The sequence below is a fragment of the Zea mays genome, chromosome 3 (assembly GCF_902167145.1).
Source record: "Zea mays cultivar B73 chromosome 3, Zm-B73-REFERENCE-NAM-5.0, whole genome shotgun sequence".
Lineage (NCBI taxonomy): Eukaryota > Viridiplantae > Streptophyta > Magnoliopsida > Poales > Poaceae > Zea > Zea mays.
The window spans coordinates 158,328,327-158,399,686 of NC_050098.1; the positions used below are offsets into that span (position 1 = coordinate 158,328,327).

General features: G+C 47.1%; 2 protein-coding genes across 13 annotated transcripts; one reads left to right on the top strand and one right to left on the bottom strand.

Annotated features, from left to right (window-relative positions):
• The first annotated feature begins 15,084 nt into the window (after positions 1-15,084).
• Positions 15,085-22,622, top strand: LOC103650813 (protein LAX PANICLE 2). 10 transcript variants are annotated; one of them, XM_008676386.4, is made up of 5 exons: positions 15,085-16,491; positions 16,664-16,714; positions 16,786-16,876; positions 17,810-17,976; positions 22,119-22,622. In XM_008676386.4, the coding sequence occupies exons 1-5, from the start codon at positions 15,845-15,847 to the stop codon at positions 22,126-22,128; spliced, it is 966 nt and encodes a 321-aa protein (XP_008674608.1). In that variant the 5' UTR covers positions 15,085-15,844; the 3' UTR covers positions 22,129-22,622. The 10 variants fall into 10 exon arrangements, 8 of the variants coding, with proteins under 8 accessions (XP_008674608.1, XP_023157784.1, XP_008674610.1 ...); XM_008676388.3 differs by having other exon boundaries at positions 15,087-16,491; positions 17,821-17,976; positions 22,119-22,620; XM_008676385.4 differs by having other exon boundaries at positions 15,089-16,491; positions 22,116-22,622.
• Positions 22,588-34,404, bottom strand: LOC103650814 (unconventional prefoldin RPB5 interactor). Of its 3 annotated transcripts, none has more exons than XM_008676390.4 (11): positions 33,750-34,404; positions 33,052-33,111; positions 32,801-32,968; positions 32,207-32,270; positions 24,387-24,670; positions 24,199-24,303; positions 24,082-24,115; positions 23,641-23,792; positions 23,257-23,313; positions 23,098-23,178; positions 22,588-22,985 (listed from the first exon to the last, which is right to left on the bottom strand). In XM_008676390.4, exons 1-11 carry the CDS (start codon positions 33,951-33,953, stop codon positions 22,923-22,925), a joined length of 1,272 nt encoding a protein of 423 aa, XP_008674612.1. In that variant the 5' UTR covers positions 33,954-34,404; the 3' UTR covers positions 22,588-22,922. The 3 variants fall into 3 exon arrangements, with proteins under 3 accessions (XP_008674612.1, XP_008674614.1, XP_008674616.1); XM_008676392.3 differs by having other exon boundaries at positions 23,641-23,732; positions 33,750-34,277; XM_008676394.4 differs by lacking the exon at positions 33,750-34,404 and adding an exon at positions 33,687-33,709.
• Positions 34,405-71,360: the final 36,956 nt, after the last annotated feature.

The window sequence follows — 71,360 nt, forward strand, 5'->3', positions numbered from 1 at the left end:
CAAGTGGAGGAATTCCTTGAGGAGGAGGGGATCAAGCACGAGTTCTCCGCTCCCTACACACCTCAGCAAAATGGTGTGGTAGAGAGGAAGAACAGGACGCTCATAGATATGGCGAGGACTATGCTTGGAGAGTTCAAGACCCCCGAGCGCTTTTGGTCGGAAGCCGTGAACACGGCTTGCCACGCCATCAACAGGGTCTACCTTCACCGCCTCCTCAAGAAGACTTCTTACGAGCTGCTAACTGGTAACAAACCCAATGTGTCTTATTTTCGTGTATTTGGGAGCAAGTGTTATATTCTTGTGAAGAAAGGTAGAACCTCTAAATTTGCTCCCAAAGCTGTAGAAGGGTTTTTATTAGGTTATGATTCAAATAAAAAGGCGTATAGGGTCTTCAACAAATCATCGGGTTCGGTTGAAGTCTCTAGCGACGTTGTATTTGATGAGACTAATGGCTCTCCAAGAGAGCAAGTTGTTGATCTTGATGATGTAGATGAAGAAGACGTTCCAACGGCCGCGATACGCACCATGGCGATTGGAGATGTACGGCCTCAGGAACAATTGGAGCAAGATCAACCGTCTTCCTCAACTATGGTGCATCCCCCAACCCAAGATGATGAACAGGTACCTCAAGTGGAGGCGCATGATCAAGGGGAGCACAGGATGTTCAAGTTGAAGAGGAAGAAGCACCTCAGGCACCTCCAACCCAAGTTTGAGCGACGATTCAGAGGGATCATCCCGTCGACCAAATATTGGGTGATATTAGCAAGGGAGTAACTACTCGTTCAAGATTAGTTAATTTTTGTGAGCATTACTCTTTTGTCTCTTCTATTGAGCCTTTCAGGGTAGAAGAGGCCTTGCTAGATCCGGACTGGGTGTTGGCCATGCAGGAGGAACTCAACAACTTCAAGCGCAATGAAGTTTGGACACTGGTGCCTCGTCCCAAGCAAAATGTTGTGGAAACCAAGTGGGTGTTCCGCAACAAACAGGACGAGCACGGGGTGGTGACGAGGAACAAGGCTCGACTTGTGGCAAAAGGTTATGCCCAAGTCGCAGGTTTGGACTTTGAGGAGACTTTTGCTCCTGTGGCTAGGCTAGAATCAATTCGTATCTTGCTAGCATATGCCGCTCACCATTCTTTCAGGTTGTACCAAATGGATGTGAAGAGCGCTTTCCTCAACGGGCCGATCAAGGAGGAGGTGTACGTGGAGCAACCCCCTGGCTTCGAGGATGAACGGTACCCCGACCACGTGTGTAAGCTCTCTAAGGCGCTCTATGGACTTAAGCAAGCCCCAAGAGCATGGTATGAATGCCTTAGAGACTTTTTAATTGCTAATGCTTTCAAGGTTGGGAAAGCCGATCCAACTCTTTTTACTAAGACTTGCGATGGTGATCTTTTTGTGTGCCAAATTTATGTCGATGACATAATATTTGGTTCTACTAATCAAAAGTCTTGTGAAGAGTTTAGCAGGGTTATGACGCAGAAATTCGAGATGTCGATGATGGGCGAGTTGAACTACTTCCTTGGGTTCCAAGTGAAGCAACTCAAGGACGGCACCTTCATCTCCCAAACGAAGTACACGCAAGATTTGCTAAAGAGGTTTGGGATGAAGGACGCCAAGCCCGCAAAGACGCCGATGGGAACTGACGGACACACCGACCTCAACAAAGGTGGTAAGTCCGTTGATCAAAAAGCATACCGGTCCATGATAGGTTCTTTGCTTTATTTATGTGCTAGTAGACCGGATATTATGCTTAGCGTATGCATGTGTGCTAGATTTCAATCCGATCCTAAGGAGTATCACTTAGTGGCTGTGAAGCGAATTCTTCGATAGTTAGTCGCTACGCCTTGCTTCGGGATCTGGTATCCAAAGGGGTCTAACTTTGACTTGATTGGGTACTCAGATTCCGACTATGCTGGATGTAAGGTCGATAGGAAGAGTACATCGGGGACATGCCAATTCTTAGGAAGGTCCCTGGTGTCATGGAATTCTAAGAAACAAACTTCCGTTGCCCTATCCACCGCTGAGGCCGAGTATGTTGCCGCAGGACAGTGTTGCGCGCAACTACTTTGGATGAGGCAAACCCTCAGGGACTTTGGCTACAATCTGAGCAAAGTCCCACTCCTATGTGACAATGAGAGTGCTATCCGAATAGCGGAAAATCCTGTTGAGCACAGCCGCACAAAGCACATTGACATCCGGCATCACTTTTTGAGAGACCACCAGCAAAAGGGAGATATCGAAGTGTTTCATGTTAGAACCGAGAACCAGCTAGCCGATATCTTTACCAAGCCTCTAGATGTGAAGACCTTTTGCAGGCTGCGTAGTGAGCTAAATGTCTTAGATTCGCGGAACTTGGATTGAATTGTAGCATACATGCGTTTATGCCTTTGATCATGTTCATTCTGCATTTTGTTGCTTATTGTGGTGCTCAAGTTGTACAAACACTCCCCGGACCTCACAAGTCCTTTTTGCAAGTGATGCACATATTTAGGGGGAGCTGTGCTACAACTTGACCCTTTGAGACTAACCATGTTCTTGAGTTTGGTTGTTTTAGTCTCAAAGGAGGATTGAAAGGGAAAAGGTGGACTTGGACCATGCAAGACTTCCACTGCACTCCGATGAAAAGAGTAACTTTTCCAAGTTCATCTTTATACTCTTATTGCCTATTTGCTCTTAGTCGAAGATTTTGGTGAGGCAATGGGGTTTAAGGGCCAAGATTGATCTCGTTTGGTGCTTGATGCCAAAGGGGGAGAAAATAAAGGCCAAAGCAATAGATGGATCAGCTACCACTTGAGAAATTTTGAAAATAGTAGATTAGAGCTTTTGGTTTGTCAAAACTCTTTTATTGTCTCTCTTGTCAAAAGTTGGTTTCTTGTGGGGAGAAGTGTTGATTATGGGAAAAAGGGGAGTTTTTGAAATCTTGAATAAATTTCTCTTGGAATGACTCTCTTTATGTCTTAACATGTGTGTTTGACTTAGAGATAGAAATTTGAGTTTGATTTGCAAAAACAAACCAAGTGGTGGCAAAGAGTGATCCATATATGTCAAATTTGAATCAAACCAATTTGAGTTCTTATTTGAAATGATTTTGTACTTGTTCTACTTGCTTTATGTTGTGTTGGCATAAATCACCAAAAAGGGGGAGATTGAAAGGGAAATGTGCCCTTGGGCCATTTCTAAGTATTTTGGTGATTTAGTGTCCAACACAAGTGCTCTAGTGTAAAAAGGTGGACAAAGTACAAATCAAGGATAAAGGTATGTTTCTCAGACTTAGTACATTGTTTTATGGACTAATGTATTGTATCTAAGTGTTGGAAACAGGAAAAATCCAATTGAAATTGCCTTGGCTCGAGCAGCCAAGACTCTGCTCAGTCTGGGAGCACCGGACTGTCCGGTGGTGCACCGGACGGTGTCCGGTGAACCAGGCTGGCTCTAGCGAACAGGGTGCTCTCGGGACTTCGACGGCGGTGTACAGCTATAATTCACCGGACTGTCCGGTGGTGCACCGGACTGTCCGGTGGGCTGTTCACAGGCGAACTCGTCGCTCTCGGGAATTCATCGGCGACGTACGGCTATAATTCACCGGACTGTCCGGTGTGCACCGGACTGTCCGGTGAGCCAACGGTCGGCAGGGCCAACGGTCGGCCACGCGATCTGCGCAGGACACGTGGCCGAGCCAACAGCTTGAAAGGGGCACCGGACTGTCCGGTGTGCACCGGACATGTCCGGTGCGCCAACGGCTCTCAGGCTGCCAACGGTCGACTGCGCCATTTTTGGAAAGAAATCGGGCACCGGACAGTGTCCGGTGTGCACCGGACTGTCCGGTGCACCAGTCGACAGAAGGCAAGATCAGCCTTCCTAGATTGCTCTCAACGGCTCCTAGCTGCCTTGGGGCTATAAAAGGGACCCCTAGGCGCATGGAGGAGAACACCAAGCATTCCTACAACATTCCTAAGCACCAAGACATCGATTCCGCGCCTTTGATTCTTTGCGATAGCAATTAGAGCTCTAGTTGAGTGGTGAACTCATTGAGTTGTGTTGTGAGCTCTCGTTGCGACTTGTGTGCGTGGTGTTGCTGTGATTTCTTGTCTTGAGTGCGTTGCTAATCCCTCCCTTGCTCCGTGCTTCTTTGTGAACTTAAAGTGTAAGGGCGAGAGGCTCCAAGTTGTGGAGATTCCTCGCAAACGGGATTAAGAAAAGCAAGCAAAACACCGTGGTATTCAAGTGGGTCTTTGGACCGCTTGGGAGGGGTTGATTGCAACCCTCGTCCGTTGGGACGCCACAACGTGGAGTAGGCAAGCGTTGGTCTTGGCCGAACCACGGGATAACCACCGTGCCATCTCTGTGTTTGATCTCTTGTGGTTATTGTGTTTTGACTCCTTTCTAGCCACTTGGAAAATTATTGTGCTAACGATTAACCAAGTTTTGTGGCTTAAGTTTTTAAGTGTTACAGGATCACCTATTCACCCCCCCCTCTAGGTGCTCTCAGTGGGTCTGCCTTGCATAGAACTGACATCCTTCGCAGGCGCGGACAATTCTAGTGGCGTCGGCCACCGCCGTTGGCCAGTAGAAACCTTGTCGGAAAGCATTTCCGACAAGGGCTCGAGGTGCTGCGTGGTGGCCGCAAGCCCCCGAGTGTATTTCTCGGAGGAGTTCCTGACCTTTGGTGGTGGAGATGCATCGCTGGAGGATGCCTGAAGGGCTGCGGTGGTAGAGCTCCTTCGCTTCTCCCAGCAAGACGAATGACTTGGCGCGCCGCGCCAACCGCCGAGCTTCGGCTCGGTCAAGGGGTAGCTCTCCTTGGTGGAGATATTGCAGGTACGGGGTCTGCCAGTTTTGATCAGGCGTGACCCCGCTTTACTCCCCCTCGACGCGCAGCGTTTCGCCCTCGGGGGCCGAGGGTACCTCGGGCCGAACCGAGGGTGCCTCGGGCCGAGCCGAGGGTGCCTCGGACTGTGCCGAGGGTACCTCGGGCTCGGGCGCGTCGTCGATCTTGATGGAGGGTTGATGCAGATCTCGGGAGAAGACGTCCGGGGGAACCGTCGTTCGCCCCGAGGCGGTACAGAGGCAGGCCCCTTTTGCCGAGGTGCGGGAAGAAAAGGCTGAGGGCCGCAAGACATCTCATAACTCTCTGTATGCCTTTCAAGTCCGTGATGGGCCCCATGCTGGTGACGGCTGCGATCTTCTCCGGGTTGGCTTCGATGCCCCGCTTGGAGACGATGAACCCCAAGAGCATGCCTCGGGGCACCCCGAAGACACACTTTTCGGGATTGAGCTTGACACCTTTCGCCTTGAGACATCGGAATGTCACTTCAAGGTCGGAAAGGAGGTCGGAGGCTTTCCTCGTCTTGACTACGGTGTCATCGACGTAGGCCTCGACCGTGCGGCCAATGTGCTCGCCGAACACATGGTTCATGCACCGCTGGTACGTCGCGCCCGCATTCCTCAAGCCGAACGGCATGTGACATAGCAGTACATGCCGAAGGGTGTGATGAAAGAAGTCACGAGCTGGTCGGACTCTTTCATCCTGATTTGGTGATACCCTGAGTAGGCATCGAGGAAAGAGAGGGTTTCGCACCCAGCAGTGGAATCCACGATCTGATCGATGCGAGGCAGAGGGTAGGGAACCTTCGGACATGCTTTGTTCAGACCAGTGTAGTCTACACACATCCGCCATTTCCCCCCTTTCTTTCTCACAAGAACAGGGTTGGCAAGCCATTCAGGACGGAATACCTCTTTGATGAACCCTGTCGCCATTAGCTTGTGGATCTCCTCGCCTATGGCTCTGCGCTTCTCCTCGTCGAATCGGCGCAGAGGCTGCTTGACGGGTCGGGCTCCGGCCCGGATGTCCATCGAGTGCTCGGCGACATCCCTTGGTATGTCGGGCATGTCCGAGGGACTCCACGCGAAGACATCGGCGTTCGCGTGGAGAAAGTCGACGAGCACTGCTTCCTATTTGGGATCGAGCCCGAAGCCAATCCGGACCTGCTTGGAGGCGTCGTTGCTGGGGTCGAGGGGGACGGACTTAACCGTCTCTGCTGGCTCGAAGTTGCCGGCATGACGCTGAACTGGGTGCCTCCTTAGAGAGTCTCTCCAGGTCGGCGATGAGGGCCTCGGACTCGGTGAGGGCCTCGGCGCACTCCACGTCGCATTCGAACGCGTGTTTGTACGTGGGGCCGACGGTGATGACCCCGTTGGGGCCCGGCATCTTGAGCTTGAGGTAGGTGTAGTTGGGGACGGCCATGAACTTCGCGTAGCAGGGCCTCCCCAATACCGCGTGGTAGGTTCCTCGGAACCCGACCACCTCGAACGTCAGGGTCTCCCTTCGGAAGTTGGAGGGTGTTCCGAAGCAGACGGGAAGATCGAGTTGTCCGAGGGGCTGGACGCGCTTCCCGGGGATAATCCCATGGAAAGGCACAGCACCCGCCCGGACCGAGGACAGATCGATACGCAGAAGCCCGAGGGTCTCGACGTAGATGATGTTGAGGCTGCTGCCTCCGTCCATGAGGACCTTGGTGAGCCTGACGTCGCCGACGACGGGGTTGACGACGAGCGGGTATTTCCCCGGGCTCGGCACATGGTCGGGGTGGTCGGCTTGGTCGAAGGTGATGGGCTTGTCGGACCAGTCTAGGTAGACTGGCGCCGCCACCTTCACCGAACAGACCTCCCGGCGCTCTTGCTTGCGGTGCCAAGCCGAGGCGTTCGCCGCTTGCCCGCCGTAGATCATGAAGCAGTCGCGGACCTCGGGGAACTCTCCTGCCTGGTGATCTTCCTTCTTGTCGTCGTCGCGGGCCTTGCCACCCTCCGCGGGCGGCCCGGCCCTGTGGAAGTGGCACCGAAGCATGACGCACTCCTCATGGGTGTGCTTGACGGGCCCCTGGTGATAGGGGCACGGCTCCTTGAGCATCTTGTCGAAGAGGTTGGGACCTCCGGGGGGTTTCCGAGGGTTCTTGTACTCGGTGGCGGCGACAAGGTCCGCGTCGGCGGCGTCGCGTTTCGCTTGCGACTTCTTCTTGCCCTTCTTCTTGGCGCCGCGCTGAGCTGACGCCTCGGGGGCATCTTCCGATGGGTGGCCCTGGGGCTGCTTGTCCTTCCGGAAGATAGCCTCGACCGCCTCCTGGCCGGAGGCGAACTTGGTGGTGATGTCCATCAGCTCGCTCGCCCTGGTGGGGGTCTTGCGACCCAGTTTGCTAACCAGGTCGCGGCTGGTGGTGCCGGCGAGGAACTCGCCGATGACATCCGAGTCGGTGATGTTGGGCAGCTCGGTGCGCTGCTTCGAGAATCGCCAGATGTAGTCTCGAAGAGACTCTCCCGGCTGCTGTCGGCAGCTTCGGAGGTCCCAGGAATTCTCGGGGCGCACGTACGTGCCCTAGAAATTGCCGGCGAAAGCTTGGACTAGGTCGTCCCAGTCGGAGATCTGCCCCAGAGGCAGGTGCTCCAACCAGGCGCGAGCGGTGTCGGAGAGGAACAGGGGGAGGTTGCGGATGATGAGGTTGTCATCGTCCGTTCCACCCAGTTGGCAGGCCAGACGGTAGTCCGCGAGCCACAGTTCCGGTCTCGTCTCCCCCGAGTACTTTGTGATAGTAGTCGGGGGTCGGAACCGGGTCGGGAACGGTGCCCGTCGTATGGCCCGGCTGAAGGCCTGCGGACTGGGTGGTTCGGGCGAGGGACTCCGATCCTCCCCGCTGTCGTAGCGTCCCCCACGCCTGGGGTGGTAGCCTCGGTGCACCCTCTCGTCGAGGTGGGCCCGACGATCGCGGTGATGGTGCTCGTTGCCGAGGCGACCCGGGGCCGCAGGCGCTGTGTTGCACGTGCGCCCGGTGCAGACCGAGGCTTCCCGCATGAATCGGGAAGTCGCGGCACGATGTTCCGAGGGGTACCCCTGCCTTCGGGAGGCGGAGCTCTCGGCCCGCCGGGCCGCGGCGCCTTCCAGGAGATCCTTGAGCTCTCCCTGGATTCGCTGCCCCTCGGTGGTTGATGGCTCCGGCATCGCGCGGAGGAGCATTGCTGCTGCAGCCAGGTTCTGGCCGACCCCACTGGATGCGGGTGGCGGCCTGACCCTGACATCGTCGGCGATGCGGTGCTGGAAGCCCTGGGGTAGATGACACATTTCTCCGGCCGGAGGTTGGCCCGCCCATGCCTGCCCGACGTCCCGGCGGATTGGCTCAAGCGCTCCTGCTCCCTCGTCGAGCCTGGCCTGCACCCCGCGGATTTGCTCGAGTTGTGGGTCGTGACCCCCCGCCGGAACGGGGACCACAGCTAGCTCCCGCGGGATGTCAACGCGAGGCATCGGCCTAGGGAGATCACCGTCCTCCGGCATGCCGAGATGGTTGCCTTCGGAGGGACCCCCTAGATCGACGTGGAAACATTCGCGGCTTGGGCCGCAGTCCTCGTCGCCGAGGCTACGGCTACCGTCGGAACAGTCGGAAAGGCAGCAGTCGCATGCGGTCATGAAGCCCCGCATGGCACTGGGGTTGCCAAGTCCGGAGAAATCCCAACAAACGCTGGGCTCGTCGTCTCCCTCGGACCCAGAGGGCCCGTAGGTCGAGACGTCCGTCAGCCGGTCCCAAGGTGATCGCATACGAAACCCCAGAGGGTTCGGATTCGCCTCTACGAGGGCGTCCGCCAAAGCGAAGCCGCTAGGCGGGTCGAGGCTAAATTCGAAAGGCGTGGGATGGGAATCGGTCGGTACCTCTTGGTCGACGGGTGGTGATGAGGTCACGTCGGGGACTGTCTGCACCATCGTCTCAGGTACGAGGGTGACACCCAGCAAGCCTTTCGCGAGCGTGCTGGCGTCGTCCGTTTGCTCGGGATTGACGCGTCGCGGGGAGACAGCGCTCGTCTTCGTCTCAAGCGCGAGGCTGATGCCCGGCGCGCCCCCCGTTGGAGTGCTGGCGTTGTCGACTCGCTCGACGGCCGACGAGGCGCCACCTCCTGCTTGGCCTTGGTTGCCCCGCCTCCTCCTCCTCCGTCGACGGGGAAGAGGACGGGGCGATCCCGAAGGTTGTTCTTCCACCACGCGGGGAAGACATCGTCGATCCCGCCGCCGGCGGGCGGACTGTCGGCCGCCACTGTCGCTGTCGCCCGGCGGCGGAAAGAGTATCATGTCATAGCTGTCGTCGAGGGACATGAACTCAAGGCTCCCGAAACGGAGCACCGTCCCGGGCCGGAGAGGTTGCTGGAGACTACCCATCTGGAGCTTGACGGGAAGCTGTTCGTCAACACGCAGTAGGCCCCTACCTGGCGCGCCAACTGTCGGCGTTTCGAGACCGGGGGGTCCCTGAGCCGACGAGTGAAGTGTTGCCACGTGCCCCAGCCCAGATGGGTCGACGCGAGGCCAAACGCGAAGGGGGGGAAGCGAGGTGGCCGGAGATGGGCGTGAGAGAGGTGGAAATCTCGCGGCCTTCGTGTTCGTCCCGCGCCCAAGTCGGGTGCGCTTGCAGTAGGGGGTTACAAGCGTCCACACGGGGGAAGGAGCGAGCGGCCTCATGCGAGCGCCCCTCTCGTCCTCGTCCCCGCGCGGCCAACCCTCTCTAAGAGGGCCCTGGTCCTTCCTTTTATAGGCGTAAGGAGAGGGTCCAGGTGTATAATGGGGGGTGTAGCAGAGTGCTACGTGTCTAGCGAAGGAGAGCTAGTGACCCTAAGTACACGCCATCGTGGCAGCCGGAGAGATTTTGGCGCCCGGTTTGTGTGATGTCGTGGCCGTCGGAGGAGTGCTGGAGCCTGGCGGAGGGACAGCTGTCGGGGCCGTCGAGTCCTTGCTGACGTCCTCTTGCTTTCGTAAGGGGGCCGAGAGCCGCCATCGTCAGGGAACGTGCGGGGCACCATCATCGCCTATCTGGCGGAGCGAGCCAGATGGGACGCCGGTCTTGTTCCCCGTAGCCTAAGTCGGCTTGGAGTAGGGTAATGATGGTGCCTCCTGTTGACGTGGCCGGTCCGCGCCCTAGGTTGGGTGATGTGGAGGCTCCTTCGAGGTCGAGGTCGAGTCCGTCTTCCGTGGCCGAGGCCGAGTCCGAGCCCCTGGGTCGGGCGAGGCAGAGTTCGTCGTCTTCTGGGGCTGAGCCCAAGTCCGAGCCCTGGGTCGGGCGGAGCGGAGTTCGTCGTCTTCTGGAGCTGAGCCCAAGTTCGAACCCTGGGTCGGGCGGAGCGGAGTTCGCCGTCTTCTGGGGCTGAGCCCAAGTCCGAGCCCTGGGTCGGGCGGAGCGGAGTTCGCCGTCTTCTGGGTCTTAGCCCGAGTCCGAGCCCTGGGTCGGGCGGAGCGGAGTTCGTCGTCTTCCGGGGCTTAGCCCGAGTCCGAGCCCTGGGTCGGGCGGAGCGGAGTTTGCCGTCTTCTGGGGCTTAGCTCGAGTCCGAGCCCTGGGTCGGGCGGAGCGGAGCTTCCTATGGTGTGCGGCCGGGCCTGACTGCCTGTCAGCCTCACTCTGTCAAGTGGCACCGCAGTCAGAGCGGCGCAGGCAGCGCTGTCTTTCTGTCAGATCGGTCAGTGGAGAGCCGAAGTGACGGCGGTCACTTCGGCTCTGTCAGCTGAGGGGCGCGCGTCAGGATAAAGGTGTCAGGCCACCTTTGCATTAAATGCTCCTGCGATCTGGTCGGGGTTGCTTCTCGGCGAAGACAGGGCCTCAGGCGAGCCGGGAGCGTGTTCGCCGCTGGAGGGGGGCCTCGGGCGAGGCGGAGATCCTCTAGGGTCGGCTGCCCTTGTCCGAGGCTAGGCTCGAGCGAGGCGTGATCGAGTCCCTCGAATGGACTGATCCCTGACTTGATCACACCCATCAGGCCTTTGCGGCTTTATGCTGATGGGGGTTACCAGCTGAGAATTAGGAGCCTTGAGGGTACCCCTAATTATGGTCCCCGACAATAGTTATCTTGAAAAAATTTGGGGCATAATTTGTTCTTTTGATGAATTCAATATTCTGCATATATCCAAAGCTAAGAATTGCAGAGCCAATAATTTGGCACAAGATGCCTCAGGTTATCAAATAAAACGAGGAATATTTCATAGTACCAAAAGTCTGATAACCGGTGTTGCGCCAAATCCCTAGGTCGCGGACCGTCCAGCTGCATAGCCAAACCATCCGCGGTGGGATCAGACCGTCCGAGCAAGGGGTCCGGACTGTCTGACAGTACCAGGGTTGTCCTCTTAATTAATTTGGCTGATAACGCAGCCGATGCAACTAATTGGGGGCACCCATAATTAATTATCTACATAATACCAGTATTAGGATAGAAAAGAATGTTTGGCGTACAACTTTCAAATATGTTTTAGTTGATCATGAACTCTATCGCCGAACTATCGACGATGTCCTACTTAGATGCTTGGGCCCGGAAGATGCTATATTAGCTATGGTCGAAGTACATAAGAGGATTTGTGGTACTCATCAATCGGCTCCGAATATGAAGTGGCTATTGAGAAGATCTAGCTTCTATTGGTCTGATACGATACCTGATTGTTTCAAGTGCTGCAAGGGATGCCAAGTGTGTCAGAAATTCAGCGACTTGCAACTAGTTCCTACAGTCGAATTGCATCCTGTTATCAAACCTTGGCCTTTTAGGGGATGGAGATTGGATTTTATAGGAGAAATTCATCCTTCATCATAAAAAGGACATCGGTTCGTCTTGGTCTGATAGACTACTTTACCAAATGGACTGAAGTCGTTGCTCTGAAGAACATGACGCATAGAGAGATAATTGAGTTTATAACTGAGCATATCATTCATAGATTCGGCATTTCCCAGACTTTGACAACAGACCAGAGGACTTATTTTATGTCAAAGGAGGTACGTGAGTTTGTTGAATCATATAAAATCAAATTGCTCAATTCATCTCTGTATTATGCTTAGGCCAATGAACAGGCGGAGTCTAGTAATAGGATATTGATTAGCCTTAAAAAGAAGAAGACATCTGGTCGTCCTAAGCGGTGGCATAAGGTCTTGTCCGAGGTTTTGTAGGCTCATAGAATATCTAAACACCGTGCTACTAAAGTTTCTCATTTTAAGCTTATTTATGGGTAGGAAGCGATTTTGTCTGTGGAAGTAAGCCTAAATGCTGTTGGGTTTGCCAGGCAGAATGATCTAACTATCGGTGATTATTACAATTTGATGATGGACAATGTTGATGAAGAGACCTACAAGAGATTAATGGCTCTGGAAGAGATCGAGAAAGACAAGATTATGGTCACCAAAGCTTACAATAAGGGCTAAGTCATTCCAGGTAGGAGACCTGGTATGGAAGACCGTCTTGCCACTAAGGAGCAGAGACCGAAAATTCGAGAAATGGTCGCCAAGCTGGAAAGGACATCTAATAACTAGTAACGCCTATATGTTGCAAACATTGCAAGGTGAAGACTTGACCAAGGCGATGAACGGTCGTTTCCTGATGCAATATCATTCTAGTGTGTGGCAATATGCTTAAAGAAAACCGATGTTGTCACATCAAGTTGATTCCAGCCTACACTAATGCTTTTGGTTCGCTCAGTTTCTTCAAAAGGCAGGGCATGTGTTGAGCACCATTTGTGGCACTGGGCATGGCCGGACGGTCCCACCCTGAGGACTAGACGGTTCGGCCTAAGGACGGTCTACCTTTAGGCACGTATGGTCCACGATTAGATCGGATCAAGCGTAACTAATCCCTTTTCTGCGTGTGTTTATCCCTCTAAACCTGTGGTTGCTGTTGGGAGACGCCTAAGAACGGGTCCAAACCTCCCCTTATATATATGAAGGGGTACGACCACTTGCAATCACCAACAATCAAACTACAATCAATATATCTTCTGTTCTTTTCCTTTTGCCCTAGGAGTAGACAGTAACGCAGCTTTCTCCCTCTAATCTTCACCTCTCTTCGGCTCTACATCGTTTAGAGACATCTTGGGTGGCTTGCCGATCCCAACAAACTCTAGGATCTCTCCTCCTCGACGGGGTCTCTCCCAGGAGCGAGATCCAGATACTATTGGCAAACACCGCCGCCCCGATGTACGCGTGGACCGTCCGGCTACCAGATGCGGACCGTCCGGCTTCGGCGCAGAGAATACTGGCTCCTGTCACAGGTCACGGACCGTCCGACCCTAAGTCGCGAACCGTCTGCGCTGTCCTAGAGAGCACCGCCGCTGATACACCTTGTAGTGATTGATGCCCAGATGCGCGCCGACAGCATCCAACATACTTTTATATATAGGGGGATTACATGTTGATAAATCATAGTTCTTAGGTTCCCCACATATTTCTTCATTCCAGCATCGGTACATGAAGATTAATGTCATGGGTTATTTTGTGGTGCTGGTAGTGATCAGCACGTAATCAGTATTAATACAGATATGTGCTACCTTGGCACTGATCCACACAACGTGGGCAATAGATAACTTTAACAAAAAGAGATGTGCCCGATATTGTGTTTCTCTGAATAAGATTATTTGCAGCATTAGCAAAGAAGTGCTAGAAAAAATAAAATGTAGTAGCAGTCCCTCATACGCAACACCATTAATGGATCCCTTTCATCACGCCATACATATATATCTATCTAATAATGATGCTTACGGAGAATGAAGCAAGTGATTTTTTTTTCAATGATCTTAGACAAAGATATTTCGCAAATAGTCGTCCATGCATGAATGAACTTCTTCTAGCTGGTTTGTTGTTGTGGTGTGCCAGTCAGAGCATTACATGATGAGCACTGTTTAATAATTGTATGCGTGTTGAGATCAAGCAAGCGAGCCGATGAACACAGCTAGCATTTTTTGGTTTTGAATTGATACGTCCTGCATATTGTATAGTAAATTCACAGAGCGTCTGCCTAGACGTGAGGGCATTGTCGACGATGAATGATCTCGCAAACGGTGCTGATTTAAGGGATCCATAATAACAAACTAGTGAAATGCAGTTGTCCTTGCGCTTGCACATTTGTTTTTAGTTCATGTGGTAAAATAAACTATTGTGTTCGCCCTCGACATGAACCATTGACACTGATACTATATATATAGTAGATATGTCGTCTACGTGCTAGAGGCATCTGAGACGGCCTATATGTGCATGCAGTCCCCTGATCTTTGTTAATTTAGATGAAAAAAATGCATTTATTTAATCTGTTGCTGCATTATTATTACGTGGTGGCCTCACCTGCAATGATTGACAACTAAGTACGACCCAGCTGATAGCCTGCATTAGCTAGCTCTTGAAGGTACTAATTACACTATGGTCAAGTTGAGATGTAATGATTCCATGGAATTAGTAGTAGTGCCCATCACCTGAGCTACCATTAGTCAAACTAAAATGAGTAGAGGATGAATCAACTGGGAGCTCAATTATTACTGCAAAATGCATGCCCAGGTGGCACAGCAACATGCGTATCTTTTTTTTTTTGTACAAGAATACATATATATGAGAGACTCAGTACAACTCATTCAGAGAATTATGGAAACTGCTGCATGCATGGGCAACAATATAATTTATGTAGTGCATAAGAACGAACTTAGAAGCTAACATTTTCTTCATAAACAATTCATGTAGTGCATAAGAAATATTCACATGCATGATCACCGATGCTTAGGATACATGCATGTGGGACTAAACCAGCAGCTAGGGTTGGGGTGGGGGCCGGGGAAGGTGTGGTCATGCACCCCACCACGCGTTCATTTCTCTTTAACACTGAATTTGGATGCATATTTTCTTTTTCATGAAGAACTGCATGCATCGCCGTTCCTCCTAGGTTGGTTACATTTCTTTTTCGTAGGATACATGCGTGTCGCTGATGTCACGTAATCATATTAGTTAAGACTGATGATGGAATAAGAGGGCTGGTGCGTGTATGGTATTTATATAAAAACAAACAAACAAACACATTTTTAGCATATGCTTCCCAGAAAATCGTATGCTCTTTTCCATCAAAACAGGAACTACTTTTCTCCATATGCATGTATATGCATGAACTATCTTTATTCTGTGATAGCCGACTGATATATATGAAGAAAAAAAAATGTTCTGATCAGACTTGCTTAGCATCATAAGACTAATTAAGGTATCCGATCAGACTTGCGAAGTGACCAGCTGGTATCAGCTAGCAGGGACAGATAGTGGAGTTGCCATGGTGACGCCTCAACGTACGTACACGACACTTCACTTGCTCCCATCTCTCCTACCGCTCTTGTTCTGAAATACTCTCCCTCTGAGGCCTATGGGCTATGGCTATGGCTGCCTTTGTTCGCACAGCCGCTAGCGTGAGGGGTTTCCTTCTCCCTCCAACCCGCATCGTTCACCAATCCCAGGGAGATCGATTCTACAACACGATCATGGCATGCACAGCCTTAAAGTAACACTATAATTCTTCATTTGTAGCACTAAGCACACGCTATGAATTAATATATATAATACATTTACACACACATCATTTTCTTAATTTGTTTCCTCTCTCTCTCTCTCTCTCTCTCTCTCTCTCTCTCTCTCATGTCGACTGAGCAAGCAAGTACTATTTCATCTCTCTTAGCCACAGGCTTCGTGCAGGCTCGAGACCAAAGGGAAAGTGAGGCCACGCACTATCATCTCTGTCTCTCCCCCTAGCTCTCTATTGGATTGGCTTGCTCCCCCAATAGGAGAAAAGCGAGGATTCAGAATCCTCCTCTTCCTCCTCCCCTTCCACGCCATCTCTCTCTTCAGCTAGATAGCTTCTCGATTCACCTTCTTTCCTTGCACTCGTCTCTAGCAGCCGTGGTGCAGCTAGGTGATTGAGTATATACGAGATGCAGCGCACGACCGATAGGGAGCTGTAGCTAGAGATCGATCGAGACATGATACGTACCACCACACGGTCGCGGCCAGCAGCACCAGCAAGAGGAGGAGGAGGAGGAGGCTGTCGCCGCCATGGTCCCAACAACTAGGAACCTGTTGTTGCACCATGACGTCGACGGCAAGAGCAGCCGCGGCAGGCCGTGCTACCACCCGGCCGGCCACCAGTACTACGTCGGCATCGCCGCCCAACTGGAGGCCTCGGCGGCATCCGCCGCGTGGCAGCAGGACCACCAGAGCAAGCCGTCGAGATCCCCTCGGCTGCTGGGCATGGCAGACGACGACGAGCAGCCGGACGCGGCGGCAGGGCCCAGCACGAGCTCCGCATCACCGGGCGGCGCCGGCGCAGGAAACGGACGAGGAGGAGACTGGCTCCAGCTTGGCCTAGCCGCAGCCGCGGCGTCGGCGTCGTCCTCCGGCGACAACAGCACCATGGATCCGGATCCCCCGGCTCCCACGGAGCTGGAGCTTTCCGCCTATGACAAGCGGAACGCCTGCAGGATGAGGCGGCCGCCGTTGTTCCCGCTGCCGCTTAGGAGCTACCACCCGCCCTACGGCTACGGACGGTATCGACCGGCGGCGGCAGCAGCTAGCCGGTCCATGCCGTTCATGCCTCCGTCCAGGTGCTCCAGCAGCGATGCCATAATAAGAGTCATCAGCCCGCCGCGGCGGCGGACGGAGGCGCCCAGGCTGTGGCTGACGCTTCAGGCAGCTCCCAACCAGTAAGTGACGTGAAGCCCACAACTTTACTCATGTGTAATGTATTGCTTCCAAAAAACAAACTTCATGAGCTTATACTGTTCAGGTTTTTCTGTTAGTGTTGATCGATTTCATTCATGTCGCGCCGTCGCGCGTGCTACTAATTGACTACTCTCTTCTTTTCAATTCTTGCAGAAGTAGAGAGCCTGTTTTGCCTCAGATAGCAAAGAGCTACCTAAGAATCAAGTAAGTAATAATTATATATAGTAATTAAGAGGCCATTCGAAACTAACTAACTACTAGCTGATCTTCTGCAGGGACAGCAACATGACGGTGGAGGTGGTGATGAAGTACTTGGCCGAGAAGCTAGGGGTCGCGCGGTCTCGGTCTCGGTCTCGGTCTCATCAGGTATGCATCAACTCCTGCACCATTACGTTATTATTCGGAGTGCTCTAATTTGCAAAGCATAATAAACACGCGTCGTCGTGGTTTTACGTATTCGACTAATAGTCAATAGCGAACTAAACAGTGGTAATTAATAAGCATGCACTCTTGCTGAAATCGATCTGCAGCACAACTTGAACTGCGTATATTTATTTATTTATTTATATAATCGTCATGAAAGAAACATTATACCTAAGCATACGTAGGGCCCTATAGGCTTGTTGTTTCTTTCTTTTTCTTTTTTCCCTTTTTTGTTTTTGCTTTCCAAATCACAGTACGCGGAGGGGGACTGAAGGGGCTAAAATCTCCTTATTCAATTTTAAATAAGAAGGTAATTTTAGCTCCTTAATCTACTCCAGCATTTTAGTTTCCAAAGTAGCCGTTCAGGTGAGGTAGTCGAAAACTAACACCGGAAACGTCTCGTGCGTTTAATTCCATATACGATGGAGACTTGTAATTAAGAGAGTTGAAAAGGGATTGGAAATGGACCGAGTATGTATATATATGTTCAGATCAGCAAAGGTAACCGTTGAATCATGAAAGAGGCTAGGCTATAGCTGCTCATCAGGTGTCTTCAAACCATATCAGGAGGCTATAGGCCAGCTTGATTATTACATATTATGAATGCATTAGTTAATATTTGTCCGAAGACGATATATGCCTCCAAGAACCGGTTGTTTACACTAAAGAAGCCGGTTCGGATTAAAAAAAAGCCAAGCGAAGGGGCCAGCATGCAGGGGCGTCCATGGGCCTGTGCAGGCTGGGCGACCGCACAGGGCCCCCAAAGTTGAAGGGCCCCCAAGTTAATCTAAAACATCAAGGTAGACATTCAGCAGCTTCTAATTTTCTAGGTCATCAGTTTATCACCTTCCACCTCGGCGTCATTCTAATTTCCAGTTCCACAATAGCCGGCGGGACTGCAAGAACCGAGAGCGCGCGGCCAAGGCCGGAGGCCAGAGAGACTGCGGGAGCGGGAGCGCACCGTCAACCCGTCGTGCCCAGTGCGTCAATGCCCACCGGCCACCGCCAAGGCGACGTCGGCCAGCCGCCAGCCGTAGAGCAGAGTACGTAACGTACGCATTGATAATTCTATTTTTTCAGCAATTCTATTGTCTGCTCGTCTACTTGTCTAGTTGTCTTATCCTATTTTTTAATAATTAATGATGTTTTTCAAGTAAAAATTATGTAGCAGGTACAATACTTAGACTACTACTATAATTTATAATATAGTTTATTGATATATATTACTATTTTGTTATTTTGCTAAGTTAAACTAGTCCTTATCTATTATTTAGCACGGGGCCTCTAATTCCTTCGGGACGCGCCTGCCAGCATGCAACTACTACTACACACGTTCCTCCATCTTGCTGGTCATCCAAATGTAGGAGCACATGCATCTAGGCCGTCATGCGCGTGCGTGCATGTCTGTGCGACGACGACTGAGCGCATGCATGCATGCATGCATGCATGCGTTTCAGTCATCGTGCATACGCATATGTGCTGCTGGCACTACTACTCGCCACTTTGCATTTGGGACATGCGATGCGATGCGATGCACGCACGCACCACTACGACCTTTGCTTCTTTATTTTGACCGGCCGGGCAGATCGGATCGGAGGGCCAACCCGAACCCGACCGACGCATGCATGCATCATATATGGTGACGGAGCTAGCTACTAGGCGCCGCTGCTCTGCATGTGCTGCACGCGTAGGACCGCGCGCGCGTATGGCGCCATTGCTAGCTGACAGCAATGCACGCGGTGCCTGGATGGAGTGATCGATGGGTACGTACGCACGCGTGTAGTGCTCTCGATCGCACGTGTGTACGATCCACGAGCCAGCTAGCTACTAGCTCTGCTAGGCTAGCTAGCCATTGGATCCAGGCATCTGCTAGCTCTCTCTAGCTGGTCCACACGACCACACTAGCTGTAGCCTATATATAGGGGGATCGATCCACTAGCTGACTAGACTGTCACTGTTGATCACGTACCTACATCCTACGCACACACATATAGCTAGGCAGTAGGGCGGTCCCCTGCGTGTCAGTCACCTCCACCCGCCGCCACAACCCCAACCCCAACCCTACCTAGAGTGTATCCTTAAAATTATCTAACTATAAAGTTTTAAACCTTATCAAGTACCACAACTTTTGATGTAGAACGTATCATATCATGCATCCGTGATTATTTGAAAAAAAAAATCAAAAAGTTGGATCTAAAAATATGTTAAATTTAAAACACACATTTGAGAGTCTAAATGAGTTTAAATTTAAATTAAAAAATTTGCCAGCTACAAACGTGCATGTAGCTCAGATCAGCAACCGCAACTTTCGTATTCACCATTGGAGCACTCGAGACCTTCTAGGAATTCTAAAATTCAAATTTCAAAATCTATAGCTCCCAAATACTACATATTAAGGACTGATCGAAACAACTTTAAATAAAACAAATACTTTCAACTACAAATTTATAGATTCTATTGACCACACACGTCAACAATTGAGATTGTTTGGTAATTTTAAATTTCAAAATCTACAAACTTACAACAATGTTTTAGGATTCTAAATAGTTTCGATTCAAAAAAAAATCTTTGGCTCCAAAGTTGTGGATCATATGGAGAGGGCTAGCTACAGTTCTTGATATAAAGTTTGTCTTCATCAAAATTCGTATGAAAGAAGTTTTTTGATTGTTTTTTTGATGCAACTATTTACAGAGGCGAACATCTTAAGATGTTTGGCTCCATATATGAATCACTTTGAGGGTACGGACTCTTAATTAGAATGTCTTTCTCTAAAATTATTGGTTAGCGAGGGCAATAGTGTTTTAATATGCCCACCTATAACAAAACGATTTATGTAGGTGGATGTCCTAAGTCGTTAATTGATGGTTTTCGGAGGCGGGCTTCTTAGAACGTCCGCCTTCTTAATATTTTGAGAGGCGGACATAGTTCTAGTGGTGCTCTCCTAATGATTTTTTAGGCGGTAGCTAGGTTTGTCCATCTTCATTATATTATAAGCTGTTTGGTTTGAGGAATAAGCTAGTCTATCATCTTCTCACTCCTTACTTTTTTTGTTTGGTTTGTAGAATGGATTGAGTTAATCTATCATCACCTCATTCCTTATAGTTATTTAATTAGTACTAATATGAGAAATGGGGGCATCCCACCAAATTTGAGGAATAGACCCATGATGCACCACCATATTTTGGATGAAGTGATTCCTCAAACCAAACACCCCCTTAGTACTTTGACCTATCTGGCAAGATTATATTTATAGTAGTGATAATGGCATCTCTGTTAATATGCAACTCGTCGTTCGGTTTCGCTTATAGTCATTTTTAGTTTTATCCTAAATCCAAGCTCATTTGACCAAGTTCTAACTATTGTTATTATTTGTCTTTTTGGACCTAGTATGTTTTTTCCCCTACGCACACATCTTTTTTAGGTTTTTATTAGCACATATATCCCCTTTGTTATAGTATATAAGGGGTAACAACATTTTATTCTAGTCTTATAATGTAAGACATAATCTATCTAGACATGCGTACATCGATACAGTAGTATAGAGATAACTAAATATATTTACTGATCTTTAAACAAGAGGTGCGTGTATATGCTCAATAGTACAAAAAGGCTCAAAGCCTGCGGGGACGATATATTTTTACAGGCGGTTTCGGTTATCCACCGACTGTGTTATTTCTAGTGGCGGTTCCTTAAGAAAACCGCCACTAGAAATCGTATTTCTACTGGCGGTTCCTTAAGAAAACCGCCAGTAGAAATCTATGATTTGTAGTGGCGGTTTTCTTAAGGAACCGCCACTAGAAATACGATTTCTAGTGGCGGTTTTCTTAAGGAACCGCCACTAGAAATCATTTTTATCCTTAATTTTTCGAGTTTTTCAAACGGCCTCGTATGACAAAACCACCAAAATAAAAGTTGTAGATCTCTAAAAGTTATGAAACTTTGTAGTTGACAACTTTTTTGTTTGAACTCATTTCGGTTCTCAAAAATTGAATCTAAGTATGTCAAATTTAAAATTCAAATTTTGCAAACTACCTCGGATGAAAAAAGTGTCAAAATAAAAGTTGTAGAACTTCAAAAGTTATTTATCTTTGTAGTTGACAACTTTTTTATTTGAATTTGTTTAGGGTCTCAAATAAGCAATTTACACTCAAATGGTTGTAATATGTGGAGAAAACAACTACAAACTAGACACAAAACATGTCATAGACGGAGTGGTAGGGGAGGGTACGCGCGAGGGTGAGGTCGACGGTTCAAATACTAACAACCGCGTAGCGCGCGAAAAATGCCGCGACTTGCGACTTGCGGGTGGGGTGGGCCTAATAAAAATAAATTTTTTAACTATTTTAAAATATGTTTTATGTTTCCTGGAAACGATTTGCACTGACGGTTTTATTACGTCGACCGCCAGTGAAAATCGATTTTCACTGACGGTTTTATTACGCCGACCGCCAGTGAAAATCGATTTTCACTGGCGGTCCTCAGTTACCCGCCTGTAAAAATGATGATTTCTACTGGCCCCTAGCACTGGCGGTTACGAAAAACACCACTATAAATAGGTTTACAACCGCCACTATAGAACTTCTCTGTACTAGTGATATTAAAGGGCAAAAAAATTCATGTTTATACGAGTTAGGAAGAAAACAGTAAGCCAAACAAATAAACTTTTGCGGCAACGATGCGAATAAAGCTTTGCAGCGGCAGGACGGAGATGCCTGGAGCGCGCGTGCTGCTGCGCATGCATGTGGTATGGTAGCTCTCTCCTGTCTAGCCAGCACCAGCTAAGCTAGCTCTCCATGCATGCACACGTCTCTATGCCATCACGCTTATGTTATGCATGTACTGTGTGTATGTTTGTTAGGTAGGGAGGATCAGTTACGTACACGGTACACGTATAGCTAGAGCGTTAGCGACATACTACTACAGTAAATGTCACATCCAGCATCGTCCCACCGCCACAAGATCGAGACGCATGGCAAGAAAAACCTGACCATTAGTAGTTCGTTACGAGTTTAATAACATACGTACGTATGTACGTGTTTAGAAAATTTAATGATGCATACATATAGTTCTGCTTAATTCGTACTGGTGTATATCAGATTATCGAGATCTGGCATTTTGCGCCATCTTTACAAGCTGATTGTGACGATTATTACCAACTGAATGGAATAATGCATAATGGCAGCAGGTGGAGCTGACATGCAGAGGGCAGGTCCTTCCTCCCTTTCTGCTGGTGAGAGACGTGTGGGAGACAATCTGGTGCTCCACGGCGGCGGCGGCGGCGCCTAGGGAAGGAGTAGAAGAAGAGACACCAGCCGACGACCACCTGACTGCGCGGCGGCGCTCGTCAGCTGCTACTGACCATGTCATGACACTGTGTTACAGCACAAGTAGGAACAGCATTGCAAGCTAGCTAGCACCACTAGATCTGTAATTAACTCCACTTATTGGCCGACATGTTCTTTGGGGGGGTTTTACCAACTCCGATCACTGATGGCTGGCTAACCGATGATGCGATGCTTGGACGTTGGACCAACCAACCAAATCACCCTCACGATTTCCTTCTTTGCTCCATTTCCCATGGGTTCCCTCGTCACTATTTAGTCTCCGTAGATTGTGTTGTCATCAGTCTTAAGCAGCATGGTTTTCCAATTAAATCCAGAGAATATAATCTTTCGACACTTTCTTTCTTTCTTTTGTTGCCGAAAGATTTACAAACGGCATGGCGGCATATATATATAGGTTTCTGAAAGAGATACTGCACCACCAGCCACTAATTAAACTGAATCTAACTGAACATCCCATGTATCCCCGCCAAACAGTCTCACTGGTGAAGGTGCACTCCACAACAACAGGCCCCAAGAGGGCAATCGCTCCACAACAAAATGTCTAGCTTCCAGGTGCTCAGCTCGCACAAAACTACCACTTAACATGATTGTTCCAGATGCATCTAATCAACCACCGAAGATACATCGCCCCGTGGTATCGAGACTTACCGCCCTCCTTTCTGCATCTTGAATTTTGACATGGGCCTTGAAGACGCAGAAGTACCAGGCTGTCAAAACATTCAGGAAAAAAGTAGTAAGAGAAGAGATCGATGTGGATTTACATAGCACCAGCGCGAGGTTCAGAAGAAGATGGTGGGGTGGGGAAGAAAAGCATCTTACTTTTGCCAACGAATTGCCCGCAGAAGGTTGAATGGTTGAAAGATCGTCATCGTCGTGCTCGACGATAGATCCTGTGAAGGCCTGCTGACAGAATAAGTCAATAAGCGAAGCGCACAGCAAGTTTGCCAGTGGCATCAAACAGAGTACAAGAAGACTGACCTTTCGCCCACTCGATATTATCTTTCGGTCACATGATGGAGTGGGGTCTGAAGAACTCTGCAAATGTAAGTATAAATAGCCATGATTCAAGCAACGGGGGCAACAGTAAATTATGGCATAGTACATATGTTAGCGGGGACAGGGCGTGTTCAGACATTAGAGCCGTTTACAGCCAAATGACAAATGAACATTATTGCAGCATCAAATATTTCTATCTTAACTCTAAAGTATGTACTTAAATTCTTTCATGAGAACCGGTACTCTTGTTTTTCATGTACAATAATGTCAGTGCTCAAGTCCATCGTGCAACCCTTGCTGAGAGTCTAATGCAGGCAAAGGAATGAACAAAGAAGTTCTGTAAGAAGTGAAGCCATAGTTACCTACCTTGAGCCCAGGATCAGACTGTATTGAACCCACTAGCAAGGTAGGAGACTTTGACGAACTAACCACAAATTTGTCGTCTTCAAAAGAAACAGCTGCAAGTAGAACGTGTGGGCTCACACATAAATCAGCAATATGGTACATGATTCTGCACACTTACAGAAAGCAGATGAAGCACCAAGTGAAAAACAAAATTCAGGTTCAGTTCCATCTCCAGCAACAATACACAAAGGTGTCAATTCTACTATGCTACGAATAAGTTGCCTCCAACCAAGGGCTGAACTAGGGGTGATAATGGACTCTAAATTTTACACTATAAAATTTAAGGATCAGATCGTATTTGGATTGGGCTCTATTTTTTAAAACTAAAATTAATTAAGAGCTCAAACGAATCATGAAGAACATTTGAATCGTGATCCGTTACCACCCCTAGGCCGAACTAACCTTTAGTGTGAACTCGGACATCAGGATTTGTTATCTGCAAATAAGAACAAATAGTGTTGTGACCAGGAAATACTGGATACAATGCAGAAGGTAGACAAAGAAGGATAAACAACATACAGAAGTTTGGCCACCAAATACTGGATGAGATGTATCGGCTGATGGTGTATGAGAAATGTCTTTCAGCATTTCATCTCCTCCAGGCTTCTTCAGTGCACTCTTCAGCTATTAGTAAGAGGATTAAAAAAGACAAATTCCAGCAACTGAACCAAACTATATTAGGTCAGACTAGCTTGAGAAACAAGTACCTTGATATTCCCATTACTCCTATCATTGCCACCATTTCCAAAAAATAAAGCACCAGAACCAGAACTGTGGTCCTCATTGCCATCACTTAAAGCATTTCCGGGTTCCTTATTTTCCTCACCATCCTCACTTGTACCAGCATCTCCATCATCGTCGCCATCATCATCATCATCTTCACAAGTATTTCCAGCTTCCTTTTCTTCCCTTTCGAGTTCAACTAACCTTGCCATGATTTGAGCATGTTCCCTATCATTATCAAACATAACCCCAGTAGCAATTGAAGCCTCTGAAGTAGACAAGGAGAAAAAAGAAGTCATGTCAAAGTAGAAGATTCAAGTTAGTTGATATGATACACATATAACCGAAGGTCTACTGCCAGTTTTATATCAACAACAAACAGACATTTTAGTCCCAAGCAAGTTAGGTAGGCTTGAGCTGAAACCCAGCAGAAACCACGGATAAAGTTTAGGCACTTGGATAGCTATTTTCCATGCACTCATATTTAAGGCCAAATCGTTGGATATATTCAATCCTTTCAAGTCTCTTTTTACTGCCACTTTCAATGTCAACTTCGGTCTTCCTCTCTTCCTATTGCCATCACCTTAGGATCTCACTATACATTGGTGCCTCTAGAGGTCTCTGTTAAACATGCATAAATCATCTCAATTGGTGTTAGATAAGGTTTTCTTCAATTGGTGCTACCCCTAGCCTATCATGTATATCATCTTTCCAGACGACATATCTCTCTATAGCATTGATCTTAAATACCTAAAGGTACCCTTCATGTACACTACTTCGACCTTTCAAACTAACATCTCCTTCCTCATGTGTAGTAGTGCCAAAGTCACATCGCATATATTCGATTTTAGTTCTACTGAGTCTAAAATCTTTGGACTCTAGACTCTTCCACCATAATTCCAGTTTCCTATTTAATTTGCGCGACTTTCATCAACTAGCACTACATCGTCCACAAGAAACATACACCAATAAATATCCCCTTTATATCCCTTGTGACCTTATCCATCACCAAGGAAAAAAAGATAAGGGCTCAAAGTGTCAGTTTTATACCACAGAAAAGAATAATAGTATCGCCAGAACAAGTCATCAAATCATGCCTAAACATATATAGAAAAGTAAAAGATATGGAGGAATGAAACAGTGACAGATCAACTTGCTGCAAGATCAGTTAAACTTCACATAACCAGGATTACTAAACAAGAATATTCTACCATTCAAGGAGGATTTAAAAAGAAAAGGAGGATAGATATACTGCACAAAAATATATATAAGAATAAAATATATTAAGAACTCATAAGAAGAGAAGATAAATCATGAAGACAAGATAAGAGCATATTAGATTATAGCCATTAGATAACAACTTAAAAACAACAGGCCTTTTGTTAGAATTACTCCGGCTGCGGAGGTTGTATGAGTGGCTAATGGTTAGAGGGTTGGAGGAAGAGGTGTGAGAGATTGCCGTGGTGACGCCTGACCTAGGGTTCAGGCGCAGCAATGGGGTTGAGAACAGCAGGGAGGCAAGACTCAATCTCTTTCTTTGATTAATCTTTCCTGATTACAGACTAAAGGCATAGAGGGCTTATATATTGCCCTGGCCTAACAAGACTTCCTCCTTTTAAGGGGATCTAAACAAACTACCTTTATTTAAGGAAAATCTAAACAACTCTAGCTATCTTATCTGAGTACTTATCTGCTCAGTCTAGCTTATCTTCCCCTGGCTGCTTAGGCCGGCGCCCATATACTTTTCCAGTCATAACATCTCTCCCTCCCTCGACGAACAGCTCGTCCTCGAGCTGAAATTGTGGGTAGGAAGTTTTGAACTGCTGCAGGGGCTCCCATGTGGCTTGCTCTAGCTGCTCTGCATTCCACTGAACCAGGATGAACCATTTACCACGCTGAAGTCGAGCTTTGAAAACTTTTTGTGGTGTGGGCAGAAGCCTGCCGTTTTCCAGTACTGGCAGAGCTGGTGGTAGAACAGGAGGTGATCCTCTGAAAGGTTTGAGTAGTCCTACGTGGAAAACATCATGGATGCGGGCTCCTTTAGGCAATTCCAGATGGTATGCCACTGAGCCGATGCGTTCCAGAACTTGGAAGGGCCCTGCATACCTTGGTCCCAGTTTCCCTTTTGGTCGGCTGACCAGTGATTGTGCCTGTCGGTGTAACAGGCGTAGCCAAACGCAGTCGCCCACCTTGAACTCCAGATCTCGGTGATGGCCATCATAAAACCGCCTAGCATGTTCCTGGGCCTGTAGGAGTCTGTCTCTGACTTCCGCGAGAAAGCAGTCCCATTCGCGAAACATTTCTTCTATAGTTGGTGTAGCTGCTGCTCCTTGCTGGTATGGGATGAGTGGAGGGGGGTCTCTGCCATAGACCACTTTAAACGGGGTTGTCTTCAGGGCTGAGTGATAAGAGGTATTGTAGCAATATTCAGCCCAAGCAATCCAGTCAACCCAGGCCCTCGGACGATCCCCTGTGATGCAGCGCAGGTACATGGCGATAGTTTTATTGACCACTTCAGATTGCCCATCAGTCTGTGGATGAAAGGCTGTGCTCATCCTTAGTTTGACGTCGGCTAGCTTGAAAAGGTCCCTCCAAATGTGTCCCGTGAACACTGGGTCTCGGTCACTGACTATAGAGTTTGGGAACCCATGCAGTCGGACAATCTCATCAAAGAATGCCCTTGCTACTGTGGTTGTTGTGTATGGATGACTCAATGGAATGAAGTGGGCATATTTGGAGAATCGATCGACGACTGTAAGAATGACTGATTTGCCATATACCTTTGGTAGGGCTTCGATGAAATCCATTGAGATGTCAGACCAAATCTGAGCTGGTACCTCCAAGGGTTGCAATAGTCCTGCTGGATGGAGTGTTTCTGTTTTGTTTTGCTGGCAAACTGCACAAGAACGAACCCAATCTCTAACCAGTGCCCTGTCCCTGTGAACAAAGAAATCTGTCCTCAACCTTTGCAGGGTTTTCTGGATGCCGCCGTGGCCTGCGGAGTGAGCTGTGTGCAGGATAGCAGGAAGTATGCTGGAAGATTGTGGTACAAAAATCTGATTGCCATGCATTATGAGTCCCTCTCTGATCTGCCATGGCGCACCCTGCTGCCCTGTGTTGATCTGATTGTGTAGGAGCTGAAACTCTTGGTTGCTTGCACAGTCTTGTTGGAGGTCTTTGTAGAGTTGAAAGGTTGGTGTTGAGATCGCATAGACCGACCCACTGGTGGTTTCCCTGCGCAAAAGAGCGTCTGCTACTGTATTTAGTCGGCCAGCCCTATATTCCACCTTGAAGTCGAAACCAAATAGCTTACTAATCCACTGATGCTGAGGTACAGTTGAGAGCCGTTGATCGAGCATATACTTGAGGCTGAAATGGTTTGTACGTACCACAAATTTCCTGCCCCACAAGTATGGACTCCAATGGCGTACTGCTTGTACCAGTCCAATGAGTTCTCTCTCATATGCAGAGAGCTTGACATGTCGGGCTGCAAAGGGGCGGCTGAAGAAGGCAATTGGTCCCTCATCTTGATGCAGTACAGCGCCAAAACCTGAGCCGGACGCATCACAATCAACAATGAATGAGTTGGCAAAATTTGGGAGTTGCAAGACAGGGGCTGTAGAGAGAGCTCTTTTCAGTGCCTCAAATGCTTTGTCTGCCTCCGGACTCCACTGGAAACCCTCTTTTTTTAGGAGTTTTGTTAGTGGTGCAGCTATTACTCCAAAACCCTTGATAAACTTGCGATAGTAGCCTGCCAACCCCAGAAATCCTCGCTGTCCTCGTGGTGCCTGTGGCTGTGGCCAGGAAGTGACAGCCTCCACCTTGGCACTATCCATGGCGACTCCCTCTGCAGAAATCACATGTCCCAGATAGGTGACGGTTGTGGTTCCAAAGGAACACTTAGACTGCTTGGCGAACAACTTGTTGGCTTTCAGGGACTCCAAAACCGCCTTGACATGTATTAGGTGGTCAGACCATGATGCACTGTAAATGAGAATGTCATCAAAAAATACGAGCACAAATCGCCGAAGGAACTGTCCCAACACTTCATTCATGAGGGCCTGGAATGTTGCCGGGTCATTGGAGAGACCAAATGGCATGACCAAGAATTCAAAATGACCATGATGTGTTCGGAAGGCTGTTTTGTGCACATCATCGGGGTGAACACGGACCTGGTGATAACCTGAACGCAGATCCAATTTGGTGAAGAATCTTGCACCCTGAAGTTCATCCAACAATTCATCCACTACAGGTATAGGATATTTATCCTTTACTGTCTTCTCATTCAAAGCTCTGTAGTCAATGCAAAAGCGCCAAGAATTGTCACTTTTCTTTACTAACAATACTGGGGCTGAGAAAGCCGATGTGCTGTGACAGATGATGCCTTGTTGGAGCATGGCCTTACACTGGGCTTCAAGTTCATCTTTCTGGAGCTGTGGATATCTGTAAGGTCGTACTGCTACTGGTGCTGTTCCTGGGAGGAGATGAATCCGGTGATCACAGCACCTAGCTGGGGGAAGGCCACTAGGTGTCTCAAACACTTCGTGAAGCTGCTGTAGCAGACATTCCATCATAGGTTTGGGCTCTGCCTTGAGTGACCGGACTGCAGGTCTCATGGAAATGTCCCAGCGCTGCGAACCCAGACCCTTCCAGAGAATACGTTGTCCTCTCCTCCAGAATGCCATACACAAATCTTCAAGATCCCAAAGGATGGGTCCCAAAGTGCGCAGAAATGTGATACCCAATATAATGTCAAAGGAATCTAGAGGAATGGTGGGCAACGGCAGAAATGCTCATCCTTCAGTTAAGGCCTTCTTCTCGGTAGCAATCTCCTCGGTAGTGGGCAACGGCAGAAACACTTTGTTTTGGACAGATAATTGGATTGATGGCCAAAGTCTATGTCAGCTGGCCCCTCATTTGGTCCAGATGGTCTCTTCTAGGGCTAAAATGAGGAATGTCCACGATGCCCTCATCTCAAGGAGCTGGGTCCATGATATTAGAGGAGCTATCACTGTAAATGTTTTGTCTGACTTCCTCAAGGTTTGGGACCTCACTTCAGACTGGGTCTTAACACCAGATCAGGAGGATAAGCATAGCTGGAGACTTTCAAGCTCAGGTTTATATTCGGCCAAATCGGCATATACCGGTTTCTTTTTTGGAGCAACAACTTTTAAACCTTGGGAAAGGATTTGGAAATCATGGGCTCCATGTAAATGCAAGTTCTTCATATGGCTCGTGGCCCACGATCGCTGCTGGACAGCAGACCGACTAGCAAAAAGAGGAATGCCTCACCCTCAATTTTGTATACTTTGTGATCAAGAGGAAGAAACGATAAACCACTTGCAGGTTTCCTGCGTTTTCTCTCGGGCTGTCTGGTTCCAGATGATGAAATCTGTTGGGTTGCAGCATCTTGCTCCTAACCCTGCGTGCTCCTCCTTTGAAGATTGGTGGGAAAGGGTTGCTGCATTTTCTACTGGTCTAGTAAACACAGGGCTGCACAAGGGCTTGAATTCTTTGATCATTATTGGTGCTTGGGCCATCTGGAATCACCGCAATAGCTGTGTTTTTAATGGTGTGCAGCCTAGTCAAAGCATGGTCATCAATTGGGTCAAGGAGGAGGCTCATCTCTGGTATAGGGCTGGAGCCAGGGATTTATCTAACATCCTTATGCTCCAGTAATTTCAGTGGGTAATCTTTAATTTAAGTCCCCATGGTCACAGGACTAGATGTCTTTTGTTGTTGATGATGATAATTCTCTCCTTCTCCCTTTAGCCTAGTGTTTGTGGGTTCGTGTGGAGTTGTACGAGGTTTCCTTGCCTCACCCTTTCTTCTTAATATATTGATACGCAGCTCTCCTGCGTTTTCGAAAAAAAATCTAGAGGAATGGCATATGCGTCCATCAAGAACTCTTCACCGGCAATGGACATACCAATACTGTTAGCAATCTGTCGGCAGTGAATCTTGTCACCATTTGCTACTGTGGCCTGGAAACCTTGGTTGGAACTGTAGGCTAGCCACAGCCCATCTGCAATTTTGAGGCTGACAAAATTGTGGGTAGAGCCCGTGTCAAGAAGAGCTGTGAGGGCGTATCCCCGAATGTCGACTTGCAGTTGCATGGTGCCCTCTGAGCGGATGCCTGTTAAGGCGTGGAGTGAAATGATGGGTGCTGGATCCTCTGGATTGGATTCATCCTCGATTCTTGTATCCTCTTCAAAATCTGTGACCTCTAGATAGAATAGACGCGGGCACCGATGACCACGAACGTATTGTTCGTCACAGTTGTAACACAGTCCCTGTTTGCGGCGCTCAGCCATCTTGCCGGGGGTGAGCTTCTTAAATGGACGTTGTGCCCCCGTGCTGGTTGGTGCTACTACTGTTATAGTGGGCTGTTGTGCTGGAATAGGAAATGACGGCCGCTGGGGAGGCCTCGACGGCTTGCTGGTAGTTGATGTCTGGTGGACGTCGAGTGCCTGAGCCCTTCGTTCATATGCTCTTGCCAAACTTAATGCATGATTGAGATCCCGAGGAGCCATAAGTTCGACATCGATCTTGATACGCTCTGGAAGACCTGCCGTGAAGAGTTGTACCTTCTGTTCCGGAGTGAGTGGCGTGGTGTGGGCCAGTAAATCCTAGAACCTCTCCTGATAATCCTCCGCTGTTGTCCGGAATGGAAGCCTTGCCAATTCCCCAAGTGGGTTGCTGCGAAGCGGTGGTCCAAATCGGAGTTGGCATAGCTGCTTGAAACGCCCCCATGACAGGGGTGGTTCATCACGCAGGAGCTGGCTGTACCAAGTCCGTGCAGCACCGAGCATGTGATATGAAGCCAACCAGACTTTCTCCTCTTCCAACGTGCGCTGCCCCTCGAAGAATTGTTCACATCGAGTCAACCAGTGCATTGGATCTTCCTTGCCATCAAAGGTTGCAAACTCCAAGCGGTGGAAGCGAGGAACAGCAGCAGATGGTGGTGGAGAGAAAGCACTGGGTATGGTGTGCGGTAGTGGGGGAAAGGATGGAATGGGAGACGGTGAATGTGGTAACGGCAGTAGGTGCGGTGGAAGTGAGGTGGTGGTGTGTGCTGGTGCGGATATGGTGGTGGGTGGTGGTGGAAGGTGGCCATCGGTCGCTGTCATAGCCGGTGGCAGTCCACCATATCCAGGCATGTCGTAGGGGCAGTCTGGTGGTGGCGCCATGGCCGATGTTCCTGAGGTGGATTCCACCGCGGCAATGCGGGAGGACATGGAGGCCATCTGCGTGGCGAAGAGCCCCAGTTGGCGCTGGACTTCAGCAAGGGCGGTGGTGATTGCTGCCAACTCCGACGGCTGGGCTGAAGCTGCAGTTTCAGCTTCAGCAGATCCTGGCATATCCGATACCAGGTTGTTAGAATTACTCCGGCTGCGGAGGTTATATGAGTGGCTAATGGTTAGAGGGTTGGAGGAAGAGGTGTGAGAGATTGCCGTGGTGACGCCTGACCTAGGGTTCAGGCGCAGCAATGGGGTTGAGAACAGCAGGGAGGCAAGACTCAATCTCTTTCTTTGATTAATCTTTCCTGATTACAGACTAAAGGCATAGAGGGCTTATATATTGCCCTGGCCTAACAAGACTTCCTCCTTTTAAGGGGATCTAAACAAACTACCTTTATTTAAGGAAAATCTAAACAACTATAGCTATCTTATCTGAGTACTTATCTGCTCAGTCTAGCTTATCTTCCCCTAGCTGCTTAGGCCGGCGCCCATATACTTTTCCAGTCATAACACCTTTACTGTTACTGACATTAGATAATTAAAAGGAAATTCCAGATGGTTACCTGATCTTGTTGTCTTTGTCTCTGTATCCTCATCATACTCTTCCCTGATTTCAACAAGACCCTCCTGCCCACATCAACATAGTTAGGCATGCAATTAAATGCAAGTGTGCACACAAATACTTAAGGGTGAAACACCAATATGGAAATATTACTGACTTATGCTAAGATAAAATGGAGTGAACTGATCAATAATAGAAGTACATCAGTTATTAGTATGAAGTCTACAGGGCTATATATTGCTATACCCAAACACACTTCTTATAGTCAGATCATTGCTTGCATTAAGTATCGGTAAGCAGTGTAGTATTTGCCAGGGGTGCCATTCAGCACATGAGCAAAAACTGTCAACCACTCACTCACAGTGATCTAAACAAAGGTTATGGTGCTAAATTTGTCTGCATACTGAGACACAATAACTGCAATTGATGTATCCATGTGACGAATAGGTGGTTATTCATTAACCATTTTTTTCTTTTTCCCCTAACCAAGGGTTGTCGAGCGAATTGATATGATGGATACAGTCATGGCGTCACCAGGTACAACGCTAGTCGACCATTACCCATATGTACAAAACCAATAAGAGAGGGACCCTACTGAAGCCTCGGTGGCAGTGGACTCAAAAAAATTCGCCTCAGCTTCAAGATCAGTGATAGTTGCCTTCATTGCTTCGACCTGAGCTTCCAATTCCTGCCCCCTCCTGTGCAATATATCAGTCGTCTGCTTAGCAGACCTCTCGGCATAGTACCCCTCACCCAGAAGCACCTAAGACAATGCAAATCATGAGCAAGAAATTGTTGGGACAACATAGACTGAAAAACAAAAGTGCTCCATGGTGGAAACCATACCAAGAGTTCATTTGTGTGTATTAAACGCCCTGGGAAAAATGCAGCACCACCAAAGGGGACCTACAATGCATAGTTCTTTTATGAGACAAAAAAATCTTGTTGAAAAATATTTAAAGCAGTAAAGCACACAAGGTTGAAATTAAGAGATCTATATTTCCCTACAGAACAACAAAAGGAATCCCCTCAAGCTCTGAAATCAATTGAGAATGTAAATCTAGTCATTGAACTAATTAGTTATTATGTATAGCTACAATACGCCCAATGCCTAAGGCTGTCTCCAGCAACTCTCCTATCTCATCCCATATTTCAAGCTTCACTCAATGTCGTGCCCCCTATTTTACACGATCCACTAAAGACAGCCTAAAAGCGGACGACAAGAGACAAATTACTAGTACCAGTAACTAGGTACATACTTCAGTTTTCGTGCTACCAAACTGAGAGATTTGCTATTTTGCCATTATTGTTAGTGGGTCTCGAAAATTTGTCATCAGACCTACAAATCATAGACACAAATGGACTCACTAATCATAGACAGAAAATTAAGGAGGCAATGATCTGAGTGGCAAAATACCAATTATTCCCCACGGACTTCAGTCACCAAAAAATGAGGAAATTGAAAATAGCAGGTGAAGTACCATTTTTGTAGAAGAAGACACAGATAGCTGCTAGTTCATACTTGAGGTATAGAAGGTAAGGACCATGATTTCGTGGGAGAGTTCGACTGGGAGCCTGTTGACGAGGGAGACGAGGGCCGCGTTGTCGGCGACGAAGCCCAGTAGGTGCCCGAGCTCGGCGCGGCGGCCAGCGATGGACTCGGCCACCCTCGCCACGGCCCTCTTCGTCTCCTCTGGCGAGAATACGGCGCCCAGTGGCGTCGCCGTCCCCTTCCTCGGCGCAGCCATCGCTCTCCGCTTCCCCACCTCCCGACCAGAGAACGCGCTACGTCCCGGACTGCAAACTCAGTACGGCGTTCACCTGGCGTGCCTGGCAACCTTCTCCCCGGAGAGCCCTAGAGCTCGCCTCCTGCGTACGGCCCTGCCCCGTGCTTAATTTGTTGGCCGATCGCGCGCGCGAGTCGCTTCTCCCACCACAGCAGAGGGAAACGACGAGGACCAGCTACAAAGCGATGAATCTAACCGGCCCGGATGGAGGACGCCTCCCCGTCGATGGAGGTTGGGACTCGGAGCGGTGGCGGGAGAGAATCTTGAGAACAAACGGGAGGCGGCGGTGGCGGAGTGGGAGCTCCGCCGGACAACCCCGGTGCCAGTACGCACCAGCGGCCCAGCTCAATATTTTTTTTTTGCAGCCCAATAACGTCTCGATGGCCCAACCTAGGGCGCTGGGACGCAACGTGCAAGGCCGGCAGACCGCACGAGGAGCGGAGGAGGGAGGGGGTAACAAAAAAAAAGTTTATTTTGTGTTTCTCAACTATCCAAAAAAGTCAGTTTTTCTAAGTTTTTTTTCTCAAACAGAGATGTAAATCATTATATTAAAAAGAAAAGAAGCCTAAAAATAAGTAAGTACAAACTGCACCAAGGCAGGCACAAACAGACACCAAAACCCAAAAACTCTAAAAAGGCTACAACTCCAACACCTTCACCTCACCAGCCATACATTATAAACTAGCCTCACCTTTAAGGTCTAAAAAGAGCTTGGAAATATTAGGAAAAACCTCATAAAAACACAAGCATTGTGATGCTTCCAAAGGATCCAAGATACTAGAAATTATAAGACCAAAAATAGTTCTTCTCTCATCTATCAAAATCGTGGATGTTTCTCTCAGTGGTTTTTCTTCTTCTTTTATGTTTGGTTTGTCAGAATTTATAAAAATCATAATATATCACAGAAATAAAATGGAAAAATTAATTATGTTAGCCTTACCGAGTAGAATATGCATAATGAACATATGACATATGTCTTCAATATTAAAATACTAGTTTACATGGTTCAACGGTTCTTACGATTGTTGATTTTGCAAAAGAACCCTTACACTTATCTCTACTTAGATCACCAGTTTCCACCATGCATTGAAAGCCTTGCGCGTAAAACTTATCTCTACTATATAAAACACCAGTTTCAACGGTCGTCCTGCGTCACGGATCTCCTTCCCGCTCAATGCAAAAATAAAGTAAATTATGCATAAATTCGAGGTTTGAATCTTAGCTATTAGCTACACATTCACACTCACCTAACCAATAGAACACATATTTTTGTGTTTTATTAAAACAAAGTCTGCTCATATGATATATAAAAACCATGACAATACACAGGTGACTGACTAGTTATACTTTAATAAACAAGTTTTTGTTTATATATGTTTTTTATAATTAATTCATAGTTGTGTTTTCTATGATATGATTGTAGTGAAATTTTTAGGGTGTGGGTGAAACAATGCATGTTTGAGCTATAGTAAAACTTTCGTGCTCATCATATATGACTGAGTTATATATTTATCTAGGTTTATGTTTGTTAAATAGTTTTAAAATCTATAACTCATTTATAGATAACCCAAAGTACAATTTTTTTATAGACTCCACATGAGTAGATATTGAGTGAAGATACAATATGATATGCCTTTGTACAAATTTTTTGTATAGATAATCCAAAGTACAATTTTTTATAGACTCCACATGAGTAGATATTGAGTGAAGATACAATATAGAGATGCCTTTGTACGAATTTTTTGTTTTAAGTTTGGATCTACACTTTCCTGAAATTGATTCATAGTTGTAGTTTTTGTGGCTCAGCTGTAGTGATATTTTTATGGTGGGATGGTAATTTTATGCTTGAGATGTAATAGAAATTTAAAATAACTCAGTCATACATGGTCCAATAAGCATGACTTTTCTATATTTCAAGCATGCAATTATTAGCCCATCATAAGAATTTATCATAACTGGACTACAAAAACCGCAACTATAGATTTGAAGTTACAATAAAAATTATATTAAAGTATATTAAATCATACATTCATTGTGTACATCTATTCAAGTTGAGTACAGTACAATTGAATTTCATTTTATGATATTTCGATGTCTTATAATGATTTTTCAAAAAATTAACCAAAATAAAGATAAAAATAGAAACACTAAAGAAATAGGGCCATGTGATCGTTTTCTAAAGATGAGGGAGGAATCAAAATGATCCAAAATTCCCTCGAGTGAAAATCTGTAGAAAGAAAGAGTTAATGCCATCAAATTATCGAAATCCTATTATATGTCGAGTAGCAGAAACCATCAGCAAACCTATTCTGCACCACCGTCCGACCACACATGTAGCGTATAGTTTGAGGCTCTTCGTTAGACCAGTTTGACGCCATGAAAACCTCACTGAGACCTTATTAGAGACCATTAGACTCCTTTGGTCCAATGCCCTTGTGAACATGAGCAGTTTGACTGCATGAACCGACGCCACGCTCCATTGTTGGTCCCTGTAGAGGCTGGGCTAAGGTTTGTTCTGTCATATGGTCTGACACCTCAAAATCTTTTCTTCAATTTATTTCTTCATGATCTTAGGAGGTGTTTGGTTCGAGGAACCACTTCATCCAAAATGAGGTGGTGTATCATGAGTCTATTAGATTCTATGGTGCCTAGGATCGATTCCTAAGCCCCTAGAATACCAATCCATAACTGCAAATCCTCGATGACGAGTAGATCTGTTCTACTGAGAGGAATAGGGAAACATACCTTTGTTGTTGTTGTGTTAACGTGTCCTGGCTTGGTGTTGGTGGAGCGTGGCCGCTGTCACCGGCGTCACCTCCATTGTCCTGCAGGAAAAACAGGCACTAGGAACCGGGCCGTCGAGTTGGTTGTCGCGCTTCTAGTCACTCTGATGCTTAGGCGATGAGGCCTCTCTGTTGGATTAGGGTTTAGGGTGATGTACTCACATTAGCTTTTCCTGCGACCCTTTAATCCTTTATATATAACGTCGTGTGACCGGGGGCTCCAACTGAGGTTAGTGTGGGTCCTCCCAATCAAGGGCCCGATTAAGGAGATGGATAGTTGGTTAAGCCCAATCCAGGCACTGATGACCGGCTGTAGAGGACAAACCCAACAATCTCTCCTTTGTTCTCTACATCCCTTATACTCAACATTTCTGGTTTCCATCCCTCAACAAGTTTACACGTAGAGACCAAAGTGTGACAATGGCTGATTAAGTATCATATCACTGCACTCATTTGACTACAACATGCTCCCCTGTTTCAGAATGAAAGGACTTTACTATGTTGCAATCTATAGCCCCTGTGATTCAAGATCATAGGCACTCTCTTAAACCCATGTCTCTACGTGTTGTCTTAACACGTTGGGTGGAAGACTTTTTTGTGAGCAGATCCGCTAGCACTGCTATCTTCTGTTATGCTCAACTTTTATGGTTTGATCCTGAATCTACTCCTCAACAAGATAACACTAAATGTCAATGAACTTGGAAGCGCCGCTTGACTTGTTGTTATATATAGGAGTAAAATATCGTTGGCTCATTGTCGCAGTAAATTCTTAGTGGTCGCTCTATGCTATCAACCACTCTTAATTCGGGTATGAGTTTTTTCATCTATATTGCCTGCCCATTTGCCTCATACATGGTTACAAAATCAGCGTGCATTGTTGATGATGCACTAACTATATGTTTGCAACTCTTATAAGAAATAACTCTCCCAGAGAGAGTGTAAATACATACCACGAAGTGGACTTCAGTGTATCTCTACAACCTCCTCAATCGGCATCTGCATAGCCAACTATTTGTAGCGAACTAGATCTTCTGTTATGTTAGCATGAGACCATTTTGGTACCTTGGAGGTACCTTAGGGCCTTCTTGTATGCTTTATAGTGTTTTATGTCTGGGTTGATCTGATATCTCCAAAGCATTCCCGATAGTAAATTCTAAGTCAGGGCGAATATACATTTAAGCATACATAATGCTTCCGATAGTAGAAGCATATGGTACTGACTTCATCTGATCTTTCTGATACTAATTCTGGGGACACTGATGATTCCAAAACTTATCACCCTTGACTATTGGCGTGTAACACCTCTGGTGTTACTGTAACTAAAACTTGAGCATGGCATCATAAACATTGGCATTACATATGTTTGACCTACCTAGAGTGCATTCACTAGGTGAAAATTTCAAACAAGTTGTATTGTTCTAGTGTTTTGCAAATAGAACCCTGGATAGGGAACTTAACCCTAAAGAGGGGTTAAAGGGGTAAGACATAACCCAAGTTGAGGAAACCCAAAAGCTTTAGGGGAAAAGTCATAAAATGACCCTAGGAATAAACTTGAATCACATTTATACCCCTAAGCTACCAGAAACCCTAAATGAAGCCCTAGAAAACCCTAAGTCCAAACCTAGGGGCCTATGTGCAAAATTAGTCCACTTTTGGACTAAAGTGCAAAAACCAAGTTAATAAAGTATCTTAAGTCACTTGGTTCACTAAGGTGTGAATTTGGAAGCCAAACCATAAGATTTGGATTCATTTGCAAAAAGGCCCCTAGTTGTGATTTCAGCCTAAGTCTGAATTTCAGATTGGTGAGCTCAACTTTGGAGCCTTACAACTTTTAAAATATAGGGTTTTTGCCCTAGGGCACCACATCAAAATTGTAGACCAAACTAAGGATAACAACTTTGCTTAAAAGTGTGAGCATAGTTGTTAAGAAAATATTAGAGATAATCAAGCCTGAAGTCAGGCTGTCAAGCTAATACTGTCTGAATTTCAGACTAATAGTGACTTGGATCCAAGTTTGAGAGCCAATTCAACTCAGATCCAGTGCGAGTTTAAGCATGATTCCTATAACAAATTTGTAGCTGGTGTATAGCATTACAACTTTGAAGCAGAGACTTGGGGATGTTTCCATAGAAAATTTAGAGAAAATTTGATCTAAACTTGCTCTGTCAGGCGTTCTGAAGATCCTCTTCATGGTACAGTAGCCTGACTGCATCTGTTTCAGTAACCCTCACCGCCGACGATTCCCCGCTGCGATTCACGTCACTCGCGTCCAGATTCATGTTCAGGTAGACGGATAACGTCGCGGGGTAAGGGAATCTTCACCGCCGGTGAGCTGGGCTCCACTCCGGTGACCCCCCCTCGTGCTTCCCCCTCTACCCTACGGCTGGAGCAGATAAGCTCACCGGTGACCGCCGCCTCCCGGCCGTGCGCCGCGTGGCTCAACCTTTCCACCGCGTCGCCGTAACTCCCCACTGATGTCTAATCAACGCCGGTGAGGTTGCCACGACATGGGACACCAATTCACGCGCGCCAGTATTCTTCTCCACATCCGACCGCCGCGCGTCTCGTCCAAATTTGCGGCCACCGCCCGTTCTCCCTATAAATTGAGCCCGTGACTAGCTCCGCAAGGTCATCAGCTACCCAGCCACCAAGAATTGCTAGCAATCGATCACCAGTGTGCCTGAATTCCTTGTTTCCCCCAAATCCTTTCTCCGCCATCGTGAAGATCCGTTCGTCGCGGCCAGCTCAACTCAGGTTAGTTCAAGCTGCACCGTTGCCTGTTCTAGCGTCCCTAGGCTCTCCTCATGCTCCCTGACCCCTTTGATTGAACTAAGCCGCCATGGATCACCGGGAACACCTTCATCCATCCGCAACGTTCGCAGTCACCGTGGCCAGAACAAATCACTTGATCGATTGTGAAATTAAGTTGGGGAAAAGGCTTAGGATGGGTCTGATTTAGTGTCCGCCGCTCGGGAGTGCCGGTCATAGCCCCAATCGGCCGGTCCAGGAGCTCGCCGGACTTCGACCGCGCTCAACACCGTCGGGGACTTGCCCGTGCGAAGAAATAGAAACCGAAGGGGCTTTCTGTAAACCGTCAGCGACACATAGGAATAGTAAAAGAACATGTTTCCTGTTAGCCAGAACCCCGAGGGCCCTTCTGCAAGAATTCCACCGCGGGCGCGCGCGCGCTTTCTCCTCTGAGTTGGGCTGCCTGGGCCAGAATCAGCCCACCACTATTTAAATCTTTTCTTTTTCTTTTTTAGTAGAGCTTTGGAAATTTGTGATAAATTGTAGAAAAATCTTAAAATTGTCAAACCAATTTTCCTAGACTTCTTATTTTCCCTAGTATTTAATAAAAATAGTTTCATGATTTTTAGTTTAAACAGGGAATTTTGGGGCATTTAAAATAGCTTAAAGAAATAGTTCTGGAATTTCAGAGAATTAATAGTAATGCCAAAAATGTTCAAACTTTTTATATGAACTCCACACATTATTTAGAAGCCTTGGGTAGAATTTGGGCTGATTTGGACCTTGTTTGATACTTAGAACCCCAAAACCCCCACCCCTGCTCTATGAACTCCTTTATTGACTCCGGAAACCCTAGGTTCTCGGAGTTCCATGAAGGAAAGTTGTATTCAAGACTTAGATAATAAGTTTATATTATCTTTGCACTCTCATGAGCATTACATAACATTCATTCTTATACATATATATGGTTATGTTTAGAAAACGAAGAAGAAGTTGAAGTGAGTGAAGGGAAGGCACCACCACCTTCGGACTCTCAGGCAGGATCTTGTCTTTATTTTGACATCTATGGGCCTGAGTCAGACTCACCTACTAACGAAGGCAAGCCCCGGTGCATTTGCCACCTCCTTGTGTTTTAAAAATCTTTTTCACTTGCTTGATGCATTAGGTGATAGGAGTTGATTGCTAAAACAATTCCTGCATTACCTTCCTTGAACTTGATTACCTTCCTTGATCACCTGTTTTACAAAAGATTTTTTATGCTTAGCATTGCTTTAGAAAAACAAAATGTTTTGTTTTTACAAAAGTTGATGTGGCAAAAGTGGGTGGGATGTTTTCGAAAATAAAACTTGATGGTGAATCCATCACGGCCGTGATGGATTCAACATCAGAAAAGATGTACCTCTGCCAGGTACCAAACTTTGGGTTTTAAATGATTAAGCTGAGACCGAGCGGGTGACTTGCACGAGAAGAGAGTCTCGGTGTAGTGTCTCCGTCTGAGTCGATTAAGGACCTTGTCGATGTAGGCTTGATGATCGAGGACCCTTTAACTGGTCACATGCCTCGTCATGGGTAAGCCTTGCTTCGGGCAGACTAAGGCCAGAATAAGATAACACGAAATGGGTGTGGAGCGGTGGCGAGAGTAGCGTGTACCCTCCGTGGCAAGAGGCTGGACAGTGGTGTATCTGTGCTCTCGGTTTGCGTGAACCTGATCTGGTCTTAAGAACCCCGGTGGCGGGTTGACATATGCAAGGGTTAAGTGCTACATATGTCGTGTGATCGGAGATCCTCAGCTGAGTATAATCGATTCGGATCGCCGTACCTTCGCGGTTATGAAGACTTGGTCACTACCCTACACGTAGCAATCCAGTGAAGATGAAGGAAGAATTAAGAACTTGGCTAGTTCAGGATAAGTGTTTGAACTAGGTTAGAAAGAAATCTAGAGGTAGGTAAGTTTACCTAACTTGAAAATAAAACTGGATTTTAAGGATCCACTTTTAGTAAGCGTTTATGCAACAATAGAGTCATTGATCTTGAAATACCTTACCTTGACTCCCTTATAACCAGCATATCCTTGAGAGTCTTTTCTTTAGTCGGGTAAGACTTGCTGAGTAATTCCATACTCAGGGTTTATTCCCTCGTTGTTTTTAGGTGAGGAAGTAGCAGATTCTGTTGCTTCTGTACCAAGGTGGTTCCTCAGGAGGAAAAGCAAGAGTAAAGATGCGGGAGGACTTGGTCCTCCATAGGAAAACTTTTATGTAAAACTCATCGGGGGGAGTTTTTGCCCCCCTGGTTATGTAATAATATTACTCTGCACTTGTTTATATTTTTTGGTCTATATAAGCGACTTAATCATACTTTTTAAATAAATGTAAGTTTATGTAATCACTTCCGCATTTCGATATCTCCGATGTTCTGTAATATCTACAAGATGGGTGAAACGTTCCTGGAAAGGTAAGAAAAGATACCGAACTTGTCAAGTGATTTAGGAACATCTACAGGGTTGTGTGATGTCTGTTAGACAAGGACAACTGTAGGTGGGCCTAATGACTTGGGAGGTTCCGTCACAGCTGGTATCGGAGCGTAGCCCTTCTTCGCAGATATTATGAGGCATTTTCAAAAGGATTTTCTAAAACTCGCCTAGAAAAATTTCTTCTATTCTTATCCCCCATATCTGAAGAATCTTTATGAAAGACCAGATAGGAGGAGTGCAATGTATAGAAGGTATGAATCAACTAAGGATGATTCTGTAATTACACATGCATCATGCTAAGAATTATACTAATAAAATTTTCCCCCTAGAGAAATGCCGCCACGCACGAGGAAGACTGCACGTAAGTCAACAGGCCCAATTGGAGTACCTCGTCATCAACTTGCCCCGCGGGATGAGGATAGTAGTAGTGGAAGCAATGATCCAATTGGGGATCTCGAAGCCCGTGTGAATCAACTTCAAACGGAACTACAACGCAGGACCAGTATGTGGGTCGCGGATGGCGATAGGATAAACGAATTAAGGAGTTATATCCGTCGTCTGCAGGATCAGCTTGCTGATCGGGATTTAGCGCTCGACTGGGCGGTACAGTCTCGTTCAGTGGCTTGGGCTAAGGCAGCAAAGGCTCGAGCCCGAGTCGAGGAACTGAGTTCTGCCATGGACAACCTGCAGGCGTATTGCAATACCCTACATGAGGAAGTCCATGTACTGTATTCGCAACTACATCCCAGTGCCCCTATGGATCCTGTCGGGTCGGAAGCCGGACCCTCGCATGTTGCGGGAGAAGTGCTTGGTGGTGAGCTAGACCTTTTCAAGCCCCCTCCTTCTTTGAGGCTGGTCGATGAATGGTCTCCCACACCCGACGACGAGGCTGCCAGGAACAACCAGAAGCGGGAATAGTAGTATAGTTGTAGAAATAGAAATAGTATATTGTAGGATGTACTATTGTATTATAAGTAATGCTATTGTATACTGAGTAATGTATCCTGTTGTAAAATCGAGTCTGTATATTACTCTTTTTGGTAATGTAAATTGGATGGTTTTGTCTTTGGCATATTATATTTGTGTTCAAATGTTTGTTGCCACAGATGCCGTCCAAGACCCGATCCCAAGATGCAGCGGGACCCTCTAGTGGAAGGGAATCTACACCAAATCCACCTTCTGTTCCTCCCACGCTGGCTGAGGCGATTGCCGCCTTAGTAAACGCGACTGCTGATAATACCCGCTTTCTGAGAGAGATGGCGGGCCAACAGTTCCAGCAGCAAGGTGGGCGAGGTTATCAACAGGGCCCCCGCGAAACTTCTTATCTGGACTTCTCGGAGACATGTCCACCCTTGTTTGTTAAAGCTGAAGATTCGTTGGAAGCCGATGAATGGCTTCGAGTGATTGAACAAAAATTCGGACTTCTACGTTGTTCGGAGACCCAGAAGCCTTTATTTGCAGCCCATCAACTACACGGCCCTGCCAGCACTTGGTGGGGAAATTTCGTGGCCGTTCAACCGACCAATCACCAAATAACCTGGGAAGAATTCAAAGTGGCCTTCCGCGAGCACTATATACCCGAAGGTGTTCTGCATATGAAGCAAGAAGAATTCATGAAGCTAAAGCAAGGAGGAGATATTGTTAATCAGTATCTCAATAAGTTCAATCATCTGTCACAATATGCAATCGATCAGGTGAACACTGATTTGAAAAAGAAGAATTGCTTTATGAGGGGTCTAAATGATCGACTGCAGAGAAAAATGGCAACCTGCATAGATCTTACGTATGGAAGAGCTGTCAGTACAGCCTTGGCTGTGGAAGCAAAGTATGCAGGTGTCGGAAAGTCTAAGGGATTTGGAGGTGATAGGCCTAGTCAGGGCCCGGTAAAAAGGCAACAGTTTATTCTCCAGCCTTCTAACCAGAATCGTTCACGTGCACCATCCTTCCCTTTCAAGCAGCCAATAATTATTCGTCCCAATAATGCCCCCACTGCCCCAAGTCAGCCGGGTGCCCCGGGCACTCGATTCCCTGCTTTGCCCAGCTCTTCAACCGGGTGTTTCAATTGTGGCAAGTCTGGGCATTTCATCAAAGATTGCCCCTATCCCAAGCAGAATCAGTCGAATAATCAACAAGGATCGGGGAATTCATCTCAAAGCAAGGGAAATGTTAAGGGCAAAAATCTCAAGAAGACGGGACACGTATATTATACACAAGTGGCCACTACACCGGACGGAGAGCCGGTAATGATGGGTATGTTCCTCGTGGCCAATCATCCTGCAGTCATTCTTTTTGATTCTGGTGCTTCGCATACGTTCATTAGCAAGAAATTTGTGGAGCAACATCACATTGCATGCCATGAATCAAAAGAGGGGTTTAAAATACACTCACCTGGGGGACAAATCTTTACTAGAGAAGTGGCCTATCAAGTGCCCGTATCATTGGCCGGACGGGACTTTCCTACCAATATGATCGTTCTGAAAGGCCAAGACATAGATGTTATTCTAGGTATGAATTGGTTGGCCAAGCATAAAGCAACACTCAATACTGATCAAAGAACCATCAGGTTGAGTCACAATCAAGAAGAAATTTTCTTGCCCATCCCCATTCCAAACAAAACTACTGGCAGAATTTATGAAGTCATGATACCAGAAATCAAGGATATTCCGGTAGTGTGCGAGTTTCCCGATGTCTTTCCCGAGGATTTGTCGGGATTGCCACCTGAAAGGGATGTAGAGTTTGTAATTGAGTTAAAGCCCGGTACGGCTCCCATTTCTCGAAGATCGTACCGTATGCCTCCAAATGAGTTGGCGGAATTGAAGATTCAATTACAAGACCTCCTGGAGAAAGGATTCATCCGGCCAAGCTCGTCGCCATGGGGTTGTCCAGCCATATTCGTCAAAAAGAAGGATCAAACCTTACGGATGTGCGTGGATTATCGACCCCTGAATGAGGTCACTATCAAGAACAAGTACCCTCTTCCGAGGATTGACATTCTGTTTGATCAATTGACCGAGGCGAGGGTATTCTCCAAAATTGATCTCAGGTCGGCTATCATCAGATCCGTATCCGGCCCGAGGATATACCAAAAACCGCATTCACTACGCGGTATGGGTTGTTTGAATATCTGGTAATGTCTTTCGGGTTAACAAATGCTCTGGCCCACTTCACATATTTGATGAACTCGGTATTCATGCCCGAGCTAGACAAGTTTGTGGTGGTCTTCATTGACGATATTCTAATATATTCCAAAAATGAAGAGGAGCATGCTCAACATTTACGGATCGTGTTAACACGCCTGAGGGAACATCAGTTGTATGCCAAGTTCAGCAAATGCGCGTTTTGGCTGGAGGAAATTCAATTTCTGGGACATGTTCTATATGCCAGAGGGATTGCGGTAGACCCCGGCAAAGTCAAGGACATTTTGTAGTGGAAACCCCCAACCACTGTTCATCAAGTCCGAAGTTTCCTTGGACTGGCAGGATATTATCGCAGATTCATACCAGATTTTTCTAAGCTTGTGAAGCCAATCACAAGTTTATTGAAGAATGATATTAAATTCAATTGGTCTTCTAAGTGTAATGAAGCTTTTGAACAATTGAAGACATTATTAACCACTACTCCGGTATTGGCTCAACCGGACATCACCAAGCCTTTTGATGTATATTGTGATGCATCAGGCAGTGGACTCGGCTGTGTATTAATGCAAGAAGGCCGAGTAATTGCATATGCTTCAAGGCAGTTGCGCCGACATGAGGAGCATTACCCAACTCATGATCTGGAGCTAGCTGTTGTGGTTCATGCCCTAAAAATTTAGCGTCACTATCTGCTGGGAAATATCTGTCACATTTATACAGATCATAAAAGCTTGAAGTATATCTTCACCCAGTCAGAATTGAATATGAGACAAAGGCGATGGCTTGAGCTTATTAAGGACTATGAACTAGAAATTCATTATCACCCAGGCAAAGCCAATGTTGTGGCAGATGCACTGAGCCGTAAGGTTTCCTGCCACTGTCTTACGGTGAAGACCTCTGACAATACCTTATGTCAGGAGATGGAAAAGCTAAACCTGGGAATGGTCCAACAAGGAACCCTGAATCAGTTAAAGCTTGAGTCAGTCATCTTGCAAAGGATAATTGATGCTCAAAGGAATAATGCGGGTATGAAACACATTCGTGAGAAGATAAGGGCTGGAAAAGCCAAATGTTTCAAAGAAGATGATCAAGGCATTATATGGTTTAATAACCGCATAGTGGTGCCGAAGAATGAAGAGATCCGCCAGCAAATTCTTGATGAAGCACATCTTAGCCTCTATTCTATTCATCCCGGAAGCACTAAGATGTACCAAGATTTGAAGCAACATTACTGGTGGACAAAGATGAAGATCGAAATTGCACGCTATGTGGCTAGATGTGACACCTGCAGACGTGTCAAAGCCATACATTTGAAAGCTGCCGGTCCATTACAGTCACTACCAATACCGACATGGAAATGGGAAGACATAAGTATGGACTTCATTGTGGGACTGCCCAGGACCGCAAAAGGGTATGACTCTATCTGGGTTATCATTGATCGACTTACCAAGATTGCCCACTTCCTCCCAGTTAAAGTAAAATATCCTATCATCACCTATGCGGAATTATACATTGCTCGCATTCTCAGTTTGCATGGTGTTCCAAAGACTATAGTGTCGGATCGTGGATCCCAATTTGTATCCAAATTTTGGGAAGAACTTCATAAGTCCCTGGGTACTAAGTTGCTCCACAGTTCGACCTATCATCCACAAACCAGTGGGCAAACCGAGAGGGTTAACCAAATACTCGAAGATAAGCTGCGGGCATGTGTTCTGGACTTCTCATAGAAATGGGATGAATGTTTGCCCTTGGCGGAGTTTTCATATAATAATAGCTATCAAGAAAGTATCAAGATGGCACCTTTTGAAGCTTTATATGGGCGACGATGTCGAACTCCGCTAAATTGGTCTGAACCTAGAGAAAGGCACTTCTTTAGGCCTGATATAGTGAAGGAGGCCGAGGAAAAGGTTCAGAAAATTATTCATAATATGAAGAAAGCACAAGCTCGTCAGAAGGGTTATGCAGACAAACGGCGAATGCCCCTGTATTTTCATGAAGGGGACTATGTCTACCTGAAGGTTTCACCAATGAAGGGAGTATCGCGTTTCGGGGTTAAAGGGAAGCTTGCACCCAGGTACATTGGTCCATTCCCGGTATTAGAGCAATGTGGACCAGTGGCGTATCGACTGCAGCTCCCCAAAATTCTGTCTGCTATACATAATGTGTTCCATGTATCGCAATTGAAGAAGTGTCTTCGGGTCCCCGATCGAACCATTGAAGTAATAGATGTTGTCCTTGAACCGGACTTGACATACTCTGAGCACCCTATTCGAGTCTTGGATCAAAAGGACAGGGTTACCCGGAGAAAAACTCTCAAGTTCTATAAGATACAGTGGAACCAACATTCTGAAGAAGAGGCTACATGGGAAACTCAAGACTTTTTAGATAAGAATTTCCCAGGCTTTTTAGCCTGTAACACCCACTTTGTAAGAAAAGTCTAAAAGGAGAAATTTTATTCCTTTATACATGGTTGTTATCTATATTTGTTATTTCATGTGAACACCATCTTTAAAACAATTAAGAAAAATATATACTACTAAAGTATACATCATGTTGGGATTTTGTTGTGGGTGCATTATTTGTGACAATATACAAATAACATTAAACATATATATGTTAAAGTCCAAAGTGGAATTTAAATCCTAAAGGAAAATTCAAGAATCTAGAGAAAAGAGAAGAAAACAATATATGGTATAAATAAAATAAACATGTAAATAAATATATTTCCTCCATACTGAGATTTGAATCTATACAATTAACCTAGGTATGAACCTTACAACAAAATTCAAAATGGAATTTGAAATCTAAAATGAGAAAAGAAAAGAAAAATAAAAAAAGAAAGAGAGCTAACACTGGATTCAGATTTTGCATTTGGCCCACTAACACCATCCCTCACGCGGCCCATCTGAGGGGATTGGCGCCGACAGTGGGGACCCACTGATCAGTCGCTCATCGCGTTGGATACCGACTGGGGCACTAGTGAGCGGGTCCACTCGGTCGGTCACACCCTCCCCGCGTCAACGGACTCCTCTGTCGCTGCTTTGGGGAACCCACATGTCAGATTCTCCCCCAACAAACTCACCCGCGTCTCTTGCACGACCGGCGCGACGCGGACTCCTCGGCCGGAGATCTCGGGGTAGCTCGTTCGTGCGCGTGGACCGGCTCGCGGGTACTTAAGTATCGAGTCATCGGAGCCCGGACATATCCTCTCTCCTCCACTCGTCCACTCGCGCCGCATTCCTTGCGGAACAAACCCGCTGCCGCGGTCGCGCTCGTGCGCCGTCGACATACCGTTTCTCCGGCGTCGCTGATCGGGCGGGGTGCGTGGTTGGGTCCTGACGGACTCGTCGGTCGCGGTGATTGTGGCGTTGGGGCCTCTGTGGTGCACGGATTCCTCACCGGAGAAACAACACCACCGTGGACCGCACCTTGCCGTGGCTGCGCTCCTGTGCTCCAACCCCTCGGTAAGAAATCCGTCCCTCGTGTTCGTCTTACCTTTCGCATGGTTTATCTCGAGTCGATTTAGCGCTTAGCGCGCGGGGAGCACCGATTGGCGACCTCGCCGGAGTTCGGCTGGGTGTGGAGCAGGGAGGCGGCGCCGCCGTGCGTGGGGGCGCTGTTGGGGCGGTGATTGTGCACCGTTGGATGACCAGCAACGGCTGTGATTAGATCATGTGCATACCGATTCGCGTAATAGGCTCGGCGCCGTTCGATCCGCATCTGGCGGCCGGAAAGCGATCGTGGGAGAGTTACTGCGTATAATAGATCTGAGCCGTAGGATCTCGATCCACCGATCAGGATTGTTTACCGATTCATATCAGGCATGGGCTAATCCTGGCGGCCGGTGTTTAATCGGACGGTTGTAGGCCCACGATACCCCCTTCGTGGGTGGTTTTGCAGATGAGCCCTCGGGTTTTAATGAAATCAACCCGCCACCCACGCGGGATGTAGCCTGAGTCTTCAAAGAAATTGCGTTTAGGCCCCTGTCTTCCTCTGTAATAGTGCGCCCAGTCCAGAATTCGTAATAAATGGATAAATAAAATCTGAAAATGATTTTAATGAGAAAAAGAATTGTTAAAACTTATAAAATTCATAGAAAATTCATATGATATCCAAAATTATCCATTCCAGTTCCTAAAATTTTGTAATTTAATTCTCTATCACTTAGTGTCCCTGTTTTATCATGACAACAGCAAGAAAATTAATTCCACACTTAATCCTATTCTAAACACATAAAACCTTTGAAAATCCATAACTTAAAATCTATAACTCGAAAAATTATGATTTCTGTTCCTAGGATTTTATTATAATATGCAGATTATTATTGTGTATTTGTTTATATGTTTGGTGTAATGTTAATTTCTTTATATGCACTGTGCTTGTTTGTATTGTGGCGAGTAGAAGAGCCCGTTGCTGAGGATACTGGTGAGCAGCAGGTTGAAGTAGCGGAGCAGGAGCTCATTGAAGGCAAGTTGTGCCCTTGACCACTTTTTACCCAATAATGTTCTTTAATATCATTTATTCATGCATAGGTTAATTTTGATGGGACCCAATAGGTTACCCTAGATTGTTTATCTCATTACCTTGTTTACCCCTGAATCACTTGGGTAGTTTGCTATTGCTTTACATGGTTTTGGGATAATCATTTATCATATCTATGTTCTAATTCTTTTGTTATTCTATTTATGTTCATGTTAAGATCATTAATGTTAATTGGAACATAGAGCTTAACTTGAGAAACACGTGCCACCACAAGGGTTTAATGGGACGCCCTTGGCTGACTAATTAGGAAAGCTAGTGGAAGACTACCTTACCCGAAAGGGGCAAGGGCAGTAGGGGAGTGGTCAATGTAGGGAGGTCCTTGGTTGATTTTGCTGCGATGGCGGTCAGGCAAGAACCCTGCATTGGAGCTTCCTATAAACTGTAGCGGGTTTTCGGAAGCTAGTGGAACTTTGTAAAGGCCTCGTAGTGTTGCTCTGCCGCGCTTCCTAGGTAGAGGTGTATGGGAGTCGCGACCCCTTGGCAGATGGGTAACATGACTTGTGGGTAAAGGGTACAACCTCTGCAGAGTGTAAAACTGGTATACTAGCCGAGCTCACGGTCATGAGCAGCTCAGGACTCTCTGATGTTTAAATTATGGAACTTAAATTCAATTTGTCATTTGCATTGCATGGGTTTATTATTAATTTTGTTCGATTACTTTACTTATGGTTTGGTATTTACTTACACTTAGTAACTGCTAATAAAATTTTGACCAACTACTTAAAAGCAATGCTCAGCTTTAACCCCTATCATTGATTAGCCTTACACATCACATGAACTCACACCTTTGTGAGTTTATGTCCACTGGTTCCCCACAACTTGTTGAGCTATGATCATGTGTGAGCTCACCCTTGCTGTCTCACACCCCCCACAGGAGAAGAGCAGGTGGTTCAGGAGGAGCCACAAGGCGAGGAGTATGATCTGATCTAGGTGAAGCTTCTCAGTTGACATTGGCGCCGACGATCCTTAGTTCGTTTTATATTTATTCTTTTATTTTGTAATAAGTCTTCCGCTATGTAATAAGTACTCTGATGTTTTGTGACATTTATCTCTATACACTCTGTTATTATATATGTTGTCTTCTTGGCGCATGTATGAGATGCACTGGCTTTGTTCCTTAAAGCCGGGTGTGACATAGCCTCATGTAATTTGTAAAGTGTGTATAGTTATTGTAATAAAGGAGTGAACCCCACACCACCCCCTGCCTTGTACCAGAAATAAGGGAATAAAAATGTGACACATTTCCTTTTCCATTACTCACCCTAGGACTTTTAATCTCGGGACGAGATTCTTTTATGGGGGGAAGGATGTAACACCTCTGGTGTTACTCTAACTAAAACTTGAGCATGGCATCATAAACATTGGCATTACATATGTTTGACCTACCTAGAGTGCATTCACTAGGTGAAAATTTCAAACAAGTTGTATTGTTCTAGTGTTTTGCAAATAGAACCCTGGATAGGGAACTTAACCCTAAAGAGGGATTAAAGGGGTAAGTGAAAGGGAAATGTGCCCTTGGGCCATTTCTAAGTATTTTGGTGATTTAGTGTTCAACACAAGTGCCTAAGTGTAAAAAGGTGGACAATGTACAAATCAAGGATAAAGGTATGTTTCTCAGACTTAGTACATTGTTTTATGGACTAATGTATTGTGTCTAAGTGCTGGAAACAGGAAAAATCCAATTGAAAATGTCTTGGCTCGAGCAGCCAAGAATCTGCTGAGTCTGGGAGCACCGGACTGTCCGGTGGTGCACCGGACAGTGTCCGGTGCGCCAGGCTGGCTCGAGCGAAGTGGCCGCTCTCGGGAATTCACCGGCGACGTACGGCTATAATTCACCGGACTGTCCGGTATGCACCGGACTGTCCGGTGAGCCAACGGTCGGCCGGGCCAACGGTCGGCCGCGCGATCTGCGCGGGACACGTGGCCGAGCCAACGGCTAGAAGGGGGCACCGGACTGTCCGGTGTGCACCGGACATGTCCGGTGCGCCAACGGCTCTCTGGCTGCCAACGGTCGACTTCGCCGTAGAAGGAAAGAAATCGGGCACCGGACACTGTCCGGTGTGCACCGGACTGTCCGGTGCACCAGACGACAGAAGGCAAGAATGGCCTTCCAGATTTGCTCTCAACGGCTCCTAGCTGCCTTGGGGCTATAAAAGGGTCCCCTAGGCGCATGGAGGAGAGGACCAAGCAACCTTAGAGCATTCTTGATCATCCACACTCAGTCTTTGCGCATTCGTTTGTCATTCTCAGTGATTCGAGCTCTGTTCTAGTGAGAACTTTGAGATAGTCTTTTGAGCTCGATTCTTGGCCGTGTGTGTGCACATTTTGCTGTGGATTTGTGTGTGTTGCTTCCCTCCCTTACTCTGTGTTTCTTTGTGAACTTCAAGTGTAAGGGCGAGAGGCTCCAAGTTGTGGAGATTCCTCGCAAACGGGATTGAGAAAAAGCAAGCAAAACAACGTGGTATTCAAGTGGGTCTTTGGACCGCTTGAGAGGGGTTGATTGCAACCCTCGTCCGTTGGGACGCCACAACGTGGAGTAGGCAAGCGTTGGTCTTGGCCGAACCACGGGATAACCACTGTGCCATCTCTGTGATTGATCTTTGTTGGTTATTGTGTTTTGTTGAGGATTCCTCTCTAGCCACTTGGCAATTATTGTGCTAACGATTAACCAAGTTTTGTGGCTTAAGTTTTGAAGTATTACAGGATCACCTATTCACCCCCCCTCTAGGTGCTCTCAATTGGTATCGGAGCCGTTCTCTTCAAGAAAGGGACTAACCGCCCGAAGAGATGGATCCTAAGGGCAAGGGGATGGTGATCAACGATAAGGAGAAGGAGTCCTTCATCAACGAGCCCAAAGATGACAAGCCTACCGACTCGGGCTCGGGCCACAAGCGAAAAGATGGGAAGAAGAAGAAGACAAGACACATCAAGGAGATTGTCTACTACGACGACAGCGACGAGTCCTCTTCTTCCCAAAAGGACAACGACGACTACGACAGACGAAAGACGGTTAACTCAAACTTTTCTTTCGATTATTCGTACATTCCGCATAGCTCAAATGCTCATTTGCTCCCCATTCCACTTGGCAAGCCCCCTCACTTTGATGGAGAGGACTACGGATTTTGGAGCCACAAAATGCGTACTCACCTGTTTTCTCTCCATCCAAGCATTTGGGAGATTGTGGAAAGTGGAATGAAATTTGATAGCTCGGATAGCCCTTTGTTTATTAATGAACAGATTCATAAAAATGCACAAGCTACTACTGTGTTGCTAGCCTCTTTGTGCAGAGACGAGTATCACAAGGTGAGCGGCTTGGACAATGCCAAGCAGATCCGGGACACCCTCAAGATCTCTCATGAGGGGAACGACGTCACCTTGCTCACCAAGATGGAGTTGGTAGAGGGAGAGCTTGGAAGATTCGCAATGATAAGGGGCGAGGAGCCAACCCAAACATACAACCGGCTCAAGACCCTTATCAACAAGATAAGGAGCTACGGAAGCACGCGATGGACGGACCACGACGTTGTCCGCCTAATGCTAAGGTCCTTTACCGTTCTTGATCCTCATTTGGTGAATAATATTCATGAGAATCCCAGGTACACCAAAATGTCGCCCGAAGAAGTCCTTGGAAAATTTGTAAGCGGGCGAATGATGATCAAGGAGGCGAGGTACGTGGACGACGCGTTGAATGGTCCAATCCATGAGCCTCAACCCATTGCTCTCAAGGCAACAAGGAGCAAGGAGGCGCTACCTAGCAAGGTGGCGCAAATTGAGGCAGCCGGACTTAATGATGAAGAGATGGCCCTCATCATCAAAAGATTCAAGACGGCGCTAAAGGATCGCAAGGGACAGCCAAGCAAGACCAAGACCAAGGGAAAGCGCTCATGCTTCAAATGCGGTAAGCTTGGTCATTTTATTGCTAAATGTCCCGACAATGATAGTGATCAGGAACAAGGGAACAAGAGGGAGAAGAAGAAGAACTATAAGAAGGCAAAAGGCGAGGCGCATCTAGGCAAGGAGTGGGATTCGAATTGCTCCTCTTCCGACTCCGACAATGAGGGACTCGCCGCCACCGCCTTCAACAAATCGGCCCTCTTCCCCAACGAGCGTCACACATGCCTTATGGCAAGGGAGAAGAAGGTATGTACTCGAAACTCTACTTATGCTTCTTCAAGTGAGGACGAATCTAGTGATGAGGATGAAATAGATTATTCATGTTTGTTTAAGGGCCTAGATAGAACCAAGGTAGACAAAATTAATGAATTGATTGATGCCTTGAATGATAAGAATATGCTTTTAGAAAAGCAAGAGGATTTGTTGTATGAAGAACATGATAAATTTGTAGAAGCACAAAAATCTCATGCTCTAGAAGTTAAAAGAAATGAAATGCTTTCTTGTGAATTATCTTCTTGCCATGAGACAATTTCTAACTTAAGGAGCATTAATGATGATTTGAATGCTAAGTTAGAAATAGCTAGTAAGTCAACATCTTGTGTAGAAATTGTTGCAACTTGTAATAGGTGTAAAGATTTTGACATTGACGCTTGTAGGGAACACCTAGGTTTCAATTTCCAAACTTAATGATGAATTGGATAGTCTCAATGCTCAACTTAAGACTAGCAAGAGTGATTTTGATAAACTAAAATTTGCAAGGGATGCCTACACGATTGGTAGACAGCCCTCAATTAAGGATGGGCTTGGCTTCAAGAGGGAAGCCAAGAACTTGACAAGCCATAAGGCCCCCATCTCCGCCAAGGAGAAAGGGAAGGCCCCTATGGCTAGTAGTGTGCAAAAGAACCATGCCTTTATGTATCATGATAGGAGACAATCTAGAAATGCTTATAGGAGTTGTAATGCATATGATGTCTTTGACTCTCATGCCATGTTTGCTTCTAGTTCTTCTTATGTGCATGATAGAAATGTTGATAGGAGAAATGTTGTTCATAATATGCCTAGGAGAAATGTTGTTCCTAGGAAAGTTAATGAACCTTCTACAATATATCATGCTTTAAATGCTTCCTTTGCTATTTGTAGAAAGGATAGGAAGATAGTTGCTAGAAAATTAGGGGCAAGATGCAAGGGAGACAAAACTTGCATTTGGGTCCCTAAGGATATTTGTGCTAACCTTGTAGGACCCAACATGAGTTGGGTACCTAAGACCCAAGCCTAAATTTGCCTTGCAGGTTTATGCATCCGGGGGTTCAAGCTGGATTATTGACAGCGGATGCACAAACCATATGACGGGGGAGAAGAAGATGTTCACCTCCTACGTCAAGAATAAGGATTCCCAAGATTCAATAATATTCGGTGATGGGAATCAAGGCAAGGTAAAAGGGTTAGGTAAAATTGCAATATCTAATGAGCACTCTATCTCTAATGTGTTTTTAGTTGAGTCTCTTGGATATAATTTGTTATCTGTTAGTCAATTATGCAATATGGGATATAATTGTCTATTTACAAATGTAGATGTGTCTGTCTTTAGAAGAAGTGATGGTTCACTAGCTTTTAAGGGTGTATTAGACGACAAACTTTATTTAGTTGATTTTGCAAAAGAGGAGGCCGGTCTAGATGCATGCTTAATTGCTAAGACTAGCATGAGCTGGCTGTGGCATCGCCGCTTAGCACATGTGGGGATGAAGAACCTTCACAAGCTTCTAAAGGGAGAACACGTGATAGGTTTGACTAACGTGCAATTCGAAAAAGATAGACCTTGTGCAGCTTGTCAAGCAGGTAAACAAGTGGGAGGAGCACATCACAGCAAGAATGTGATGACCACTTCAAGACCCCTGATGCTACTACATATGGACCTCTTCGGACCCGTCGCCTATCTAAGCATAGGAGGAAGTAAGTATGGTCTAGTTATTGTTGATGACTTTTCTCGCTTCACTTGGGTATACTTTTTGTAGGATAAATCTGAAACCCAAGGGACCCTCAAGCGCTTCCTCAGGAGAGCTCAAAATGAGTTTGAGCTCAAGGTGAAGAAGATAAGGAGCGACAACGGGTCCGAGTTCAAAAACCTTCAAGTGGAGGAGTTCCTTGAGGAGGAAGGGATCAAGCACGAGTTCTCCGCTCCCTACACACCACAGCAAAATGGTGTGGTAGAGAGGAAGAACAGGACGCTAATCGATATGGCGAGGACGATGCTTGGAGAATTCAAGACCCCCGAGCGTTTTTGGTCAGAAGCCGTGAACACGGCTTGCCACGCCATCAACAGGGTCTACCTTCATCGCCTCCTCAAGAAGACTTCGTATGAGCTACTAACCGGTAACAAACCCAATGTATCTTACTTTCGTGTATTTGGGAGCAAGTGCTACATTCTAGTAAAGAAGGGTAGAAATTCTAAGTTTGCTCCCAAAGCTGTAGAAGGGTTTTTGTTAGGTTATGACTCAAATACAAAGGCGTATAGAGTTTTCAACAAATCATCGGGTTTGGTTGAAGTCTCTAGCGACGTTGTATTTGATGAGACTAATGGCTCTCCAAGAGAGCAAGTTGTTGATCTTGATGATGTAGATGAAGAAGACGTTCCAACGGCCGCTATGCGCACCATGGCGATTGGTGATGTGCGACCACAGGAACAATTGGAGCAAGATCAACCTTCTTCCTCAACAATGGTGCATCCCCCAACTCAAAATGATGAACAGGTTCATCAAGAGGAATGTGATCAAGGGGGAGCACAAGATGATCATGTGATGGAGGAAGAAGCACAACCGGCACCTCCAACCCAAGTTCGAGCGATGATTCAAAGGGATCATCCCGTCGACCAAATTCTGGGTGACATTAGCAAGGGAGTAACTACTCGATCTCGATTAGTTAATTTTTGTGAGCATTACTCCTTTGTCTCTTCTATTGAGCCTTTCAGGGTAGAGGAGGCCTTGCTAGATCTGGACTGGGTATTGGCCATGCAGGAGGAGCTCAACAACTTCAAGAGAAATGAAGTTTGGACGCTGGTGCCTCGTACCAAGCAAAATGTTGTGGGAACCAAGTGGGTGTTCCGCAACAAACAAGACGAGCACGGGGTGGTGACAAGGAACAAGGCTAGACTTGTGGCAAAAGGTTATGCCCAAGTCGCAGGTTTTGACTTTGAGGAGACTTTTGCTCCTGTGGCTAGGCTAGAATCAATTCGTATCTTGCTAGCATATGCCGCTCACCATTCCTTCAGGTTGTTCCAAATGGATGTGAAGAGCGCTTTCCTCAACGGGCCGATCAAGGAGGAGGTGTATGTGGAGCAACCCCCTGGCTTCGAGGATGAACGGTACCCCAACCACGTGTGTAAGCTCTCTAAGGCGCTCTATGGACTTAAGCAAGCCCCAAGAGCATGGTATGAATGCCTTAGAGACTTTCTAATTGTTAATGCTTTCAAGGTTGGGAAAGCTGATCCAACTCTTTTTACTAAGACATGTGATGGTGATTTGTTTGTGTGCCAAATTTATGTCGATGACATAATATTTGGTTCTACTAACCAAAAGTCTTGTGAAGAGTTTAGCAGGGTGATGACGCAGAAATTCGAGATGTCGATGATGGGCGAGTTGAACTACTTCCTTGGGTTCCAAGTGAAGCAACTCAAGGACGGCACCTTCATCTCCCAAACGAAGTACACGCAAGATCTGCTAAAGCGGTTTGGGATGAAGGATGCCAAGCCCGCAAAGACTCCGATGGGGACCGACGGACACACCGACCTCAACAAAGGAGGTAAGTCCGTTGATCAAAAAGCATACCGGTCAATGATAGGGTCTTTACTTTATTTATGTGCTAGTAGACCGGATATTATGCTTAGCGTATGCATGTGTGCTAGATTTCAATCCGATCCTAAGGAGTGTCACTTAGTGGCGGTGAAGCGAATTCTTAGATATTTGGTTGCTACGCCTTGCTTCGGGCTCTGGTATCCAAAGGGGTCTACCTTTGACTTGGTTGGATACTCAGATTCCGACTATGCTGGATGTAAGGTCGATAGGAAGAGTACATCAGGGACGTGCCAATTCTTAGGAAGGTCCCTGGTGTCGTGGAACTCTAAGAAACAAACCTCTATTGCCCTATCCACCGCTGAGGCCGAGTATGTTGCCGCAGGACAGTGTTGCGCGCAACTACTTTGGATGAGGCAAACCCTTCGGGACTTTGGCTACAATCTGAGCAAAGTCCCACTCCTATGTGACAATGAGAGTGCTATCCGCATGGCGGAAAATCCTGTTGAACACAGCCGGACAAAGCACATTGACATCCGACATCACTTTCTGAGAGACCACCAGCAAAAGGGAGATATCGAAGTGTTTCATGTTAGCACCGAGAACCAGCTAGCCGATATCTTTACCAAGCCTCTAGATGAGAAGACCTTTTGCAGGCTGCGTAGTGAGCTAAATGTCTTAGATTCGCGGAACTTGGATTGAATTGTAGCATACATGTGTTTATGCCTTTGATCATGTTCATTCTGCATTGTGTTGCTTATTATGGTGCTCAAGTTGTACAAGCACTCCCCGGACCTCACAAGTCCTTGTGCCAGTAATGCATATATTTAGGGGGAGATGTGTTACAACTTGACCCTTTGAGACTAACCATATGCTTGAGTTTGCTTGATTTAGTCTCGAAGGAGAATTGAAAGGGAAAAGGTGGACTTGGACCATGCAAGACTTCCACTGCACTCCGATGAAAAGAGTAACTTTTCCAAGTTCATCTTTAAACTCTTATTGCCTATTTGCTCTTAATTGAAGATTTTGGTGAGGCAATGGGGTTAAAGGGCCAAGATTGATCCTGTTTTGGTGCTTGATGCCAAAGGGGGAGAAAATAAAGGCCAAAGCGATAAATGGATCAGCTACCACTTGAGAATAGTAGAATAGAGTTTTTGGTTTGTCAAAACTCTTTTATTGTCTCTCTTGTCAAAAGTTGGCTTCTTGTGGGGAGAAGTATTGATTATGGGAAAAAGGGGGAGTTTTTGAAATCTTGAATCAATTTCTCTTAGAATGACTCTCTTTATGTCTTAACATGTGTGTCTGACTTAGAGATAGAAATTTGAATTTGATTTGCAAAAACAAACCAAGTGGTGGCAAAGAGTGATCCATATATGTCAAATACGAATCAAAACAATTTGAGTTCTTATTTGAATTGATTTTGTACTTGTTCTACTTGCTTTATGTTGTGTTGGCATAACTCACCAAAAAGGGGGAGATTGAAAGGGAAATGTGCCCTTGGGCCATTTCTAAGTATTTTGGTGATTTAGTGTTCAACACAAGTGCCTAAGTGTAAAAAGGTGGACAATGTACAAATCAAGGATAAAGGTATGTTTCTCAGACTTAGTACATTGTTTTATGGACTAATGTATTGTGTCTAAGTGCTGGAAACAGGAAAAATCCAATTGAAAATGTCTTGGCTCGAGCAGCCAAGAATCTGCTGAGTCTGGGAGCACCGGACTGTCCGGTGGTGCACCGGACAGTGTCCGGTGCGCCAGGCTGGCTCGAGCGAAGTGGCCGCTCTCGGGAATTCACCGGCGACGTACGACTATAATTCACCGGACTGTCCGGTATGCACCGGACTGTCCGGTGAGCCAACGGTCGGCCGGGCCAACGGTCGGCCGCACGATCTACGCGGGACACGTGGCCGAGCCAACGGCTAGAAGGGGGCACCGGACTGTCCGGTGTGCACCAGACATGTCCGGTGCGCCAACGGCTCTCTGGCTGCCAACGGTCGACTTCGCCGTAGAAGGAAAGAAATCGGGCACCAGACTGTCCGGTGCACCAGACGAGAGAAGGCAAGAATGGCCTTCCAGATTTGCTCTCAACGGCTCCTAGCTGCCTTGGGGCTATAAAAGGGTCCCCTAGGCGCATGGAGGAGAGGACCAAGCAACCTTAGAGCATTCTTGATCATCCACACTCAGTCTTTGCGCATTCGTTTGTCATTCTCAGTGATTCGAGCTCTGTTCTAGTGAGAACTTTGAGATAGTCTTTTGAGCTCGATTCTTGGCCGTGTGTGTGCACATTTTGCTGTGGATTTGTGTGTGTTTCTTCCCTCCCTTACTCCGTGTTTCTTTGTGAACTTCAAGTGTAAGGGCGAGAGGCTCCAAGTTGTGGAGATTCCTCGCAAACGGGATTGAGAAAAAGCAAGCAAAACACCGTGGTATTCAAGTGGGTCTTTGGACCGCTTGAGAGGGGTTGATTGCAACCCTCGTCCGTTGGGACGCCACAACGTGGAGTAGGCAAGCGTTGGTCTTGGCCGAACCACGGGATAACCACTGTGCCATCTCTGTGATTGATCTTTGTTGGTTATTGTGTTTTGTTGAGGATTCCTCTCTAGCCACTTGGCAATTATTGTGCTAACGATTAACCAAGTTTTGTGGCTTAAGTTTTGAAGTATTACAGGATCACCTATTCACCCCCCCTCTAGGTGCTCTCAGTAAGACATAACCCAAGTTGAGGAAACCCAAAAGCTTTAGGGGAAAAGTCATAAAATGACCCTAGGAATAAACTTGAATCACATTTATACCCCTAAGCTACCAGAAACCCTAAATGAAGCCCTAGAAAACTCTAAGTCCAAACCCTAGGGGCCTATGTGCAAAATTAGTCCACTTTTGGACTAAAGTGCAAAAACCAAGTTAATAAAGTATCTTAAGTCACTTGGTTCACTAAGGTGTGAATTTGGAAGCCAAACCATAAGATTTGGATTCATTTGCAAAAAGGCCCCTAGTTGTGATTTCAGCCTAAGTCTGAATTTCAGATTGGTGAGCTCAACTTTGGAGCCTTACAACTTTTAAAATATAGGGTTTTTGCCCTAGGGCACCACATCAAAATTGTAGACCAAACTAAGGATAACAACTTTGCTTAAAAGTGTGAGCATAGTTGTTAAGAAAATATTAGAGATAATCAAGCCTGAAGTCAGGCTGTCAGGCTAATACTGTCTGAATTTCAGACTAATAGTGACTTGGATCCAAGTTTGAGAGCCAATTCAACTCAGATCCAGTGCGAGTTTAAGCATGATTCCTATAACAAATTTGTAGCTGGTGTATAGCATTACAACTTTGAAGCAGAGACTTGGGGATGTTTCCATAGAAAATTTAGAGAAAATTTGATCTAAACTTGCTCTGTCAGGCGTTCTGAAGATCCTCTTCATGGTACAGTAGCCTGACTGCATCTGTTTCAGTAACCCTCACCGCCGACGATTCCCCGCTGCGATTCACGTCACCAGCGTCCAGATTCGTGTTCAGGTAGACGGATAATGTCGCGGGGTAAGGGAATCTTCACCGCCGGTGAGCTGGGCTCCACTCCGGTGACCCCCCCGTGCTTCCCCCTCTACCCTACGGCTGGAGCAGATAAGCTCACCGGTGACCGCCGCCTCCCGGTCGTGCGCCGCGTGGCTCAACCTTTCCACCGCGTCGCCGTAACTCCCCACTGATGTCTAATCAACGCCGGTGAGGTTGCCACGGCATGGGACACCAATTCACGCGCGCCAGTATTCTTCTCCACATCCGACCGCCGCGCGTCTCGTCCAAATTTGCGGCCACCTCCCGTTCTCCCTATAAATTGAGCCCGTGACTAGCTCTGCAAGGTCATCAGCTACCCAGCCACCAAGAATTGCTAGCAATTGATCACCAGTGTACCCGAATTCCTTGTTTCCCCCAAATCCTTTCTCCGCCACCGTGAAGATCCGTTCGTCGCGGCCAGCTCAACTCAGGTTAGTTCAAGCTGCACCGTTGCCTGTTCTAGCATCCCTAGACTCTCCTCATGCTCCCTGACCCCTTTGATTGAACTAAGCCGCCATGGATCACCGGGAACACCTTCATCCATCCGCAACGTTCGCAGTCACCGTGACCAGAACAAATCACTTGATCGATTGTGAAATTAAGTTGGGGAAAAGGCTTAGGATGGGTCCGATTTAGTGTCCGCCGCTCGGGAGTGCCGGTCATAGCCCCAATCGGCCGGTCCAGGAGCTCGCCGGACTTCGGCCGTGCTCAACGCCGTCAGGGACTTGCCAGTGCGAAGAAATAGAAACCGAAGGGGCTTTCTGTAAACCGTCAGCGACACATAGGAATAGTAAAAGAACATGTTTCCTGTTAGCCAGAACCCCGAGGGCCCTTCTGCAAGAATTCCACCGCGAGCGCGCGCTCGCGCTTTCTCCTCTGAGTTGGGCTGCCTGGGCCAGAATCAGCCCACCACTATTTAAATCTTTTCTTTTTCTTTTTTCAGTAGAGCTTTGGAAATTTGTGATAAATTGTAGAAAAATCTTAAAATTGTCAAACCAATTTTCCTAGACTCCTTATTTTCCCTAGTATTTAATAAAAATAGTTTCATGATTTTTAGTTTAAACATGGAATTTTGGGGCATTTAAAATAGCTTAAAGAAATAGTTCTGGAATTTTAGAGAATTAATAGTAATGCCAAAAATGTTCAAACTTTTTATATGAACTCCACACATTATTTAGAAGCCTTGGGTAGAATTTAGGCTGATTTGGACCTTGTTTGATACTTAGAACCCCAAAACCCCCACCCCTGCTCTATGAACTCCTTTACTGACTCCGGAAACCCTAGGTTCTCGGAGTTCCGTGAAGGAAAGTTGTATTCAAGACTTAGATAATAAGTTTATATTATCTTTGCACTCTCATGAGCATTACATGGCATTCATTCTTATACATATATGTGGTTATGTTTAGAAAACGAAGAAGAAGTTGAAGTGAGTGAAGGGAAGGCACCACCACCTTCGGACTCTCAGGCAGGATCTTGTCTTTATTTTGACATCTACGGGCCTGAGTCAGACTCACCTACTAACAAAGGCAAGCCCCGGTGTATTTGCCACCTCCTTGTGTTTTAAAAATCTTTTTCACTTGCTTGATGCATTAGGTGATAGGAGTTGATTGCTAAAACAATTCCTGCATTACCTTCCTTGAACTTGATTACCTTCTTGATCACCTGTTTTACAAAAGATTTTTGATGCTTAGCATTGCTTTAGAAAAACAAAATGTTTTGTTTTTACAAAAGTTGATATGGCAAAAGTGGGTGGGATGTTTTCGAAAATAAAACTTGATGGTGAATCCATCATGGGCGTGATGGATTCAACATCAGAAAAGATGTACCTCTGCCAGGTACCAAACTTTGGGTTTTAAATGATTAGTTGAGACCGGGTGGGTGACTTGCACGAGAAGAGAGTCTCGGTGTAGTGTCTCCGTCTGAGTCGATTAAGGACCTTGTCGATGTAGGCTTGATGATCGAGGTCCCTTTAACTGGTCACATGCCTCGTCATGGGTAAGCCTTGCCTCGGGCAGACTAAGGCCAGAATAAGATAACACGAAATGGGCGTGGAGCGGTGGCGAGAGTAGCGTGTACCCTCCGTGGCAAGAGGCTGGATGGTGGTGTATCTGTGCTCTCGGTTTGCGTGAACCTGATCTGGTCTTAAGAACCCCGGTGGCGGGTTGACATATGCAAAGGTTAAGTGCTACATATGTCGTGTGATCGGAGATCCTCAGCTGAGTATAATCGATTTGGATCACCGTACCTTCGCGGTTATGAAGACTTGGTCACTGCCCTACACGTAGCAATCCAGTGAAGATGAAGGAAGAATTAAGAACTTGGCTAGTTCAGGATAAGTGTTTGAACTAGGTTAGAAAGAACTCTAGAGGTAGGTAAGTTTACCTAACTTGAAAATAAAACTGGATTTTAAGGATCCACTTTTAGTAAGCGTTTATGCAACAATAGAGTCATTGATCTTGAGATACCTTACCTTGACTCCCTTATAACCAGCATATCCTTGAGAGTCTTTTCTTTAGTCGGGTAAGACTTGCTGAGTAATTCCATACTCAGGGTTTATTCCCTCGTTGTTTTTAGGTGAGGAAGTAGCAGATTTCTGTTGCTTCTGTACCAAGGTGGTTCCTCAGGAGGAAAAGCAAGAGTAAAGATGCGGGAGGACTTGGTCCTCCATAGGAAAACTTTTATGTAAAACTCATCGGGGGGAGTTTTTGCCCCCCTGGTTATGTAATAATATTACTCTGCACTCGTTTATATTTTCTGGTCTATATAAGCGACTTAATCATACTTTTTAAATAAATGTAAGTTTATGTAATCACTTCCGCATTTCGATATCTCCGATGTTCTGTAATATCTACAAGACGGGTGAAACGTTCCTGGAAAGGTAAGAAAAGATACCGAACTTGTCAAGTGATTTAGGAACATCTACAGGGTTGTCTGATGTCTGTTAGACAAGGACAACTGTAGGTGGGCCTAATGACTTGGGAGGTTCCGTCACAGCTGGTATCGGAGCGTAGCCCTTCTTCGCAGATATTATGAGGCATTTTCAAAAGGATTTTCTAAAACTCACCTAGAAAAATTTCTTCTATTCTTATCCCCCATATCTGAAGAATCTTTATGAAAGACCAGATAGGAGGAGTGCAATGTATAGAAGGTATGAATCAACTAAGGATGATTCTGTAATTACACATGCATCATGCTAAGAATTATACTAATAAAATTTTCCCCTAGAGAAATGCCGCCACGCACGAGGAAGACTGCACGTAAGTCAACAGGCCCAATTGGAGTACCACGTCATCAACTTGCCCCGCGGGATGAGGATAGTAGTAGCGGAAGCAACGATCCAATTGGGGATCTCGAAGCCCGCGTGAATCAACTTCAAACGAAACTACAACGCAGGACCAGTATGTGGGTCGCGGATGCTGATAGGATAAACGAATTAAGGAGTTATATCCGCCGTCTGCAGGATCAGCTGGCTGATCGGGATTTAGCGCTCGACTGGGCGGTACAGTCTCGTTCAGTGGCTTGGGCTAAGGCAGCAAAGGCTCGAGCCCGAGTCGAGGAACTGAGTTCTGCCATGGACAACCTGCAGGCATATTGCAATACCCTACATGAGGAAGTCCATGTACTGTATTCGCAACTACATCCCAGTGCCCCTATGGATCCTATCGGGTCGGAAGTCGGACCCTCGCATGTTGCGGGAGAAGTGCTTGGTGGTGAGCTAGACCTTTTCAAGCCCCCTCCTTCTTTGAGGCTGGTCGATGAATGGTCTCCCACACCCGACGACGAGGCTACCAGGAACAACCAGAAGCGGGAATAGTAGTATAGTTGTAGAAATAGAAATAGTATATTGTAGGATGTACTATTGTATTATAGGTAATGCTATTGTATACTGAGTAATGTATCCTGTTGTAAAATCGAGTCTGTACATTACTCTTTTTGGTAATGTAAATTGGATGGTTTTGTCTTCGGCATATTATATTTGTGTTCGAATGTTTGTTGCCAAAGATGTCGTCCAAGACCCGATCCCAGGATGCAGCGGGACCCTCTAGTGGAAGGGAATCTACACCAAATCCACCTTCTGTTCCTCCCACGCTGGCTGAGGCGATTGCCGCCTTAGTAAACGCGACTGCTGATAATACCCGCTTTCTGAGAGAGATGGCGGGCCAACAGTTCTCTACTAACTCTTTTATATAGGAATGTTGTCTTTACATCCATCTGGTGGAGATCTTGATCAAAATGGGTCACTAATGCCATAATGATCTGGAATGAATCTTTCATTGATACATGTGAGAAGGTTTCATGGTATTCAATGCCTTGTCTCTGTGTGAAACCCTTGGCCACAAGTCTAGCCTTGTATCTTTCTATGTTCCCTTTACAGTCACGCTTGGTCTTGTAGACCCACTTACAACATATTGTTTTGGCTCCTTGGGGAATGAACTCAAAATCCCAAACTTTGTTCATTCTCATGGATTCCAATTCATCTTACAAGGATGAAACTCACCTAGATGAAATTGGACCTCACATAGCTTTTCATCTTACAAGAAGAACGCTTAGGCACCTTCTACATCGATGTCCTCACTCATATACATATCTCATTAGTTTTTGTGTTTACACGTGTGTAAACTTCATTGTCATCAAGAATCGTAGATCTTCTAGACCTTTGAGACCTGTTTCTAGTTCTGGTTTGTTCTGGGCTCCTACAATGGTGCGTCACTTGGCGCAACACTACCACTGTCATGTGAACTCTTCTGTGCAACCGGCTTAGAAGAGCCAGGCTGTGTGAAAGGTGAAGCGACTTGCTCTGTAGTAGTTGCACTAGGTGATGAAACATTTGCAGCTAGGGTTTCACCTCCAATCGGTACAACCATTGGTGGGACTAGGTATTAAGAAGTATGGTCCTTCAACCATCAGAATTGGGACATACGTCCTCTTTTCCTAAACGTCAACCTTTCTTAGTACCTTACCCTCCTTGACCATGTTATCCTCTAGAAAAATGGCATGCCTCGTTTCTACAAACTTGGTTGTCTGCTTGGGCAATAGAATTTATAACCCTTCGACCTCCCAGGGTAGCCAATAAAATGACAGCTAGTGGTTATGTCATCTAGCTTTCCCTATCCAGGATTAAATATTCTAGATTCTGTTAGACAACCCCATATGTAGAAGTAGTTGAGCGTGGGCTTTCTGCCAGTCCACAACTCATATGGAGTTTTAGTCGCTGATTTACTAGGGACTCTATTGAGTGTATGGATAGCGGTTTTTAAAGCCTCCATCCACAGACCCAATGGTAAGTTAGAGTAACTAAGCATACTCCTTACCATATCCATTAGCATTCTGTTACGCCTTTCGGCAACCCCATTCTATTATGGTTCACTAGGTGTTGAATATTGAGCAACAATACTGTCGGAGAGGAAATCTCCAGCCGGGTGGCGGAGTGCACCCGCCCTAAATCCTAAGATGAGGAGGGGCCTAAGCGTTCTTCTTGTTGTGAGATTTGGGAATGAACACAAGAACACGCAAGAGTTTAGAGTGGTTCGGGCCGCCGGAGCGTAATACCCTACTTCACTGTGTGTTGTATTGCTCGTGAGCTTGAGTTGTGTCTTGGATGACTTGGGTCTGTGTTGTAACGTTGCATGCCTCCCCTTTTATAGCTCAAGGGGGGCACGTACAAGGGTACTGAGCCCCAACATGCGAGCCTAGGGACAAAATGGAGGGAAATAACTAACGCCCGCAACGTCCGTGCCCTCTCCGAGTGTAGTAATGTTCGTAGTGCTTATAGCATTGGCTTCTCTCGGCTGCTTCCTCGGTAACACGCGAGTCGTCATGAGTACAGATCTTGTGGCAGTACGCCACCTGCCAACTGATTGGACAGGCACACCGTCTGTAGGGTGGTCCAGTCGCCGCCTACTAGAGGAGCAGAGAGAGGATGCATTAAATGCCGAGTTGTCACCTCGCCTGCCAGCGGAGTGGACGGGGCGCATTAAATGCTGAGATGGCACATCGCCTGTCAGGCGGCGGGCATCCTTCGCATTAAATACTGAGATAGCGTAGCATGCGATGTGCGGCGCGGCCCGCGGCACGTAGCCCTTACGTCAGGCTCCACCCACTGGCTTACGTCACGGGCAGAGGGCCACGGGGCAGCATCGGGTCTCCGCTTGGGCGGGGAGCTGAGCCGTACATGACAGGGTCCAGACACGTGCCAGCGTCGGACCCCTGCCTGGCCTTTTGCCAGGGCTTTAAGCATTTTCCGTCCTGGTGCACCGGGACCCCGCCGTGGGCGGTCCGGACCCCTTGCGAAGGGGTCTGGTTCCCACCTTAGGGGGCCCAGTATGCATACGTGGAGGTCTCGGACTTCCCCTGGGAGTCCTATCCACAAACTTAGGCGCACTCCCATGGGGGTCAGGACTTACTGCAGATGCCCAGAAGTATTCCACCACGATGGACACGTGGCGGTCCCGGACCCACCCAGGTGGTGAGGCCGGGCGCCGCTATGGGCCCTGAGCAATCGCCCTTGGTTGGGCTGAGGCACGCCTTAGTCACAGACACAGCCCTACTACCATGTGGCTAAGAGGTAGCCGCACGGGAACTGCGCCTTGATACAGTAGTAGGGGGTACCCTTGATCCAGGGTACCGACAGTGGCCCTCGTGCCCGCCTCAGGGGAGGATACGAGCCTATAGGTGGGGCCAAAGCTTGTATCTTGCGTCAAATTGGTATGACCAGCGACTGGGGCGCCTCCTCTATGCGTGTCGTATTAACTCGGCGTGCCCACGCTACCAGCCTACCATTAGTCATATGAACCGACGCGCTTGTTCCCACGGCTGACTGACCCGTGATCTTCACGCTTGGTGGTTTTTACTGGGCCATGCGTGGGGCGCCTCGATACCACTGCATATGGTTTTGAAAATTCATCTTCTCTGTCTTTCGCGGTGGCTCTGAGAAGGCACGGTACTGGTGCGAGTGGCGGTTTGACTTCTCACAACTGGTGGCGTGCTCCTCACACGGCGGTTCGCCTTCTCCTCACACGTTGGCCGACGTCCGAGGAGTATGACTCCTAGACCCGGGCCCCCATGCCAGAAGCTGGATCGCTGCCCTTGGCGGAGATGAAGGGGCGCGGCGAATCGTTCCCCTCACGACGGTTCGCCTTCTGCGCACCAGGAGGTCGTTGTGCCAGCCGTATGACTTGTGGGGTCGGGGCCCCGTATCATAGGCTGGGTGCTCCGGTGTGTGTCGTGGGGGGACTTCTCGTGGCCTTTCAGGGCGTGATCAGAGGAATCTGCCTTTAAAAAGGGGTTCACCCCTCAGGTACACAACCATGCTTTGTTTCTCTTCCTCTCGCTGCGCCCCTTCGCCTTTGAGGTTTTGCTCCGCGCCACCGCAGTTGCCATGGCCTTGTTGGTTCACCCCGAGCGCTTTTAGACAGAGTGGACGCTTGTCCCGGTGCGCCGCTTGCCTAGATGGGGCGCGCCGATGTTCGGTGGAAGGATCCGCGCCAGTGTCTTCCCCCTCAGTGATTTTGCCGCCGGGGAGCTCGCGCTCTTCGTTTCCTGCGCGATGGCGCTGCTGATCTCGCCTTCTTCTTGTTGTTGTTGGAGGAGCACGACCTCATGGGGGCTGGCGCCCTTCCGCCATCGCTCAGTTTCAAGGATTTTCATCATGCAGCCGGGCTATTATCTCCCTCCAGTGGTCATCTACAAGGATGACCACCAACCTTGTGGTGGAGACAAGCGAGCCGGGCTGTGGTCTCCCCCCTGCCCTTAGCTTCAAGGATGTTCATCAGCCTTGCAGGGACGGAGAGCGAGCCGAGTTGGGGTTCTGCCTTCCGCTTGGGCTGGTGGCCCGCTTCTTCCTCCAGCATTTGGAGGAAAAGGATGTTCACAAGCCTTGCGAAGGAGGCGAACTTCAGCTACGCGGTGCCGGCCGGACCGCAAGTGCCACCAGCCGCTAAGCTTCCAGCCCCCTGGCTTGGATGGTCTTGTCCTCACTCCCGTAGGAGGGTGGGAGCGAGGGCCTCTTTGCCATGGCGCGCGCGTTGAGGTGGTCGCCGCCGCTGGCGAGCCACTGGCGAGCCGCTGGTGCAGAGGTGGTCACCACCGCTGGCCAGACCACTAGCGCCGCCAGCCGCCGTGCACCCAACTCTTTGGCTTTAATGACCTCGTTGTCACCCCCCGTAGGAAGATCGGGGCGAGGACCTGAGAGCACCTAGAGGGGGGGGGGTGAATAGGTGATCCTGTAACACTTAAAAACTTAGGCCACAAAAACTTGGTTAAGTGTTAGCACAATAACCGCCAAGTGGCTAGAGAGGAATCTTCAACAAAACACAATAACCAACAAGATCAATCACAGAGATGGCACGATGGTTATCCCTTGGTTCGGCCAAGACCAACGCTTGCCTACTCCACGTTGTGGCGTCCCAACGGACGAGGGTTGCAATCAACCCCTCTCAAGCGGTCCAAAGACCCACTTGAATACCATGGTGTTTTGCTTGCTTTTCTCAATCCCGTTTGCGAGGAATCTCCACAACTTGGAGCCTCTCGCCCTTACACTTGAAATTCACAAAGAAGCACAGAGCAAGGGAGGGATTAGCAACGCACACAAGACCCAAGAATCAGAGTGTCAACACGCACACAAGTCGCAACAAGAGCTCGCAACACAACTCAATGAGTTCACAACTCCACTAGAGCTCTATATGCTATCACAATGAAACAAATGCGCGGAATCGAGGTCTTGGTGCTTAGGAATGTTGTAGGAATGCTTGGTGTTCTCCTCCATGCGCCTAGGGGTCCCTTTTATAGCCCCAAGGCAGCTAGGAGCCGTTGAGAGCAATCTAGGAAGGCTGATCTTGCCTTCTGTCGACTGGAGCACCGGACAGTCCGGTGCACACCGGACAGTGTCCGGTGCCCGATTTCCTTCCAAATATGGCGCAGTCGACCGTTGGCAGCCTGAGAGCCGTTGGCGCACCGGACATGTCCGGTGCACACCGGACAGTCCGGTGCCCCCTTCTAGCCGTTGGCTCGGCCATGTGTCCCGCGCAGATCGCGCGGCCGACCGTTGGCCCTGCCGACCGTTGGCTCACCGGACAGTCCGGTGCACACCGGACAGTCCGGTGAATTATAGCCGTACGTCGTTGATGAATTCCCGAGAGCGACGAGTTCGCCTGTGAACGGCCCACCGGACAGTCCGGTGCACCACCGGACAGTCCGGTGAATTATAGTCGTACACCGCCGTCGAAGTCCCGAGAGCAGCCTTTTCGCCAGAGCCAGCCTGGCGCACCGGACACTGTCCGGTGCACCACCGGACAGTCCGGTGCTCCATATTTTGGCTGCTCGAGCCAAGGCATTTTCAATTTGATTTTTCCTGTTTCCAGCACTTAGACACAATACATTAGTCCATAAAACAATGTACTAAGTCTGAGAAACATACCTTTATCCTTGATTAGTACTTTGTCCACCTTTTTACACTTAGGCACTTGTGTTGGACACTAAATCACCAAAATACTTAGAAATGGCCCAAGGGCACATTTCCCTTTCAATCTCCCCCTTTTTGGTGATTTATGCCAACACAACATAAAGCAAGTAGAACAAGTACAAAATCAATTCAAATAAGAACTCAAATTGTTTTGATTCGAATTTGACATATATGGATCACTCTTTGCCACCACTTGGTTTGTTTTTGCAAATCAAACTCAAATTTCTATCTCTAAGTCAAACACACATGTTAAGACATAAAGAGAGTCGTTCCAAGAGAAATTGATTCAAGATTTCAAAAACACCCCTTTTTCCCATAATCAATACTTCTCCCCACAAGAAGCCAACTTTTGACAAGAGAGACAATAAAAGAGTTTTGACAAACCAAAAGCTCTATTCTACTATTTTCAAAATCTCTCAAGTGGTAGCTGATCCATTTATCGCTTTGGCCTTTATTTTCTCCCCCTTTGGCATCAAGCACCAAAACGGGATCTATCTTGGCTCTTAAACCCTATTGCCTCACCAAAATTTTCGACTAAGAGCAAATAGGCAATAAGAGTATAAGGATGAACTTGGAAAAGTTACTCTTTTCATCGGAGTGCAGTGGAAGTCTTGCATGGTCCAAGTCCACCTTTTCCCTTTCAATCCTTCTTTGAGACTAAAACAACCAAACTCAAGTACATGGTTAGTCTCAAAGGGTCAAGTTGTAGAACAGCTCCCCCTAAATATGTGCATCACTTGCAAAAAAAGGACTTGTGAGGTCCAGGGAGTGTTTGTACAACTTGAGCACCACAATAAGCAACAAAATGCAGAATGAACATGATCAAAGGCATAAACACATGTATGCTACAATTCAATCCAAGTTCCGCGAATCTAAGACATTTAGCTCACTACGCAACCTGCAAAAGGTCTTCTCATCTAGAGGCTTGGTAAAGATATCGGCTAACTGGTTCTCGGTGCTAACATGAAACACTTCGATATCTCCCTTTTGCTGGTGGTCTCTCAAAAAGT

What these genes read in the sequence shown, in the direction of transcription:
- LOC103650813 (XM_008676383.3), top strand. Translation starts at nt 15,845, where the DNA reads ATGGTCCCAACAACTAGGAACCTGTTGTTGCACCATGACGTCGACGGC. An exon ending in CTTCAGGCAGCTCCCAACCA is followed by an intron (nt 16,492 to 16,663) that starts GTAAGTGACGTG and finishes CAATTCTTGCAG; the next exon opens with AAGTAGAGAGCCTGTTTTGC. An exon ending in AAGAGCTACCTAAGAATCAA is followed by an intron (nt 16,715 to 16,785) that starts GTAAGTAATAAT and finishes GATCTTCTGCAG; the next exon opens with GGACAGCAACATGACGGTGG.
- LOC103650814 (XM_008676390.4), bottom strand. Translation starts at nt 33,953, where the DNA reads ATGGCTGCGCCGAGGAAGGGGACGGCGACGCCACTGGGCGCCGTATTC. An exon ending in GACAAAGACAACAAGATCAG is followed by an intron (nt 24,671 to 32,206) that starts GTAACCATCTGG and finishes TGTCTACTTCAG; the next exon opens with AGGCTTCAATTGCTACTGGG. An exon ending in TGTCCGAGTTCACACTAAAG is followed by an intron (nt 23,793 to 24,081) that starts GTTAGTTCGGCC and finishes GCTTTCTGTAAG; the next exon opens with TGTGCAGAATCATGTACCAT.